We start from the raw sequence: 69,759 nt of genomic DNA, 5'->3' as shown, positions 1-69,759 counted from the left end.
GGGTTGTGCTATCTCCGGTGGCCAAACCGAGCAGAGACAAAGATGAAATCTTTTCCTTATTCTTCTTGGAATCCCGAGTGTGCATACAAGAAATACCACATAAAACCACTTTGTTTTCAAAGTGGGTGCACTCAGTGATAGAGAAGTTAGTACCAACCCAAACAAAGCAGAGCAGAGCAGAGACGGAGTCAGATACAAAATCAGTACATCATGCCAAAGGTTTTCAAATGCCATATCAAAACAAAATAGAGTATCAAAACATATTCAGATCATTTTCACATACTGAAAACAAAAGTCGGAGCATCTTTCTAAATCAATGCACAATCTTTTAGATTTTTCAGTATCACCCTTTTTTCAGATTTCAGAGACAACATGTCAAAAACATTTTCTCTTTTTCATACAGGTTTCATGAGTAATGCCAATAAATGACCGATGTTTTTTTCCCAAGTTCTCATTTCATAACAAAACATGCATAATTTTTCAGAAAGTCAGTCTCAGTCTAAATAATTTGTGTAAAGCCTAGCATAGGAACTCCATTTATCTGGACTTTTTACCTTTTCAAAAATTTTTCACAACAGTACTGAACGAAAAATCAATCGTCACCTATAAAAATAATCACGTAATTTCTATAAATATAAAAAATTAACACATTTTTCAATACTTAAATCTGAAACGTTAAGTAGCCTATTTTCCTAAAAATCTAAATTCCTCGAAACCCTAAAATATCATAAATCCTCAAATACGTCGATATTTACTTAATGTAATAATATAACAAAATAGATTAAAGTAATCAACAAAAATTCCGTTTAATAAAAATAAAACTTAATCAAATCTAATTACTCAAAAATAAAATTGCGTACTTACTATTCATTTTTAAAATTAAACTTTAAAAATAATTTAATACTAAATAATACAATTTAAATCTAATTTAATTTCTTTATGAAAACATGTAATTAAAATAAAGTCCATACAACAATTTAATATATAAAGGAAAGACGGGCTACGTAAAATTATTGATATTTCTGGAAATTTGTCAAAGCATGTGCTCTAAAAAAATATGTAGACAGATAAATAAAACAAACATACAAACAAACTTATGAAATTACCTACAGCCAACCCATGTGCAAAAGATAGGGTTGTTTCATACCAACGAGACTAAGGTGCGCAACGGAGGTAAGGTGGAAGCACGACGGCAAGAATACGACGGTCAGCAATGCGGAGGGCACTAAGATAGAGAAGAAGTGAGAGAGAGAGAGAGACCAGAGAGAGGAAACATGGTGAGAGGAATACCATGCAAGATACTTACCGAGGCAGCAAGAGACAGCGACAAGGTGGTTGGGGCGGCATTAGATCACGAAGTAGTTGGGGCAACATTAGCCTCGGATGGTGGTTGTCATAGGGGTTGGCATGGTGCTAAGAGAAGTAGGTGATTTCCACTTCATGTTGCACATCTGTGGAGGAGAGGAGCACGACAACCGAGTGGTGGGGGCTGCAGTCCGAAAGTCGACTAGTCTTGCTTTCCAGCATCTTTTGTTGCCAATGAAGGTGCATGAGGGTGGTGGACAATCGTTCAGGAAGTATTGGGGTTGAGAGCACTTGGCTTGCTCTGTTTTCTTGCTTAAAAATAGAGGCTTTGCTTTATTTGGATCACGGTGTTGCCATGTGGGCTGCTGGCACAGAGGTGGTGGCATTTCCAGGAGCCTTACGACTTTGTGCTGAGAAGATAGATAAATAGAGAGAGAGAATCTACAAGGTGAAGTATATTGAGAAACCGAAATGCCTGGCATTGAAGGAGCGCATGGGAAAGGGGGAAAAAAAAGAAAGGTGGTTACGTGCATGGGGGCAGCAGTTACCATGCAGTTGCCGTGCTTGATGCGGGGAACTTTTTGTACGTGGGGAGGAATGGATGAGTGGGAAGAGAAATGGTCAGGAGAAATATATATATATATATATATATATATATATTGAATACGAGTTTTGTGTTGGGCTCAGATGTTACAAGTTAGTTCAAATTAAATAATACTTAAAAAAATCATAACATAATCCAAAAACACAAAAGAAATATAATACTAACCTCACAATATTAAGCTCTTTTCTCTCTAACTCTCTCTCACTCTAACTCTCTCTCTCTCACTTTAACTCTCTCTTACTCACAATCATTCACTATAGGCACAGGTTGAAGGCAAATGGGATGAATTGCCTTCAATCCAATGAATTGCCTTCAATCCGTGCAACTTGTCTAGGGCATCTTTATTTTTTTTCAAATTTTTTGGACTTATTGCAACGACTTTGGGTTCTCCTTACTTGAATGACAGCGTTTTAAAAGAGTCCTTGAGTTATTGCAGCAACATTTTAAATGAAAAGTCGCCGCATCAAAATAGCGGTCAGTTCGAATGTCACAATATATGTTTGAACGTTACGTGAAATTTTTGTTCCCTCTAAAAGTACCGTCTAATTTTTAACACTCACAAACATTCGAATGTACAATATTTAACATGCGAACGTTAATAATCTCCACAACAAGCACAAATCATGTGGATTAAGTTCGAACGTATCATTCAAAATGTTTGTACATTTTGTTGATGATTTCATAGGTGAGGTGACCCATAATTCAGGCGGGAAAGATCCCACCAATTTTTTCATTCACGTTCGCACATCCAGACTCTACATTCACACATCCACGCATATACATTAGAACGTTACGTTCTAAACGTTTGAACGTAAATATCTCAGTTTTTCTAACAATTAACACGGGAAAAGATCCCGCCAAATTTTTAAAAATATTCACATGTGTATCTCCACGTAAGCACGTCAGCACAAAACGTGCGAACGTAGATTTGTATTATTCGAACGTGATTCGCGTATTTATATATTTTTTAAACAATAATAGTTTATATAACAATAGTGGTTTATATATTTATATATTATTAGCTTATAGTATGTTAGTACATAACGTTAATTGTTAATTATAATGTTATTAAAATAAATAACAACACTAGACTAATATATAGTATATATACTATACTAGTGCACTATGTACTAGTATAACTTATATACTAGTACATAGTATTATTAGTATAACATATATTATTAGATTATAATATGTTAGTAAATAAAATTAGTTGTTAATTACACTTTATTAAACTAAATAACAACACTAGATTAGTATATATACTATATATACTATGCTAGTGCACTATGTACTAGTATATCTTATATACTAGTACGTAGTATTATTAGTATAACATATATTATTAGCTTATAATATGTTAGTACATAACATTAGTTGTTAATTACACTTTATTAAACTAAATAACAACACTAGATTAATATATATAGTATATATATCAGCACATAATGCATAAGTATAGTGCATATATAATATATTACTTAGTATAAATTATTTAAAATTTATGCTAGAAACATTCGAATGTACCAATATAACGTTCGTATGTTTTAGACATTAAGTGACAAGTGTTTGCACATACTAACATAACGTTCGCATGTCACGATAATTAAGTAATTGAACGTGTGAATGTTAGAATTGAAACATTCGGATGTCTTTCTCACTCATCCCTTGACATTCGCATGTTACTACTTAAACGTTCGAACGTTACGTGCTTAAAACCTCAAGTTCAAACACGAAACGACATAAAATCATTTAATCTCCAAAAAATCGTCCGTAGCCTCTGTTGCATATTATCGCTTGCACCATCACTGCCGCCGTCAAATTTCACTACAAAAGTTAACAAAGAGGTAGGTATCCCTTTTAACCTTTGGGTAGTTTATTATTATTATTATTATTATTATTATTATTAATGGAAGTTTCGGTGGTTCCCGAAACCCATTGGTAGCCGGACCTTCATCTTGATTTTTCAGCTACCATAGGTTGTCAATGGCCAAACGGCCACTACAGAAAGCTTTCTTGAAGTTTATACTTCATTTCTACGGTGATTTTTGGCCACTTTTATTGTGTTTGAGGTGTTAGAGAATGACTGAGTTGACTCAGCCATTTCTGTCTCGTAACATTCAAACGTTAACTTCTAATGTTTGAACATTATACATTCCAAATGAGAAAGATGACATTCACATTCACACGTTAACCATATAATGTGCGAATGTTCTGCAGTACGTGTGAACGTACAGAGAGTGCTTGCGAATGTATATTTTATATTCGAACGAACATTTATAACGTTTGCACTAATGATCGTTCGTATTCTTGAGCGGCATATACGTGCGAACATTAGTGTTATGTGCGAACGTTATTTCGAATTCTTGAGAATGTAAAACCTTTCAGTTGTCATAAACCAAATATACGTTCGAATTAATACTTATGTACGTTCGCACGTATTATTAAATACAGTCATTGCCTTTATCATGTGCGAATGTGATATGTTATGTACGTTCGAACGAGTGTTTTAGTCATCACGTTTGAATGTAACTTATCTTACGTTGGAATGCTAATTCTAGAGAAATGTAACGTGTGAACGTAAAAAATAAAACGTTCGCACTTTTAAGCTTCATGTCCAAACGTTATATTCTACGTTCGAACTTATTCTCAAAATAATTTAGATTACAGTACATAATATGCATCATAATATTAATATTGCTCAATTTTTTTTTATTTCTTTCAGGATATGACTCATCTTCTAACGATTAGGAAAAATGGGAGGGAAGGATCAAGCGAGGACACATCTCGAATCGAGGCTCGAATAGTAATGTTTGAAAGAGAAATCATGATCAACCAGTTCCACGAACTCATATGGGAGCAAAAGAGCATTCGAGACGTGTTCGTTACGAGAGGCTGGATGAGTATTTGCACATATACCCCTCAATAGTTCGAGAGTTTTATATGGCGATGTGCTTCATGCCTAAGGATGCATAATCTCACACCGTGACAGTACGCGGTGTTCATTTTGAGATCTTGGCGGATGTTATCGACGAGCTTCTAGGGATCCGTCACGTAGCTGAGATATCGACTGTAGGATATGCTTCCCCTATGGATGGATCTCGAGTAGATGCAGATGTAGGCACTTCTGCATTATCTACTGGCTTAGTTGACTGGTCGAAGGCCGAGGATACTGATGAAAACGACGACAGTCGAGATGATGATTTCTACATCTTCATTGGGAGTGATCGAGACCTAATTGATAGGAAGAACTCCTTCAGCCAAGTACAACTCCTCCATTTTTTTCTGCATATTGCATCTTATTGTTGCAACAAATGTGGATCCTGTAGGACATAAGGCTACATTTAGCCAGACTCGCGCACAGTTCCTTATGATAGTGACACGTGGAGAGCCCATCAACTTACCACTTCGTATTTTTTAGAAAATCCGTTACGAGACGAGTGTCTTCTTCAGGAACAACCTCCCATATGAAGTCCTCATTATCAAGCTATTACTGGCTTGGAGTGTGCAACCTAAGGTGGAGGAGTGGATGATAGACCAGATAAGCTCCATCGACATAACCACACAACATCAGAGCATTGGACAGGGGAGGGGGCATGCTTGACGTCACCCTGGCCTTATACCAAATCTTGTTCTTTTGACCCAGTCGAGCACGGTGTTGCTCCCCATATTGGGAGTACTAGTCAATCACCAATGAGCACATCTACAGGGGATGCGTGGCCTCCTTGGGTTGATGTGGTGATCTCAGATCTTATTGCACATATCGATCGATAGATCGCGACTGTAGAGGAGATTGTCGTCGAGATTGCTCATCGTGTCGATAATCTAAACGAGAAGATCACGACATTGATTGAGGAGTTCCGCACAACATGATTTGTGAACAACACCTTTTTTTTTTAAAAAAAAAAAAAAAGGAGAAGAAGAAAAAGAACTCTTCATTGATCAAAGTACCTAAATGGGAGAAACAATACAAGAGGGACAACTCTCTAACTCAACAACATCTTCAGAGATGCATAATGCACTGTTTGCAAGTGCATCTGCTACGATGCTTGCCCCCCTTTTTATGTGAACCACTTCCCGATAGTCTAACTGAGCAAGACCCTTTTTAATGTCCCAAATAATAGCCCTCGAGTAATGGCAAGAATCCTCTACCTGTTTTATGTAGTTAACAACATTTAATGCATCACCCTCAAGGATTATCTTCCTAACACCAATCTCCAGTACAAACTGAACTACATGAAAAGCCCCCAATGATTTAGCTGTATGTGAGTTTGAAGCATTAGTCACCTTCATCCTCTTTGTACCCATGACAAAGCCTTCATGATCTCTCACAATGATCCCAATTCTAGCCTTGCTGCCTCTCTTACTCAAAGATGCATCCCAATTCACTTTGAAAATCTCCTGAGGAGGAGGAGTCCAATTAACACTGGTTGCATTCGCCTCTGCTTCAGTTCTACTGTCCTTCTTGTTTGCATCTCTAAAATCATTGGTTGCCTTAACTGCTGATACCATCACTTCTGTTGGGTGAGTAAAAAAGCCTCTAAACAGGAAATTATTTCTTCTATGCCAAATCTTTTGAGCTATAACTACAATTTCCTCCACTTGCTCTTGTTCAAACAACTCAATAATAGCTTCAAACCACTTCAGAAACCATCCTAATGGAAAGCCAGCCTTCTGCAATTTCTTGAAAACCATACACCAAACATCCCTCGCAATTAGACAATACCATATCACATGAATACTTGATTCTTCCTCTACCTTACACAATGGACACAGTGGTTAATCCACAACTCTCCTCTTAAAAAGATTTGAGTTTGTTGGTAAGGACTCTAAACAAGCTCTCCATATGAAGATCTTTACTGTAGTAGGCACATTTAACTTCCATAAGAAAGTTAAAACCTGTCCTCTCTCTCTCTATCATTCAACTCCTTTTGCAAATAATAAGCACTTCCAACTAAAAACATACCATTCTGACTACCTCTCCAAACAAGTTTATCTAGGCAGTTTGAGCATCTTAGTGGAATTTTTAGTATTAGTTCCCCTTCCTTACTTGAGAACCACTCTTGAATCAAATTGGCATTCCAATTTTTGGTATCAAGATCTATGATATCACTTACTCTTGTATTTAAGTCCAAACCTGCGGGCATAGTTTGAATCTTAAAAGAATTAGGTTGTTGGATCTAACGATCTTGCCATATCCTTACCTGATTTATTGTCCCAATCCTCCATAATAAGCCCTCTTCCACTAACACGTTGATTTGAGTGTTGTTTACAAAATTTTATCATATTTTATACTTTATTTTTATTATATGTAATGAAAAATATTATTTAATATATTTACTATTTTTGAAGTTCAATTCTCAATCTTTTTTAATGTTAACTTATCCAACTTTAATATTAAATCACTGCACTTCAATTCCCAATCTTTTTTTAATTTGAAATATCCAACTTTAATATTAAATCAATTAACGTTCGAACGTTGGCATCAAACTTTTTCATGTTCGCACGTAAATAGCTTCCACGTTCGCATGTCTAGGGAATGTTCAAACGTTAATATGTATACGTTCGAACGTAATGCAATTTCTCAGCTGCTTTTAGTGACGGTTTCTACAAACCATCACAGAAAATGTTTTTTTGTGACAATTTGGGCACGGTCACAATTGCCAAACCATCACAAAAACTCATTTTTGTTGTAGTGTTATCTAATTCAAGAGAGAAGCTAGAGTCAAGAAAATTGATTGAGATTCTCTACCATTTTCTAGCACAAAAAATTATTATATATAGTTTATAAACCCCACAACATTAAATATTGTCCATATTTAATTTGCATTTGAATATTAATTGCAATGGAATTTATATTATATATATGACTATATCTTTTTAAATTATAAAAATATCTGAATAAAATTTCAATTATATTACAAAAAAGAAAGTGCTTCTTTACAAACAAACGTTAGAGACAGTACTCTGTCTAAACAGAGACTCAACCTTTATATACAAACGTCCAAGAGACAAACTCTTTTTTTTTTTTTTTTTACTAAACAACAAGGAAAGTAATAAGATATATGCGAAAAAAGAAGGATTACAGTTTGGACCAACTTCAGTAGACTTTAGAATCTGTGATGGCACGTGAAGGCAACATGCTTGTTTCTTTTTAGCCACAAAAATCAAATATGAAAGATCTAATGGTGGCGATTTTGGTGATCTGGCGTGTTGATGTCGTGTTTTTCAACCTGAGCAACTCCGCGATGGGTCAATCCGTTCCTACGAATATGGAGAAATGAGGGCTCGGGGTGGTCAGAAACACCTCCGATACCTAAGTCAACTTGAGTTCTCAATTTATGATTTAAGGAAACTCAAACGAAAGTGCATAGAGTGGTTTTTTCCCCCACGAGGGGGGGGGGGTGTATATATTCCTGGTTGGGGGTGGTCCCTTGGCAAGCTAATCATGTTGATGTTGCTCCATACTCAGATCACGCCCTCTCTCGACGTTCTGCCATGCGACAGGTCATCCATGCCTGATCGTGGCAACCGCTGACAATCCAGGGTTCAAGCGTGTCCGTCCCTGACCTTCATTAAATGCAGCGTGGTCTCGGACCAGCGTGCCCACCTTCCAGGCCTGTCCACTCGTCGGTGTCCAAGGACCAAAGTTGTCCCTGACCCTATGTATGTGGATTGTCGGCCAGTAGTGGTGTCAGGCCTTCTGACTCAGGAATCCACATCTTGCGCTTGTGACCTTGCTGCTTCTTCCTGGGCTTCCTAGGCCGACCTCACTCTTCTCGACCCTACCCATCTTATCTTTTCATATCGATTTCCTACTACCAGGCTACCTTTAGACCCATTGGTGCCTTGGGAACGGCCTCCCTCACACGGTGCGTGTGGATAGAAAAGCTGTCAGAAGGGTTGGCACATGAGGACCACGCGCAGTTGTGAGTGATGCTTGGGAACCACGCACAGTTATTTTTTCAAAACCGCCACTATCCTCTGAATGATTTGCGGTTTAGGAGTCTTCTTGTGCTGCGCGTGACTCTCTAGAGTTTCTAGAAAATTGTAGATCTATTTTTTTTTTTTTTACCTTGAAAGAAACAAAAACAAACTAATAAAAGAGAACTAACTTGATAGACGAAGTGGGTAGATAGAGAAAGGCCAAGGGAAGGAGAGGGAGAAGGAGGAGGCATCCGAGTCCTCCTCCTCCTCTGACGAAAATCAGATCTTAAAGTTTTTTACGATAGAGAGAAAGTTTACCTTTTCATGAGAGAAAGAGAGAGGGTTTCCTCCGCCTATTAACACACCAGCTTTTGTCGTTCCATTTCAAAATATGATCATTGAGCTGTACCGTTAGACCATCGTACGTTTGTATGATCAAAGTTGAGCTGATGTTTTTTATCTCTTCTCTCCCTAGCTAATAAATAATGCGATTGTGGAATTGAGAAGAAAGGAGCTAGCTAGATCTTTGAAGAAAAATGTTATTTGCCTATTTTATTTGCTCCCCTTAATTTGACACTCCCAAGTATTTTAATTTTTTTTTAATTTTTTTTTTAATTTTTTTCTTTACTTGATAGTTAAAGAAGTGATATATTGATATTTTTTTAAAATATTTTAAAATGATAACAAAATATAAATTAAAAAATAAAAATAAAAATTTGAATTAGCGGCAACACAAAACAGTGCACTTTGAGCAGCGGAATAGCACCGCTCATCTTTGAATGGACCCATCGATCGGCTTAGTGGAAGTTTCATTAATTATTTATGCCGAGGTTGGTGCCTTTCAACTATCTAAAGTTCAGCAAATACCAACTCAATGTATAGCTACTTTTTCTTTTTTATTTTAAAGAAAGAGAAAGGATTCCAAGTCTTTGGTTAGTTTGTAATCATGTTCATTTTTTTATAATCTATTTAAAGCTCGTAGGAAATTATTTATTAATTTATTAAATTATTTAGAAAATTATTTATTATTTATTAATTTATGTCAACTATTACAGGACGGGTGGACTATTATTAATTACGAAATATCATCCACTTCATGAACTTAAATGGCGATTTATCATATGAGAGCAAACTTTCTCATGAATCAACAGTGATCTCTAGCCAAAAAAAAAAAAGGAAATAAATCTACCAGATTCAATTACGTCAAGCTGCACATTTTTTGTTTTTGTTTTTATTTATTTATTTGTTTTTTTGTAAGAGTTTTATTTAAACTCTATATCTCACACATCCATCTCCTAATGGATTTAAGATAGCTTAATAGTTATCACTTAAATGATGAGTCATGGTGGGATAAGAACAACTCTATTTCTAATCACAGTGGGACACAAAGTCCCTAAATTTCTTGATGGCCAGAAGTTTATAAATAGTTCTGAGGGATTAAGGGTTATCACCTATAACTTCATTGTGCCTCTAACCATCGGTAAACACTTTTGAGGCTAAGTTGCTAGAGTGATCTTTCTCTCATATTTAGGTGAAATTCTTCATCGATCTGTAATGGACTAGGGTACGTCATTTAACTGTTGTTATTTTATTATCGTAGATTATAGAATGTCGAAGATCCGATTACTAATGTTCATGTTAGAATATTTAACATTTTTGGCATCAGATTTCAGTACCATGATGCTGGGCGTGAAATGGGAAATGGTGATGAATAGGTTGTTGGCTACTTTGGCTTTCCATTTTCAATAAGTTCCTAAGTCGTCACCACTTGTTGCATGGAGGGGCGGCTGTTGGGATCTGCTGCTAAGAATCTTAGAGAGAGTTCTGCTGCCTTTGTTGAATATTGGCTCTCCATCCTCCTATCCCTAAGGGTTTTCAACTTTCTTTTATTAGAAAGAGATGGCTTTAGCCATGCATTCAACCAAATATTTCTGCCGACAATGACTAGGCCTTAAAAGCAGAATCTCTCCAAAGCCATACACATGATCACTCTTCGTGTACAGATGACCATCGTTGAATAATGGTCAATGCAGGAGTATTAGCCGATCATACTAAATATTAACAAAGCAGAATGTTAAGACGGGGTGTATATATGTTTATCTAGTGTCACTTCATCAATCAAACACAGCAGAATGCTGCATTTGGTAGGCAAGATAAGGAAACAAAACGGAATTCTTAGAAACGGAATACTACCAATCATTTCAAAGTAGCAGCAACAAATTAAAGAAACAACTTAGAACTTCATCAAGCAATTTGAGGCTTTAAAATCTCTGTATATACTTTCTTTATCCTATCCTTCCTATCAGGTTATCAGATCCTACATTATCAGCAATAAATTAGAATATTATACTGAAACTATAGGCAGAAAAGAAAACATGGATTAAAGAAAGATAAACCCCATCAAGCAGGATATCTGAGACCATAAAATCTCTGTATATGGCTTTCGTTTCAGAAGTGTGCAAGTAATCCATGCCCCAACCTGCTCCAATAGCTATTTTGAGCCAAATGTCCCATGAAAGCGGTTCAACGCTAGGATTCCCTGCTCAACCAAAAAAATCTCATTTACAATTAATCCTTGCACAAGTATTTTTATTTTCTCAGTTTACTCCTCCAAGTCACACTTCTACAAAGATGATGATCCAAGTTCCCCTCTGCATAAACTCATACACAAGGAGCAGTTCCTTATCCTCCCAGCAATATCCCAATAGCCTGACCAGATTGGGATGAGAGAGTCTTCCTAGAAAATTTACTTCCAACTGAACAATCAAATTAAAGGGGGAAATTGTTACATTCTAGAAGTATAAAAATAAAGAAAACAGGCCCAAACTGTACCACTATAAAAGGAAAATAAATTGATATGCAATTTGCCATTACACAGTGTCTGGCTTGCTGGATTAGATACAAAATAGTCCCCATCAGATCATGAACTGTGTACCATGCTAATGCATTGGTTTTCATGTTGACTGGTATTTAGTGCCATTATTAGTTGACACAAAGGTTCAAATCAATCAATTGAACTCTAAAACAGGTAAGGGGAATTACAAATTACCATACCAAGGTTGAATCTCAATGTGGATTCCTGTCGGTTAGTTCCCAATGATTTGTTACGAGTGCATAGGGCAAAACTTTTTGGTGATTAGCAGCTACTTAAGACAACCTAAACTCAGAGGGCCTTTTATATTACCTGTCCTGTGCATTTCAAAATGAACTTTAAAAATGGGAACCAAATTAGCAACACGTTTTATGGATATTAAGATTCATGTTTTTGAATATAATAAACACTGAAAAATCCATTCTTGGTATGGCCTTAAAAGCTAAATGGCATTTACTACCACATACAGCATTTAATGGTTGAGTAATGTTCTAGTCGTGACTCGTGTGAAGGGGACCTTAAAAACCAAATATCTTTCCCTTCATTGGTGTATTTGGATTCAATTGCAACAGAGCATGTAAGGCAAAGTGGAACCTCAATTTCCTATTTATGCTGGATTCAATAATAAAATATGAGGCCGCAAATAAGACTAAACATAGGAATAACAGTCAAATTAAATGATTTGGAACAACTACATTAATGATATTTAGGGTTTAATTTATTACCTGCCACTCTTGGAAACCTTGCAAACTTTCTGGATTCGATTTCTGGATAGAAACTCCCACTCCACACCTTTCCCAAAGCCTTCCTCGCCCAACAAAGTATCTGACTCGAAATTCTTTGTGGCAGTCATTAAATCCACAAATCTAAATTCTTTCAAGTTGGGTGTTCCCAAAACTTGCCCCACTTCGATATGACTCGTCGATGCTCCCACTTTCTCCATCTGAAAATTGACCCTTCCCAGTACTGCTGCTTGCTGCTGATGACCCTATGTTCTCGCTGCTTGATGTCACTAAGGAAAGGTAAATGTAACACCCCCTTCCCGTAGGCTAGGAGTGCCACGTATTTTTCATCAAAATAATCCGGTAATAGATCTCATAATTTCATAATTGAAAAAAAAACTGAACTTTTATTATGCAGAAAAATGTCTAATCAAACTGTCTTCCAAAACATTAAATGAAATAAACTGAAATAAATTCATGTCACAAAAATATGTTTATTTTAGAAAGTCTGAACAAAAAAATAAATAAATAAATAAATAATGCTCCTACTACTCCTGGCCTGCCTGCTCGTAATCATCATCTTCACCTGGGTGGTTAAAAAAACATGAAAACAAACTAAAATGAGTCGATGACTCAGTAAGAAATCTATCACAACGTAAACGTAATAAACATAAGATTTTCATAACAACTTTCATGCTGAGCTTAAAAATCTATGACTGTTCATACTGATGCTTATGCTATGTATGACTGTTTTAACTGAATTAACTGACTGATCTGACTGATTTAACTGATTTATCTGACTGGCCAACACACTTAACCCTATGTGCAAGGTTGTGCACCAGCCCCACATCCCGCTGCAGCAAGGGGAACTGCTGATAGTATTCTAGCATACTATGGTGGACCACGACTGAGTTCATGGCTTGCACACCACCCTGAACTGAACTGAATTGAACTGAACTGCATTGGTACCATGCATCTGAATGGCCATCTTATTAACTGATCTGATATTATCTTACGCTTGAATTTAAGATGGCTTACGTATCTTATACACATGAGATGCATGACATACTACATACATAATCATAAATTCTGAATTTAAACATGATGCGGAATGACATGGTCGTATGCTATGCTAGATGACATGCTTGCATATGACATGAGCGGTTCATAAATAGTGGCTATCAATAAACTGGCTTGGATAATACATACATATAAGCTAACTGTGATGATCCTAATTTATGATCAAATTTACTTACCTCGTTGCGTGTCTTCTTGAATAATACTTCGTAACTTGAGACCTATATTCAATAAATAACTATCACTAAATTGTTTGGAAAAAAAATAAATGCTAATATCTTACTTAACTAATTTCGGAAATTCTAAAATATAGTCAAACCAATATTTGTTTAACACTAAAATCAATAATTCATAGTATTTAAATTACTTAAAATACTAATTTATAATTTAGTAGAAATACTCTAGCTATTTTAAAATAATTCACAAAAAAAACTTAAATTCTTAAACTAAGTTTCATTTCTCAACATAATTATTAAATCTTATAAGAAACTTAACAAATTCCACTAAATTCTTAACATAGAAATTTTATTAAAATCTTACTAAATTGACAATGGAAATTTAACTCAAATATTAGACTTAACATTATACTTTAAAACATATTTCTAATTCTTTAAACATTTTTATTAAAAATGAACCTTTAATTAACTATATTTATTTAATAACTCAACTAGTAATATTAAACTCAATAAAAATCACTAAAATAATTATTGAAATAAAATAAGATCAAGTTCAATTAAACATCATTATAGTCTGAAAAAGGTTAAAAACTCTGGCCCATAATAATAATAATACAACAAGAGCCCAATCAAAAGAACAGGCTCATCACACGTACGCACAAGGGCTTAGGGCCCAACGGCCCAATAAGACCCACGGATTCTTTCAAGAATCCGAAAACATGGCTAAAATACAAAGGAAAACAGAGAGTTGAGAGAGAGGGAGAGGGTCTGCGATGGCGGCTCACCGAGGGAGGGCTGAGGCGATGGCGGCGCTGGTGGCTGGGAGTGACCGGCGGAGCGACTGAGGGTTCCTATGGTGGTGCGGCACCGAGTGAGAGAAAGAGAGAGAGAGACTGAGCCGAGAACTACCGAAATCAAAAACAAAGGCTGCGGCGGTCGAGATCTTACCGGAATGGAGTGGGTGTGCTGGGGCTGAGCTGGTCGGCAGTTTCTGGTTCCACGGGTGGTGCTCTGACGTCCTATGGTGGTTGGCGGCGGTTGGAAAGAATCTAAGGCTTAAACGGCAGTGTTTTGGTACTCTGGGTGTTTCAGAAGCAGATGCTTAGGAGTGGCTCACGAGATACTCCTCTCGTACGAGGTAAGCGATATTTATAAGCGTAGAAGATAGAGAAAATAAAAAGGAAATCTTAGAGGAGTAAAGACGTGCAGAGACTGAGAGTGGAGACGTACATGAGTAGAGGAATACACGGCAATAGAGTTGGTGTTCCACTAGGACGTTAGCAAAACAAACAAAATCACCGAGAGAAACATACGGGTTGGGTGGTTTGAAGTTCTCAAACAGAGGCTAACAAAGTGATGAGGTTCGGTGACTAGAAGAAAAATTAAACTTTAAATTTCAAAACAAAACCGTAGTAAACATAATCTGATACACTTTAGAAATCCTTATTAAAACAAAACTCTAACAAATCATACATCGCAACTATAATAGAAAATATAAAGATAAAGTACATATAAATTATGGTAAAACTATAATCATAAAAATATAAATTCTAAAAATATAAATTTACTAGGAAAAATTACTTATATACCCTAAAACCAAAACTGGTATGTCACAGTAAACAATACGATCAAATATATAATTGAAGATATTTTAATTAAAAGAAGAAATGGAATACAGAAATTAAGAAACCAGATGATCACAACATTTACTTAAAACGTGTATTTAAGATTAGTTTGGAATATTACCTGGAGCAGGTGGTGATGTGGTGCTGGTAGGATCAAGCTCATGAGCAAGAGATTCTTAGGCAAGACCCAAATCAAGCTATGATTCTTTACTAGGCTAATCTAACTTCAGGGCACAAGTTCATTGTTCAGAATTACTAGGTCATTCTGGGTTTTAATTACCACACTATAGTTCCTTTATGAACCACAACAAAAATAACAGGAAAAACAAATGGAATTAACCTTAGAATTTCATTGTATTGGGTATTACAATAGAGAATTACAATAAAGACACCCCATCACACAGAAATGGGGAGCTACAACAACAAAATTGTTTCAATCCAAAGAGATCACTAACTAAAAAAAAAAAAAGATTACTTCACATTGCTTTATGTAAATATTTATGTTTGTATCAAGTTTCAGCACCGTGGTGCCGAGCATGAAAGGGAGAATGTTGATGAATATGGTGTTGGCCTTGATGCAGCAGTAGAGTTGGTTTTGTTCTCCTTTGGCTTTCCCTTGATTGCTTCAATACGTTCCAAAGCCGCCACCACTTCTTTCATGGAAGGGCGGCCTTTTGGATCTGATTCCAGGCATTTTAGAGTGAGTTCTGCTGCCTGTAACACTGCCTTTGATGAATATTGGCCCTCCATCCTGGTGTCCATAATGGTTTTCAACTTTCTTCTATTAGAAAGAGATGGCTTAAGCCATTCAACCAGATGTTGCTGCCCGCCAGGCCTTTTCGTATCAAGTGCCCGTAAACCTGTTAGAATTTCAAGCAGCACCACACCGAAGCCATACACATCACTCTTCACGTACAAATGACCTGTTGAATAATAGGCAATGGCAGGCGTATTAGCTGGTTTCCTTGACCAAAAAATAAAAGATTGCACTTGATGTTAAAATTATGGCTTAATTGTCGAGTTAAATGGACATTAGAAATTCATTTGCGTATTGAATTTACAAGACTTTGTTATATAATTCTCCGTTTCCATAAATTTCTGAGATTTGTCAGAGATATCATTACCTGTTGCTATATATTCTGGAGCAGCATAACCATATGTGCCCATAATCCTAGTTGTCACATGGGAGTCACCACCAGAAGGCCCCAGTTTTGCCAAGCCAAAATCTGAGATTTTTGCATTATAGTTCTGTAGGAGTAAAAACGTATATAAAAACACCTATAGATAAATATGTATTATTTAATATAGGCGATGAGTATATTTCTTTATCAAACCAATGACTTGGTGGAAGCAACATATACCACTAATTAACATAGGAACACACCAATATTTTGCAACAGGCATGATTGGATCATTTTGTGCGCGTGGGTGATAATCAAGTGATAACCTTCAACCAGTTTTCAGGTTTAGTAATCCTAGTTATTTTATTCTTCAAAAGTCTCATGGATTAAAATGCATTGACAATTATACTCCAACAACAAACTATTGCAAAAAGGTATCAGGTTTAGTAAACCTATTGCTCCTTTTGATCTTCAAAAGTTTCATGGAGTAAACAGCATTTTCAATTATACTCCAACCACAAACTACCACTAAAATGACAGGCTCATGTATCTTCTTCAGCAACTCTTCATAATCATCAATCAAAAAGGAAGATGCTGCATTTTGTAGCCAAATCAATCAAAAGGAAACAAAAATGAATTTCGGAATAACAAGATGCTAGCATTCATTTCAAAATAGCAGCTACCTTCCTATCTGGTTTTGAATTCTGATATTATTTGCGACAATTAGAGTATTAGATACTGACACTATAGTTAGAAAAAGAAGACAAGAATCACAGAGAGACAAACCCAATCAAGCAGTATATTTGAGGCCTTAAAATCTCTGTATATGACTTTCTTTTCTGAAGTGTGTAGGAATGCCAGGCCGCGAGCTGCTCCAATAGCTATTTTGAGTCGTATGTCCCAAGAAAGCGGTTCAATGTTAGGATTCCCTGCTGAACCAAAAAACTCATTCAGTTAACACAACTAATCCAGCAAAAGCAGTTTTTGTTTTTTAAATTTTCTCCTCGAACTCATACTTCTAAAAAGATGATTCTCCAAGCTCCCCCTCTGCATGTACTCATACACAAGTAGTAGCTCTTTTTCCTCCCAACAGTATCCCAGTAGCTTGACCAGGTTGGGATGAGATAGCCTTCCTAAAAAATTTACTTCTGACTGCACAATCAGATTGAAACAGAAAAATAAAAAAAGATATTAGTGGCAGCGGAAATATTTATATTAGAAAGTCCTAAAAACATAGGGAACTGGTCAAACTAACCAGAGGCCCAAACTCTACCGCTAATTTTGGGTAGTAAACCAAATTCAATAGGTCATTTCATATTACATATGAAGTATAAAATATGTAAGATGTTAATGCATTAGTTTTTCATTTTGACTGAGGCTTTAGTAACAGATTGGCAATTGCAAAGTAGAGATCTAGAAACTAAGTCCCGAAAGGATTTCAGTGAAATGATTAGTCTACACCCAGGATTTTAGTTGACTAGAAACGGGTATAGTGAATTACAAACTACCGAACTTTAGTAAGAGTAGATTTTCAGTCTAGTCAGGCATTACAATGGACCAAGTTCTAATCTTACTGCTATTCCTTTAGGGTCACGTCTAATCTTATTGCTATTCCTTTAGGGTCACTCCTAATCTCATTGCTATTCTTTTGTTCTTTCTTTTTTGTGATTAATCGGATGTCGAAACAAACCTAAGCTCAAATTGAACCGAATTAGTGATGGGTTGGTTTAATAGTAAGATTCCATTCTTGAAATTAACCAACATAAGTATACATCGAAAAACTCATTATTGCGCTGGCCTATATGCTAAATGGCGTTGACTAACAACATGGACGTTTCAAGGTTAAGCAATGTGCCGGTAGCGCGAACATCGGTGGTGACCTTAAAAGCCGCATCTCTTTCCCTCCATCGGTAGCAACAGAGCATGTGATACAAACGGGACCCCAATTTGATATTTGCTGGATTCCACAATGAGATGAGATATGGGGCTGTACTTAAACACAAAAATGATTGCAACCAGTAGCAGCTCTTTCTTCCCCCATCTTTTTGTTTCATCATAAATAGTGCATAAAAATATAATCAAATATAGGCTGCAGAATATAGAAAAAGATAATAAATTACATGCTTATTAAAGACTTTGTTAATGATATTGGAAGTTAGAATTAAATACCCAACTGCTATATGCAGGATTCCACAATGGAATATCAGCTGTAATTAATATCACTATCGCTTTTTCTTTTTTGCTGTTCCAAAAAAATAAAATATAATTTTTTCTGCAGAACATAGGAATGACAGTAAAATGAACGCTTAATTTCTTAGAGTTGGAATTAATACCTGCCACTCTTGGAAACCTTGCATACTTTCTGAGCTCAATTTCTTGATAGCAACCACCATGCCGGTGCCAACCTTAGAGGGTGTGAGTGTCTTCTCATCCATCCAACCTTTGAAAACTTTCCCAAAGCCTCCCTCTCCCAACAAAGAATCCGTCTTGAAATTCCTGGTCGAGGTCTTTAAATCCGAAAGGCTGAATTCTTTCAAGTTGGGCATTTCCAAGATTTCCCCATTAGGATATGACTCGTCAACGCTTCCAATTGTTCCGTCTGAAAATTGACTCTTCCCGGTACTGCTGTTTGTCGCCGATGATCCCATGTTCTTGCTGCTTGATGTTGCTAAGAAAAAGGAAAACAACAGAATCAAATATAATAATTAGTAGGCATTAAAATAAGAAATGGTAAAACAGAAATTAAAGAAAGGGGTAATGAAGATTAATTTAGAATGCAACCAGGAGTCATAGGTGGTGAGCTGGTGGCGGTAGGATCAGACTCATGAGCGAGAGATCCAAAGCAAAGACCCATATCAACCTATGATTCTTATGCCCGTTACCACGCCAACAAGATGAGATTAACTTGCTTATAAGCTATAGCTGAGTCCAAGGAGAAAAGGCCAAAGTTGCAGGAGAGAATGGAAAAAGCGGAGTTCCATTATTGTATGTGTGTGTATAATAGATATATTATGTGTGGATACGTATCTTTACTCGTTGGACTTTTTTCGACGCAGTTACCATGAATTCGCTATGTTCTTTCATAGAAAGGTTACAAGGTTCAATTTCAAAGGTAATCACTGATAATTTCGCTTTTAACCTTCCTTCCTCTATTCGGTCGCTATTGTTGTCGCAATATCGTAGTCAACGAACGACTGAGCGTGTCTTGGCGATTTGTCCACCCTTTTTACGACGTCCGTGTGAAAAGCGAGTTGTTGGGCGTCACAAAATAACTTTTGATCTGACTTTATTTTATTTTTTCTTCTTCTAAGCAAGCATGGTAACATTAAGAAATAAAAAACGCTAGTGTTCAGGAAGTAAATTCAAAGAAAACATTCTGCTGTCCAAGAGTGCGCACATCGATTTTGAAACTTCTGTAGATTTTTCAAAAGTTCAAATGACTGCCTGCAACGTAGTATATCTTTTACTGTACTGCGAAAAAGACCAGTAGAAGCTTTAGCTTTACCAATACAAGTTAGGCAGTCCATGCTCCCATGCATTATGATTCCTTCAGTGTCCCAGACTTTCTGTGGAAATTACAAATTCATGATAGGATCTACATAGTTGCCTCCTTTGTCTTCCATAGTACAGGCTTTCTGTGATTATCAATGGCTCTATTTCGTAATTACCAATGAAACAGAATTATAAAAATAGTTGTATATTTGCATTACTTTCACCAAGACTGTAAGAGTTAAAAGTGGTGGGTTTCTCTGTTTTTCAGGCCAAGGGTAGATTCTGGGTAAATCAAGACGAATTATAAGCTGAGAAAAGGGAAGAAAGATCCAAAATCAACTGCTTTCTTGCACGAGCTGTGAAAGGGCATGTGATTAAGGAAGAGTGAGGTGGGCCAATATTTGTAATTCTACGTTTGGGTAGTGACCAGTGATATTCCATAAACAGGAGAAAAAAATTAATGAAAAAATAATAATAAAATATTAAATAATAGTAAAAAATAATTAAAAAATAATAATAAATAGTAATGAGATATTCTGAGATTAGGTTCTGAGATCGGTAGGTTTGGGTAACCAACACTTCTCAACACTTTCCAAATATTTTCGTATGGATGAGGAGACTTCACATGTCAAACATGTTTTGAAGTAGTTTGAACAAAATCTCTTGCCACTGTGTTGCACTATAAGCCGAGAGTTCACTACTCATATGCGAATGCTAGTGTACGACGGAAAGGGAAATGGAGGTTCATGGTAACTGGGTCTGCGAGAGGTGGTGGAGGTACGGTAGCCTGGGTGGCCGCGTACAGCGGCGCAAGTGAAATCCATTTTGATTGGGTTACCATAGAGGAGAGAGAGTTGCGCATGAGGGAAATCAGTAGTTGCTGGCGGCGTGAGGGGGAGTCGCCGGTGGTGGCGGTGAGGCTGGGTGGCCGCGTACGGTGGCGCAAGTGGAGAGAAATGGATGAAACTCATTTCGGTTGAGTTACTGCAGGGGAGAGAGAGAGTTGCGTGTGGGGGAGATCGGTGGTGGCTGGCTTAGTCACCAGCGTGAGGGGGAGTGCCGGTGGTGGTAGTGAGGCTGGGTGGCGCATGGCGGCGTCGAGCTGGGCTGAAAGAGAATCGGGCGTGAGTGAGAATTGGGCTAGAGGATAGAGAGAGAAAGTGAGGAAAGAAAAAAAAATTACTATAATATTTATCACTATTATATATAAATAAAATAATCATTTCATCATCATTAAAACAAAAATCAATTATTAATGGGACTCACATATTTTTCAACTATCTATCCAAAAGTCAACAATTCAACATACTTCATACATCAAAACAACTTAAAATACTCTCAATGGGACCCACAAACTTACTTTAATCTCTACTTATAATTATTCATAAATATTCTAAACACTTATCAGACATTTTCACTGTGATAAACCTAGCAGGATAAAGATCTTCCATACTCTATAGAAGCAACTTCTTGGGTCCTCCTGATAGCTTCCAAAAGCCGTTTCTATTCTAAACCTGGCAAGTTAATTTGGCGTCGTATCCAGCGATGGGATATTGGTAATGACCATATATATGTGGCATATGTCCACAAATCTTCACTAAAACTTTTCCGTGTTGGGAATCCACACCAGTGATGAGTAATGAGATCGAGTATGGTCTTAGAATTTTGCATTCCTGCTGTGAAGGGGAGACTTTCTAGATCTCCTCGACACGACTATCCCCGATCAATGACCAAAGAGAGTTGGAATCTTTTAATATTCCAACCTCTGTGGATAATGTTGCTTTATTAGGTCTGAAACCATGTATATGTATACGTTGCGAGGGAAAAAAAAAAGTCTCAGCTCTTCCAGCATAATGCAGCAAATCAGATTTTCTCGCAATACTTTTTTACTTTTTTCTTTCTTTGGTAATCAAAGTTTTCAAAAATGCTATTTAAAAAAAAAAAAACTTACAAAAAATTTAGAGAAATGATAGTTACAGTCGTGAGTGTGTAAGTACTGCACAACTATTTTGAAAAAGTGAATAAATACATAATCCACGTGAAAAAAATTAATTTTTTAATAGTAGACTTCACTCTTTTTTAAAGAAACTGCACTGTATTTGTGCAGTCTACGATTACATGTAGCATTACTAAAAATTTATTTTTTTGCATATCAATTATTAATATATTGAAAATTATAAAATTTAAAATTTAAAAAAAATTAATAAAATAAATCTTATAATTAAAAATGTAAGGAAAATTACTAGGGATGGAAATTGGATAGGAAAACCACTCACTCAGTCTGGAAGTTCAGTTTTAGCTGTTTGGAAGTGGAAAACGTGATAATTGATTGAAAATGACTGGAGAGGCCCATCCAGTTTATAGTCTCCGTTGAACATGGAGGTAGATGGACAAAACTAACCGTCTTACTCGGTTTCAGTGACTTTGGGGTCAGTCAGGTCGAGCTACTCGTTGGTCTCTACGTGTGCATTTCTAAGTTGATTGATTTTTTTTATTATATGTCACCATCTGATAATTAGGAGCTGGGCCCTCGAAACATACTACTTTTTCATGGATTATATAGCTTTTTAATTTGGAGGATTTTCCTTTTCTGTTTAATCTATGCACGTCTTTATGCTAAAGTTGATGGTGGGTAGGGCTGTTGCGTCTCTGGCCTGGCATGCACCCAACTCCCCATTTCTGATTGCTTTTGGAGATTCTGTAAATGAAAAAACATGCGCAAATGAACATAACTGAAACCAGAATACAATAATAGATATAGATCAAAAGCACAACAGTTGAGAGACATTAGAGGCAAGCGATAAGCAACTTGGAGCATAATATTTAATGTTTGTTTATAGTCTCTTCCACGCAAAAACATCCGATGCGTCTCTCATACTTGCTGAAATGATACGGTACTCTTTAATAGAGATGTCAATAAATAGATAATAGCTATGGTTGGACTCGACAGGGACTTCAATGGTGAATATTTCCCTATTTTGATACCTTTGACCCGGCAGTCATTTACCAACGACTTTTTCATAACTATTTTACAGATCATTTTGTAATTAATCAATATAACCACATTGTCCATGCCAGAATCTGATTTCATCAAATGTAAGGAAATTAGAGAAGAAGAAACAGAGAGAGAATTGAGAGAAAGGTTGCTACTCTATTCTCATTGATTGGTTTCAATTTTATATGTCTTATAATACAGACTACGTCTGCACATATATATTGACAGAGTTTTGCTACTCATTATTCTCACACACTCCACACTATATTTATTTTTATTTTTTTTAAATTTTATTCTTCTTAAACTAATTGAATTCTTCTGCTGATAATCCTTACACCAAGCATTTGGTAAGAGAACAATAAAAATAGGTATAGTGTGTGATGTGTAGAGATGATGAGTATAATTTTTCATACTAGAAATATAAAACTAACTGACTAAAGGAATCAAAGAATATACAATGCAGCTCAATGGAGGACTCCCTAGTAAATTAACTACAGCAGCATCCAGCGAGCTCATCATCTGGTGGCTGCAGTTGAGAATCAGTGCCATTCAGTTCATCACAATCAGTTGACTTTACATGATTCTGCAACCCGAGATCATCAGTGTGATGTCCATCATGTACATCCTGCTCCAATAAAGGAGGGTTCTGATTCATTGAGACAGATTCTTGGTGTTTTATCCACTAGAAATCTGAGTTTCAAGCTTTCCTACATTTGCCTCAAGCTTCTGTCAACAAAATGTAGCCATCTCCTCGTACAGATAGAGCAAACTCGTGAATTATATATATTAGTATATCAACCGACTACTTGCTGGATATTTCTTCAACCCAATCTCGGTCATTTTCTGTCTCAACTTCATAGCTTCTTCCCATTTTCCCTCCCCAGAGTAAATGTTAGAGAGTATAACATATGAAGAATGATCGTCGGCATCAAGTTCTATAATTTCTCTTGCAGATTTTTCCGCAATTTTTGTGTTTGCATAAATCCTACAAGAACTAAGCAAAGTTCTCCATGCCAAAACACTTCCATCATTTTTAATGAATTGGTACGCCTCCTCGAGCTTTCCAGCCCGACCATATGCATCAACCAAGCAGGAATAATGTTCAGATTCTGGCCTAATACGATACTTCTTGTGCATCAGATTAAAGAAATATAAACTCTTTTCTGTGTAACCTGCATGGCTACAAGCTGATAGAAGAGCCAAGAATGTGATGTGATTGGGCATTAAATTCATCTTCTCCATCTCGCTGAATATTTCTATTGCCTCCAGGGCTTTCCCATGCTGTGCGAGTCCAGAAATCATGGCATTGTAAGTTACTTCATTTGACCTTTGCTCATCATTAAAAACTTTTCTAGATTCCTCATGGTCTCCACATTTAGCATACATATCTATGATCGAGCTCCCAACATAGACATCTCTATGAAAACCACACTTAATAATGAAAGCATGAAACTGTTTGCCCACATCTATAGCTACAACTTTCGAGCAAGCTGAAAGGCATGATGGAAGGCTATAACTGGTGAAATGGACCCCATTTGCTAGCATCTGTTTGCAAAGTTGCAGAGCCTCTAAATCATACCCATTCTGTTGATAACAACTAACTATAGAACTCCAAGAAGTTTCATCCTTCTCAACCAAATCATTGAAAGATTTATAAGCATCATCTATAGTTCCACACTCGGAGTACATGTGGACTAGTGCATTCCCAACTGGAGTTTCAAGACTTTGACTTGATTTCACTATCACGGAATGGATCTGTACACCTGTGACCATATCTGATTTACTCTGACAAGACTTCAGAACAGCAATCAGAGTGCCTGCATCAGGTTTCAGTAAGTCAGTCCAGCAAAGTTCTTGAAACATTTGAATGCAAGAAAGAGAGCCCTCCTTCATTTGAGCATAACCCAAGATCATTGAGTTCCATGCAACAATATCTTTCATATCAATTTTTCTGAACAAATTCTCTGCTTCACATATATTGCCTGAATCTGCATAAAGAGCTAAAAGAACACTTGCAACAAAACAGTTTCTTCCACATCCGTTCTTTATCATTTGGGCGTGGACTTGAACTGCTGTGTTCAAGTCTCCATTCTCAGCACAACCTTTTAATGTACTTGACAATGCATGCTGATCAGGTCTCATGCCTTGTCTACACATTTCCCTGAACAAAATGATAGCTTCCTCTCCTCGACCATTTCTCGTATGACCTGAAATGATGGAGCTCCAAACAAACTTATCTTTCTCCTCTATGGAATCGAAGACTTTCCAGCTTGAAGCCATATCACCGCACTTACCATAAAAATCCACTAAAGCACTGCCCACCACAACATCATCTTCAGCGTGAAACTTCACAGCAAGTGCATGTATTTGCTCCACCTCTCTTAATAAACAACAACACCTGAGCAAGCTCGTAAAGGTAAAATCATTGGGTTCCAACTGATCAAACACCCGCATATCCGAAAACAATCTTGAAACCCTACAAGAATCACCAACTTGTGCAACCGCAGAAATCATAACATTCCATGTAACTCTATCTTTGGTAAACAACCCATCAAAAACACGACACGCATCATCAAGATCATTCCCAATCTTGAAGTACATGTCCACAAGAACGCTACCCGCAAACTCATTACTCTCAAGCCCCAGTTGAACCATCAAGCAATGAATTTGCTGACCCAAGTCGCGAGAACTAAGACCGGTACAAGCCCGAACGGCAATAGAAAAAGTAAATTTGTTTGGTTTATCACCCGTTTCAAGCATTCCTTTGAACATTTTCATAGCTCTCCCAAAAGACCCGTCATGAACATAAGCCGAAATCATCGAAGTCCACGTCACCACGTTCTTGCGAGGCATTTTGTCGAACAATAAATCTGCATGATCTAAAGCGTTACATTTCGTGTAAAGGCTCAAAAGGGTGTTTGCGACGTGGGTTTCTGAGATTGCTCGCGACACTACAAGCTTTGCATGGATTTGCTTGCACTCGCTGATCGATATAGGCTTTGACTTCTTCTGAAGTAGCAGTGCAATGGACGGTTCTGGCACTCTAGAGGGGATGGCGTCTATGGCGCCGGGGAGAGAGCATGAAAAGAATTTGATCATGGTTGACCGAAGAAGCATCCCTATCGGACGGCTCTGATTCTCAGACTAGATGTCTTTGATTGATGCGGCACTGGCAGAGCGGTGAATCTTTATCCGGTTTGTAATTTACAAAATTTATTTTTCTGCTTTTAAGAACTAAATCACTTGATTTTTTCTCTTAATCATCAAATTAACGTAGTGAAAAGGAGAAAATTAACAAATGCATCGCAATATTCTCATATATAGGGGAGAGGTCATGCAATACATACACAAATCAATTATCCATCTCTCAGAGTCAACACTTGTGATCCGAAGCTACATTCAATATCAAGCATGCTCTGGCTCTGAAAAAAACTACCTTATTTATGTAATCCTATGTTCATTTCATTTGCCTATGAAAAAAACCTCTGGCTCTGGTGCCACTTATCAAGCATGCTCGTACCCCTATATAGTGGGTTTGTCCAGAGGTGTTTCTGCCTTGAACCTAAAAGGGCAAACCTCAGAATGGTCCAACAACAAAAGGAGTGCAGTTTGCGTGCATTGAGGTGCTACACGACAAAGGGCTAACCTCGGATCCCTTATTTCAAAGAAGCCAATATCCAAACAAATCACTTCGGATCACTCCACTACTGTGGATTTTACAAATTGCTCCTCTTTGTTTTTCTTTCTTTCTTTAGTTTTTCCGAGTGTTTCACCCGAAAATTTCAGACGTAAACAACAATCAAACGGATATATTATTATGTTAAAAGGCTTTTACACGACAAATTGCCCTTTCTTTATATATATTTGCTTTGGCAGGACCTCCCTCGAATTGCAAACAATAAAGAACATCATCCAAACTTTGTCATAAAACGCGGTTTCGTCGCCTCATGAGCCGACCCTGTTCCTTCTATCTGCCGACTTGTTCTTGAATCACTTGTTTTTCAATGATCATCATCTTGTATTCTTCATGGATTCTTCTGACACCCATTTCTTAAAAGCTCTCTTAGTCTTTCAAAACACTGTAAACGAAGGTATCCAAATCCCACCCCAGGGGATTTGTTTTTCAAAGCACAAGCCTTTTTTTTTCTTGTATTTCTTTTTCCAAAATGAAGAAAATTCTGTCTTAAAAAGTGGTATTTCTCAACATTTGATCTTTTGTTTTTCTTGTTTTGGTTGCAGAATTGATCAGGAGCATGCATGTATACCAGTTGGAGAATGGGAAGGAAAATGAAGTTGAGAGGGGGTTTTTGTTCTCGGTCAGTGGGTCATACATGGAAATTGAAGCCAACCCAGCTCTCTTCTTGCTTAAGTTCCGGCCTTCCGAAGTGTTTGAAGGGCTTATGAACGGCTTTTGGCTTTGCATATTTGCATATCATGCCGATCGTTCGCCTCATCTCACATGCATTCCTTCTCTGCTTTCAATCGCCAGGTACACTATTATCCGAATTCTCCATCTTTCGAAGCTTTCTTCTTTTGTTTGCCTGTCTCGATTTGAGGTACCCATTTGCTAGATTGACTCATTTTAACTCAAAAGGATTACCGTTTGATTTCATGATATATATCGAAGCATGATATTTCTTGGACACGCAGAAACTGGTTTTTGTTAGAAAATAACTGCAAAGATTTTTGTGTGGGTATATTGCGTATAAACAGAAGACAGCAAATAGAATCACGCAGGACCTTCAAAAAGCCATTTTGGTGGTATAAGACTTTTGTAGATGGGAAACTGGTTGTAGTGGCTGAAGTAAGGCAGCAGTAGCTTGTATCAGGATAATGTGCCATGATAGGTTTCCTTCTAGGGAGTTGGGAACTGACAACACTTTCCAAGTAGCCTCTCCCTCTCTTGGCCTTATTCTTGAAGGCTGTTTGGGCATGAAAATAAGCAAAGGGGTTGCCATGTGGAACCATATCTGTTTCAAGAAATCACTTTTCTGTTTTGAAGCCAGGGCTTCAGATACTAGCAGTACTGACTGTATTTGTGGAAATCACACTCCCAGAAAAGCATCGGAGCAATCTTCAATAAAAGTAGTGGAGATGCTTCATGATAATGGTCACCCCGTTCTTGGTGGTGCTTGGTGTTTTTGATCTAGCCTCTCCTTTTTCTCCCTTAACAACCACCACAGACAGAATAATTTTATTTGAAGGCTTTTACACCATAGATCATTCACATGGTATAATTTGATTTGGAAGATAAATCTTAAAATTTAAATCTTATAAATAAAATTGTGCCATGTAGATAGTATGGGGTGTAAAGGCCTTCAAATAGCACTTCTCCCTGAGATATTATTAACATTTTAGCAGCAGATTGTGGACTTAGACCTTCATAACAAGCTTATCGCCAATGTGGTTGACTTGGTCTTCAACAATCTATTGTTAGTTTTATTATATATTACGCCTTTGTGGGCGTCAGTATGCCCTCTGGAAGTCCTATGAATTGGGTTCTTGGTAGCATTTCCCTTATTTTCTCTGCTTTTCGAAACCACAAAAAAGGATAATTTTGTGAATTTCAATTAATAAAGTCATCCCTCTCCTAATTCATATTAATTTAATTGAGGTTCTATCTATCATATGGTCTAAACTGCTTATCAATCCTAACTCCGGTCATGCCACTTCTTTTTTTTTTTTGGTTTATCAGAATGCCACATCTTGCTGGACTATGAGTTGAACTTTCACGTTGTGATTCCAAGTTGGCTGATAAACTAGCCTTCCCATTCCTAATTTCCTTTTTAAATCATTCAGAAATCCCAAGCTGAAGTCAGTGCCAACATTGTCCCGCGATCTTCAAATTATTTTGGAGTTGGGCTGCAGAAGGGAAGACAGAGAGCCATCACAATTTCCAGAGGAGGAAACATGCCAAGAGAACTATGTTAATTATCATCAATCCAGGAAAAGTTCGCCCATACTTCGTCAGGATCTTAACTGCCTTCCTTATCCAGCAAGCATGTCTGAATTATCTGAAGATCAACATAAGGAGCAATGTTCAACAGGTTTAATGCTTGTGCTATCTGTTTTTGATAAGTTAATGCTTGTGCTATCTGTTTTGTATAACTTTCTACATTGAGTCAAATCCTTGGTTTTGTTTTCCTCTCTCTTTTTCCCCTCTGTCTAAAGCATTGCAATGCCGTGGAGCTGAAGTCAAGCTTTGATCTTGGCAAATCTTATATACAAAAGAGAAAAGGTTTCATCTCAGCTAAACCTCAAATCAGAATGCTAGAACTTGATTAATGTTCAATAGATAATATCTTTGAAAAAAAAAAACAGAGAGAGAGAGAGAGCAGGTTGATAATGTCAATGTCTCTCATAATATTGACAATGTAGTTTGTTGTTGCAATAGTGTTTTTGACTCTATTCAGCTCCTTTTATGAAAGCAAATCACAAATGGTTATTGTATAGGATACAATTTCAATCTACCTTAGGCAGGAAAAGAGTATTTCCTCTGGAAAAAGAATTTGAAAGTTCCATTTCATTCTTCCTTTTGACTTCAGAATTTTACTGAATTCTTCAGATTTGATATCTTAAAGATAGGATGGAAGAGTGCAGGTATTGTAGACAATAAGAAAAAGAGGGCAGCCAGTGAACACATTGCAAGCATTGCTCTATCAGATCTAGCCAAGTATTTTGATCTTCCAATCACGGAAGCTTCAAGAAATTTGAAAGTTGGACTTACAGTTCTCAAGAAGAAATGTAGAGAATTAGGTATTCCTCGTTGGCCACATAGGAAGATCAAATCCCTTGATGGTCTCATTCAAGATCTTCAGGTCCTTTCTCTTTTCCCTTCCTAATATGTTTACTTTTGCTGCACAATGTTCCATATTATAATCATCTTCAAAACAGGTTTCAACTCTATATTTATTTCGTAGTTTTGTTGCACCCTTCAATGGAGAGAGTTTTTGCCTGGTGCACACTTGCAAAAAAAAAAAACGAAAAAGTTTTACCTGACGTTTTCTCCTTCTGTTACCTTTGGCTTCTGTCATTAATGACTGATTTGGTTACACAAAACCAAACTATCTTATCCCATCTCATTTCATCTCATATAATCATTATAACTTTTCCAAACTTCCACACAAAATATAATAAACAATTCAACTTTTTCAAACTCCAAAATAAAAATAATATTAAAAAATTATTTTATAACAATATCTTATTCAACTTTCAACAAAGCAACTCATCTTATCTCATCTAAACTGCGTAACCAAATGAGGCCTAAAGCATTTGTACTAGATTTGTAATATAGAAGGAAAGAAAAAGTATAGAAGAAAAAAAAAAAAAGACAGTAGGAATTCAATTGATGCTATGGCAGTAATTGTAATAATCAGCCCCCTGGACCAAAATTTCTCACTTTGATAAATGCTGATGCAAGAATAGCTGTGACGCATTGCCATTTATTACATGGCACAGTAATTATTCTGTTCTACACGAATGCACCTTCATGGGCAAGCATGTATCTTAGCTTGTGAGCACACCCACAATCATATCTATCGCAATATGGTACATGAAGAGTTCATATAGACCTATTTATTTGCAGGAAGAGGCAAAACGCCAACAGCAGGAGAATGAGGCAGCTGCCATGGTAGTGGCAAAAAGGCGAAGGATGTTGGAGAGCGAAAAAGAAAATATAGAGAGAAAACCCTTCATGGAGTTGCAGACCGAGACCAAAAGATTCAGGCAAGATGTTTTCAAAAGAAGGCATAGAGCTAGAGCTCTTAGAAATCATGGTCTATCAATCTCAAACAATCAGTTGATATAAAAGAGCATAAGGGCAAGAACTACTGAGCAATGTGCAAGTTGTATAAAGGGTATCATCCAGAAGAGAGCGAGAGAGAGAGAGAGAGAGAGAGCAGTGTAAAGAGCATAGGAGCAAGAACTAATTATATGCAAGTTGGCCTTTCAAATTGTACAGTTTTGTTTCTGATTGTGGCCCTTGAACGCTATTGTCTGGTTTGCCACCAGATTTATATCATGTTATAAAGCCTATTTCTTTTCCTTGACATTATTGCTTTCTTCATACGCGTTGGCCTTTAGGTTGGGTTGAACCCTGGTCAACCGGTCAAGCATACCGGTAGAAAAACCTGATCCCTCTCCATATGGACCTCGAAGTATCCCCAAATAAACATAATTTTCGAATTCTTGCACCTATGCATTTAAGTAAAATCCAAAAGTCAAACCATAACGGGTAAGTTGATCAAATGTTCTAGCACCAAGATACATCTTAAGGATTGAAAAAAAAAACATGCGAATCATATTGGAACACCAAAGATAATCCACAAGATTCAGCGCTGGCCAAAGTGCCTAATCACTGTCGGGATCTTGACTCAGCCCGTCTTGCTTCGTCTGGAGTAGAAGGAAACAGCTCCACATATCTAGACCCAATTGTCATCTTGTCTTTGCACATAGCTCTCTTAGCCTCCTCTGCAGAAGCAAACTCTACATACGCCTCTCCAGTAGCTTTCCCATCAGGGCGACATGCAATGTGTATCCTTTCTTCTATCAGCTTGAAATCCTGGAAAAATTCAACAATTTCAGGTTTTTTCACTGAAAAAGGGAGGCCACGCATCTTCAATATTTCAGTGTATTCCAGCTGGTCCTTGTCACTGAACCTCTTCGATCGAGCTGGAGGAGGGCTTCCATGATAGTCATTATCATAAATTCCTTCATAGTTTACCTCCCCAGCAACAGCATTGTAGTAATCCTGCCTCTTGCATCTGAAAACTTCCACATACCTCCGACCCATGCTCTGCCGATCTCTTTGTAAAGCAAACTCAACCTGCATTGATCCCGCGAAGACAACAAAGGCTTCTCCCGAGAACCGTCCACTCTTGTTGACAAGCAGAACATCCACAATGTCCAGTCCAGCAAAGAACTTGAAAATGTCAATGTCGGTGCAGTTGAAGGGAAGCCCCCTGAGCCGAATCACTGGAAAGGGCGGGGGTTGAAAGCCGCCACCATATCCATAAGGTTGAAAGCCACTTGTGCCACTGCTCACTGCGAAGTAGGGATTGGATTCCATCATTCTTTGTCTCTTTGAGCCGACCTCGTACCCGTCCGAAACCCCCCCGCTTCCCAACATTGCCCTTTAAATACCCAAAAAAGAAAAAAAAAAATCCCCCACTCAACCTGTTAATAAAACCAAACCCAACCCACTATTCCCTGACACCCAACTCTTTATCATTACATTTTTTTGTCCTCAAAACAAAAAGTATATGTAGAGACCTTTTTAAATCAACCAACAACATATAAACCCCAGAGAAGCCAAACATGACTATGCGTAAGCAAGGAAACACACAGTCTTACAAATCAAGTTTTAGTAGTGATAATCATCAAAGCATGAAACATGGAAATACAGCATGTTGACTAAAATTATACCTTATAAAGAACTAAAATGATATAAAAAAACTAATTAGGTGAGTAAAAGAATAAAAGAATTTCATCTTCAGAGTTAATCAACTCACACAATTTGCACATACCGCATCCCAAGTTCAGCTTAAACTTTGTTGCACAAAGAAACAGGGCATAGAGCAATCGATATACAAAATTAAAAAAGGAACAGGTACCATAGGCCAGTCATTATACGAACTTCTGTATAAAAACTAGGCAATAAATCAGTCACCAACTCCTCACCAAATAAGATATTGGTGGAACAACGATTCAGCTCGCACTTATAAAAACCGAAGCATTAAGAAATAAATATTTTTCACTTCCTACCGCAAATTCTAGAGAGTGAACATTAGATGAGATTGTATAGATGTTTATCAACTTATAACAAAATCATCTGAAATTCCTTGACGCATAAGACTTGTAAAATACCATTATACACAACACATCAATTTATTATTGATGATATTTGACAATAAAAAAGATAAATAATCTACACTGATTATTTTAATTTACACGAGTTTCCAGAAAATCAGTAACATTTATCGACCCAATACAAGCGATTAAAAGTCGAATAGGATTTTCTTCGCTTCATTCCTTAAGAAAATGGAAGATCTATATTCCCCCAAATATGGTTTCTTTCATAAAAAATTTTAGAAAAAAAGGAGCCAAAAGCCCTAAATCCTATGTTCATCATGTCAGAATCATAAGCCCAAAATCAAAACGAAAAAAAAAACACGGTGATGTCATAGCAAGCGGCAGGTCGAAGAAGAGTGGCAACGAGCAAATAGGGATCACCAAAAAAAAGGAAGCAACAAAGAGAACGGGATTTATTCAACTTACCCTCTTGGTCCGTACATAGCTACGAGGCTTTTTCGTTTGTTTTGTTGGTTAGTTTGCTTGTCTTGGTGTCTTGGGTAGCTGCTTCGATTCTCTGAAGAAGTGAAAAGGAAAGGTCGAATGATATAGAGAAGAGAAAGCAAACCTTAAACAGAACGTCGTTGTAGTTGCGAGAGAATAGAAACCCTACCCTAACCGTAGCTCTTCATCAGCCACCATCCACCCCCCAACGTAATGCGTTTGTTTTTTGAGTCTTGGGTCCTTTCCAAAATTAAAATCAGAAGAGCTTCTGTCCAATTACCTAAATAGCCTTATGGTCAAGTAAGTTATTTTTCACCAACTCTTTTCTAACAATTACGTTGGGTATAAAACTGAGTTAAATTCCGGAATAAAGTAAGACAAATTGGGTGGGCAGTGGGCCCGTGCCGGCTGCCCCATCCCCCGTCCGTGCCGCCCCTGTGACTTGTGAGGCTGGCAAATTACCCATTCTGCCGATGCTAGATGCGGGGAGACCCCGTTAGCTTCTGGAGCTTCAAGCGGAGGCAGGGGCGGGATAGGGTGGCTTGTTAATAATATATATTAATTATATATATTATATATAATACATATTATATCAAAAAAAAATACCGAGGCCTGGGTAATTTTTTTAACGGCCCTGCCCATAATCAATTTTGATTACGGGTTAATACCCTGTCGAATCCCCCTGACCCCTGCTTCTCTTCTTTCACGTGATCGCTCTCTCTCTCTCCGATTTTCAATTCTCTTCGATTCATCGTTTGCCTCACCATCGTCATCTCAAGTTGCTGTCGCGATCACAAATTGCCATCTTCATCTCTTGTAAGCCTCAATGCCTCTCGAATGCAAGTAGGGCTCACTCCTAAGTCTCTTCACAAATCGCTCCTAATTTTTTTTTTTATTATTATTTGTGGATGGAGATTGGAGGACGAGATTAAAGGAAGACGGAATTGTGAATTGTGTAATGTGGAGGATTTGATTGTGCATATAATTTTGTGAATTGCTTGATTGTGCTGTAAATTGCTGTGGAGATTGGAAGGGTGGGAGCGGATAATTGGAGGTCCACCCCTGCATCCCGGTCAATGAACGGGGTACTCTGCCCCCATATGGACAGGGTCGGAGCCCGAAGGAAAAATCCCAACCCGTCCTGTAGGAGGCGGATAGTACCCCTAAAATCTATTTATTATCTCCTACACCATGTATCAACATGTGATTTATCATTTTTATCATTTTATTTCAATACATACATATTTATGTGTAAATATGTATATTTAAATAGAATAACAAATAACATATTAATATGTGATGTAAGAATAATAAATAGTATTTCTCCAAAATATATTATACGAAAACATATCAGTTTATTACATTTACAAACATATTTAAATTTGCTATTTTATGTTTGCTTTTGAAGAAAAAATATCGATTGAAATAGAATTATTCAATCACATGAAATTGAGCATATTTCCCCGTCTCTTCTTTTTCGTTTGCGTTATTGAATTTAGACTGCGTTTGAATGTTAAACTGAATTGAGTTGAATTTAGATGATAAAATATTATTTTTTAATATTATTATTATTTTAAGATTTGAAAAAATTAAATTGTTTATTATATTTTGTATTGAGATTTGAAAAAGTTGTAATGATGAATTGAGATAATTTTAAGTTCCAAACGAAGCCTTAAGAAAATGGAGCTTGGATACTTTTGAACTATGTGTCTTCCTCATCTAGCATTTCGTGGCCAATGCAGTTTATCATGATGGTACGCTATACATACATCTCGTATCTGCGTTTGTTTTCTTTTTTTTTTCAAAAAAAAAAAAAGAAAAGGAATCAAATACTATATGGCATTTCCCCTCAATCTCATAACAATCAATTACGCATTCGGATTGAATTCTTCATTTTTCAAGAGGCTAACTTCATTACTCACTATTCCATTCCATAATATGAATTTACATTCAGGCCAAATAAATAACAATAGAATAACATTTACTACGACGGTGTTTAGAGAACAGAGATTCTACAATTTCCGATGCAATAATCACCGGAATCAATTTTCTACTTTTAAGAGTCGACAAGCAAGTTTGCTAACCCTCGTGGATAATAGTAACCAAGGTATTATCCCAACCTGCAGCCACATTAGGAGGTCAATCGCCAGAATATTCAGAAATCCCATAAGCATTAAAACGAATACATGCTTTAAAAATGACCATTTTTTTTTTTTTTTTTGTTCAACTGATTAAACAATTGAGCCTGAAGGCCCAACACTTTTACGTAGGATATGGCCTAATGAGTTATGTCCTTGTCAAACATTTGATTTAAATACATCATGCACGCAAACAATCATAATGTGGGATAGTCGGATATCTTAAAAGGGGTCCTAATCTCCTATTTTTCAATAAAAGACTCAAGATCTTAAACTTATTACCGCCAGGTTCAAAGAAGACGGTTCTGAAGTGTTATGAGATTATTTAGATACATAAAGTACAGAGTTTCAAACACTAAGAGATGTTATCCTTGTACATCTGTTAAACGGTTAATATTGATAACAAAATTCATAGCTTTTTTGTTATTAAGTTGCACCAAGTGTTCTCTTGGTAAAGAAATTGCATTGATATCTTTTCTGAACCATGGCCAACAATTTAATATATACTACAGTGGTCAGCAGGTATAGGATGTGAGGCTCAGCACAGCCATTTCTCAACAGAGAAATAGCTAAACAAATTTCCCATGTTCCACATAGGTTTCTGTCACACGGGATGCATAGATACAACAAGAAGAGTAAATGAGTCAAGGGCTATTTACCATAACATTGTTGTTTGAGATGCCACCAGTCCTCCAAGATAACACCCTCCCTGTGAAGGTGAAAAAGGCAGATACATATAAGTTGAGGCAGGAAGTCTCAAATAATTTTCATACTATTCTTTATGAATATCCTGCCTTCTTGAGACAAAGCCAGGAATCTTTTAATGGGATGCCAAAAGATATTTAGAAAGTATGAAATGATTTATCATCCCAGCACGTAAGTAATACCATAAGTAACTCTGTGCAAAGCCAATTTCAAAGGGCTCCCTCATGGGGAGCAAGAGCAGCTAGTTCTGCACCTATCAACGTCTTTGTTTTGCCCAAGTAGCATATTCTTTAGTTAGTTTATAAAAGGAAGATAGTATGAGCTGATCAATCAAACTACAAGTCTGTAAAGAGTATAATTTCCGCAGCATAAGGGAACAAAGTAAAATGATTAATGGCAACAAGCATTACCAAACGGTTGCACAAGTTGCTGAGATATGATGGCAACAGGAACCCCCCAGAACCAGCAAACGAGCACAAAATATGTCAGAACCTACATGACAGAACCAAATCAATAAACTCTTTGGAACTCAACCAAGGCAGCAAGTTCAGGTTAACTCAGCAAAATCAAATGCTCAAGAAGCACCTTAAAAAGAAACAGAACTTTCAGGTGCAAACCATATGATATTTTCATTTCCTTGCCACGTGATTCTTGATCTGGAAATCAGTGAAGTGTCAGAAGCTTTCTTTTAAATAGGGGAAAATGAAATAAAATTAAAAATAAATAACAAAATATAACAAAAACTGCATAATTTTTTAAACTGGAAGACACAGAGCTCAGAAAAGAAACAAGCGGGAATTAATAATTTTGATAAAGCAGAGAAACCTCCACAAATGCAGTGCAAAGATCTCATGAGGTTTCTTTCTTTTTTTTTTTCTTTCCATTTTAAGAATTGCATAGGAGGCACATGCCGCACAGCCAGCTACATTACACATAAGTGCATTAAAAGGATAACAGTTGACGCAATAAATCTTTTCCTAAAGTACAGTTAACACAATAAATCCAAAGAAGGTTTGCTGAAAACTCAAGATAAACAAACTGCAAAATTACAAAAAACTGAACGACATCCAAAACTGCCCAATCGATCAATCAAGAAATTAAAATTGATAAGACTATACATGCTAACATGTCCATAAAATGAGTAAATGTAAGTTGATGAGCTGAGCTGCAGATAGTCTCACAATTTGCAAGTTCCTTCTCCTTGGCAGCTGCTAACCTCCTAAGCTTGGCAGCTTGTGCAAATGTGGATGGCCTGTAATCAACAAAGAAGCAAATCATATAGATATATGGATATTTCATCAGAAAAGAAAAGATATGTAGTTTTATCCATAATTAACATCTACTCTCTGAAAGGTAAATTGTTATTTAAGGCTTTAGTATTCCTTTAAAAATAAATCTAATCTCTTCCAACAACAATAAATAGAAACTGAACAAGCATGAATTTTAAAAATAAAGCATATTAAGTTGTATTAAAAAAATAAAGCAGATTAACTTGTAAACAGAAATCTACTACTGGTTGAGGATCCTCATTGGGCAGCAAAGTGTAAGAAAATCAAGCTTTTGGAAAAACAAGATTGCAGTGATGCATAGTTACGTACCATTAATGGTTAAAAAAAGAATCATGAAATGTTAAACTAATGAAATGTTGTTTTGATCTAATATCAAAAGAGATAAGGCACTCAGAACAGCTTCCACCCAATCAAGTAGAAATTTAACGTCAGTTACCGAACCACTCACTCTGACAAGGAGCTGGCCTCTTTCAAGAGTTGCTTTATCTCTCCCCGCAACTGGAGTACTTCAGCACTCTTGGGTCCTCTCTAAAAAGAAACAGTATGATAAAAAATAAAAAAGAATGACTAGAAATCACTCAAATAATTTAAAACCTTAAGAGTACAATCTTTCCCCTATAATACCAGCATGCAATTATCGCAGTCAGCTACCTTATTGATATCGATATACATATAAGCTACAAAATTGCAGACAATCTTAATATTAAATACGCTACGTTTAAGACAGCCTAAGATCCAAATTTAAATATATACGATACGTTTCGGTTAAGCTCTGGTTCAAGGAAAGTTTCAAGTGTGATATAAAACCCCCCATCTAAGAACTAAATTCAAATATATACCTCCAATTTACAAATATAAAACGTCAGCATCTATCAGATAGCATCCCGACTCCTGTGCGATAATACAATACCTCTCTATTCGCAACCATCTTTTTAATCAAACACAATGAGAAATATAAATTTTAGCGAGAAGAAAAATCTATAACCAAACGAAATAAAGCTAAGATAATATGAACGAACCTTTTTTAAGTGTCCGAGCCAGATGGAGACTAACTGGAAGCTCATTACAATCATGAAGACGAGAAGAGATGCAAGCGAGCCCTGATGTCCTAGGGTTTCTTCTTCTCCCATCTCTCTCGCTCGCCGGATCGATCACTTCTTAGGAATCAGTTCCACGCATTACTACGAAGCGATTTGGTAGCAACTGTGACAGTCTGTGAGTGAGGACGAGATCGGTTAAATGGCCGGGCCGGGAACTGGACTCACTCTAATGTATTATGTGGTGGTGGATTGGCAAAGTGAACAAACGAGCCCATTTTACTATGTGTTGATGAGGAAACACTTGTTAAACAAATAAGAGTTTTTAATGTATTAAACATTGTTTTTTCCATTTAAATAAATCGGATTTTATCACCTAGTAAAATGATAGACATGCAACTATTTTTAAAATTTTTTATATAATTATGTTTTAAATAAGGGATATTTTTGTAGAGTAATTTATAAAAATAACATCATTTTACATAAATATCTTTATTTTAAAACAGAATTATATAAAGGGTTGTGAAAATGATTGTTGACGTAGAAGAAATTAGTCCAGGTACATTTTGACTTTATTTGTATTGTTCACAACTCTGATCAAGTGATTGATTAAACACTGCCCTATTTAAGAGGATTAGACTGTCTGCACATCTTCAATTGTCGCATGACATGTATGGTTACAATATATAATAAGTTTTTCAGTTTATTTATTTAATAATTGTTTTCCAACATCTTTTTGGATGCATATTGTGGTGTTCACCATCACATCTCGTTTCAATATGGAAACAACCGATTCCAATGACTTTGAGTTGAGTTTAACTCAATAAAATTAAAATTCACGAGATTTGTAATTAATTAGATGTTGAGTTGAGTTAAGCTCTTTATGAATAGTAGTGAGTTGAGATGGTAGACTGAGTTTTGTGAGGTCTACTTTAGATGAGTTTAAATGTGTTTGGATGTTAATATGAGTTTATATATATTTATAGGAAGTTGAAAAAGGTTATGGGTTTCACGTGTAAAAAAATTTTGAATTGAGATGAGTGTAATAATTTGAGTGTTAGATATTTAGATATTAAATTTAACTTAAAATTAGACTGAACTGAATTAACAATCAAACGGGACTGAGACTTGCACAAAGTTGTCATTTAAACATGAAAAAATATAATTATAAGCGATTCTGCACATTAATATGCACGTCCATTAATATGCATTAAACATCTTGTATGATGTTTGGTTGCCGGTTGAGCAAGAGGTGCTACAGAAAGTAGAAACATGCAGGACACGTTCAAGCGGATTTCTACACTAAACACGCCCCTTGGCAAACTATCACATATGATCTTAGATAAAACTATTTCACTCCCCACGCGTGAGATGCGGTCGGGCATACTTTAATGTCCCAATGTCAAACCGAATGGGTTGTTGAATTTTGATGGCTTTTGGAGGTCTGAAGTATAATTTTTTAAAAGAGGAACTTGAAGTGAAATATAGAGCTAGCTAGCTTTCAAACAAAACAATCTCCTTTCTGTACATGTTGATTTGTTTAATTCTGAATTAAGTTGATATTATTTCGTTGTTTAATTTGTTAGAACATCCATATCATCGTAAATATATATACACCTCTAGGTGTATTCCAAGCTAGCTTGTTTGGGTCTTTTGTCCTCTTATCATATATATGACGAGAATATATAGCTAGTGATAAAAAAACACATCCATACGACATACAACATACAACATACGACTTTTTGGTTTATTTGCTGTGACATGAATTTGAAAGTAATAGTTGATCAACAGATCATGAGTACATGATGCACTCATCATGAGCTAGCGTACTAGATCTTATTGTTTCTAGCTAGCTAACAACATATTGAAACTTCGACACTCCCAATGAATGTCAATATCTTTATCGAGTCCAAATTAAAGCTACCATTTTCATTGCAAGTGAGCAATGAGATCAGCAGCAAATTGCCTCGTACAGACTAGAACAGAATTGGCCGCGTTCGTCAAAGGATTTGGATCATGTAAAAGTACATACGTGAGATCGAAGATAATTATGAAACGAACCTCTCAATCCGCCGTAGTTCTTCTGTAACATCAATCATGGTCGGCCTAATCTCTGGATCCTCATCTACGCATGTGAGGGCAAGCTGCAGTACAGATTGCAATTGTTCCTCCATACCTATTAGTACTCCACTTTCTGATCCATCCACCCTTAATGCCGGATCCACAATTTGACTTATTGCATGATTTCTTACGTAATTTACCAAGCTCGCATCTTCTTCTTCATCAGCAGACGTTGCTCGACCGCGATTATAAGGACGTTGCGCTGTTAAAATCACCAACAGCAGCATTCCAAAACTATAGACATCTGTTTTCTCTGTTACCTTGCCGGTAGCAACATAGCTTGGGCATAAGAACCCGATACTCCCACGCACATCATCTTGTACAAAAGTTTCACCCTCGGGAAGCGAAATGCAGAGCGAGAATTCAGCCAGTTTGGGAACATCGTGTTGGTTTAACCAGATATTTCCCAATCTTATATCCCTATGAATGATGGGTCTGGAGAAGGCGTTGTGGAGATATGCAACAGCATGAGCAATCTCCCTTGTAATCTTCAACCTGCTCTGCCATGCCATGGGCTGACATTCGTTCCGAGTTCCATCGTCTTTGATAACATAGATACGATCGGCAAGGGTCCCAACGGCAGATTCATATACTAAAGTGGGCAGTTGAGTCTCGAGACAGCACCCTACTAGCTTTAAAACATTCTGGTGAGCGCTTACTTTTGCAGAAATGGCGATATCGGTGACGACATATTCTTGCTCGATCGAATCTTTTTCGTACTTCTTAATGGAAATTATTCGGTCATCGAGAGAACCCTTGTACCATTTATAACTCCTGATTTTATGAAGAACACGACGACCATCAAAGTTATCGGTTGCTAACCTGAGTTCTTCATGGGAGAAGCTACGGATTGGAGTATGCTTGCCATTACAAGTGGCAACCAGCTCCTCCAAGACCTTGCTTCCGTTGTCTAGAAACAGTCTTTTCCTTTCTGCCTGTCTCTCATGTCGACTCTCATTCTTTTTCCGCCAATTCAAATAATCTGTACAAGAGATTACCAGCTTCTCTAATAAAAACATGGTTTCCGTTCTTTAAAAGATTTTTCTTTTTTCCTGCATATTCATGAAAAATGATCGGTCTTTCTATACCCTCTGAACTGCACTCTGCAGGGGTTGAATGTGGTCAATTAAACATCTGTTCCTTTTCCCCCTACCATCTACGAAGGGAGATGGAAATTTAGTGGAAAATAAAAGAGACGCGTTTTGTTGAATTTATTGGACTTTTTCTTTTTGAGAGTCAACGGTCATTCATTGCAACATATTCTACGTAGGATATGATCTCTCTGCCACTCTTTTCCACTTTCACGCGCAAGACTTGAAATTGTCTGGTTTGAACAGTCAGTCTCGTCTTTCCATTGTAATTTTTTTAAATTTTTATAAAATATAATAAATAATTTAATTTTTTTAAATTTTAAAATAATAATAATATTATAAAATAATATTTTATTATACTTTCAACTTTCATCTAAAATAATTTCATCTCATCTTACTATCCAAATCACACCTTAATAAACATTATATGATTTTTCATTTTTATTTTTTTTATCTTAATGCTTAGCAGCTTAAATATACGTGCATTTAAATAAAATAACAAAAATGATAAACTGCATATTAATTAGGTGTAAGAATATAATTTAAAGTTTCTTTATAATATTTCTCTTTGATAGATCACTATGGTTATGACAACTTGGGAAAATTAAAAAGGACATTATTATTGGAACCGACGGAGGTTGTTTGTGTTAAAACGAAATACATCTCGTAATTTCACATCTAAACAATAAAAGGTAAAACCAATCATGAAACCTATAGAACAAATTTGTTTAGAAGTCATTTTTAAGCTTCAATAACATTGAAAAGAAAAAGGAAGAATATTCTATTCATAATTCACGATTGTAAATATATTTTCTCTTTATTAATATCTGACCATCAATATGATCTCATCAAATCTATTTCAGCATTAGAATTTTAAGAATGGTGATAACTTGGATATTGAATTGTAAAATTCCTCCTACCACAAAGTCTACATAGTAAAGTTTCTACCATGACATCTTTTATGGTTCTGAAAAATAAAAAAAGAAATTCTACATATTTAAACGCAATTATTAAAGCATACGTACGAAACATCAATGACTCGATTCGTATTATTCGTAATTATTATTATTATTATTATTATTAAACAGAAACAGTATGATAAAAAATAAAAAAAGATGCCATTTAAGAATGACTATAATACCAGCATGCAATTATTGCAGTCAGCTGTCTTATTTATATATATACATATAAGCTACATTATTGCATGACATGTATTATGTGGTGGTGGATTGGCAAAGTGAACAAACGAGTCCGAGCCTTGGTTTGAAGGCTGAAATTGAATTAAGCTTGGCCCATTTTACTATGGGTTGACGAGGAAACACTTGTTAAATAAATATAATATATTAAACATTGTTTTTTCCATTTAAATAAATCGGGTTTTATCACCTAGAAAAAGGATAGACATGTAATAATTTTTTTTATATAATTATGTTTTAAATGAGTGACATTTTTGTAGAATAATTTCTAAAAATAACATTATTTTACATAAATATCTCATTTTAAAACATAATTATATAAAGAGTTGTAAAAATGATGGTTCATGTATGAGGAAATTAATCTCAGGTACATTTTGACTTTATTTGTATTGTCGACAACTCTGATCAAGTGATTGATTAAACAGTGCCCTATTTAAGAGGATTGAACTGTCTGCGCATCTTCAATTATCGTATGACATGCATGGTTTCATATAATAATAAGTTTTTCAGTTTATTTATTTAATAATTGTTTTCCAACATCTTTTTGGATGCATTTTGTGGTGTTCACCATCACATCTCGTTCCAATCTGGAAACAACCTATTCTAATGATTTTGAGTTGAGTTTAATTCAATAACAATGATTTAAATATAATTTGAGACAAGCCAACCGGCCGGTTTTTGGAGGTCTAAAGTATAATTTTTCAAAAGAGAAACTTCAAGCTTTCAAACAAAACAATCTCCTTTCTGTACATGTTGATTTGTTTAATTCTTAATTAAGTTGATATTATTTCGTTGTTTAATTTGTTAGAACATCCATATCATCGTATTATATATATACACCTCTATGTGTATTCCTAGCTAGCTTGTTCGGGTCTTTTGGCCCATATAATGATGGCATTTGTTCTCTTATCATGTATATGACGAGAATAACTAGCTAGCGATATTGTTTTAAAACACATCCATACAACATACAGCTTTTTGGTTTATTTGCTGTGACATGAAATTGAAAATAATAATTGATCAACATTTCATGAGTACATGCACTCATGATCACGAGCTAGCGTACTAAATCTTATTGTTTCTAGCTAGTTAACAACATATTAAAGTTACCATTTTCATTGCACGTGAGCAAACAGATCGGCAGCAAATTGCCTCGTACAGAACAGAATTGGCCGCGTTCATAAAAGGATTTGGATCATGTAAAAGTATAAACGTGAGATCAAAGATAATTATGAAACGAACATCTCAATCCGCCGTAGTTCTTCTGTAACATCAATCATGGTCGGCCTAATCTCTGGATCCTCATCTAGGCATGTGAGGGCAAGCTGCAGTACAGATTGCAATTGTTCCTCCCTACCTATTACTCCACTTTCTGATCCATCCACCATTAATGCCGGATCCACAATTTCACTTATTGCACGAGTTCTTAAGTAATTTACGAAGCTCGGATCTCCTTCATCATCAGCAGACGTTGCTCGACAATCAAGAGGATATTGCGATGTTAAAATCTCCAATAGCAGCATTCCAAAACTATAGACATCTGTTTTCTCTGTTACCCTGCCGGTAGCATAATAGCTTGGGCATATGTACCCGGCAGTCCCACACAGACTATCTTCTACATAAGTTTCACCCTCGGGGATCGAAATGGAGACCCAGAATCCAGTCAGTTTGGGAACATCGTGTTGGTTTAACAAGATATTTCCCAGGTTTATATCCCTATGAATGATGGGTCTGGAGAAGGCATTGTGGAGATATGCAACAGCATGAGCAATCTCCCTTGCAATCTTCAACCTGCTCTGCCATGCTATGGGCTGACATTCTTTCCGAATTCCATCGTCTTTGATAACATAGATACGATCGGCAAGGATCCCATTGGCAGATTCATATACTAAAGTGGGCGGTTGAGTCTCGAGACAACACCCTACTAGCTTTAAAACATTCTTGTGAGCGCTTACTTTTGCAGAAATGGCGATATCGGTGACGACAGTCTTGATCCCACAATTTTCGTACTTAATGGAAAATGTTCGGTCGTCGAGAGAACCCTTGTACCATGTAGGATATTCCATAGGATGATCATGAAGAACACGATGATCGTCAAAGTTATCGGTTGCTAACCTGAGTTCTTCATAGGAGAAGCTACGGATTGGAGTATGCTTGCCATTACAAGTGGCAACCAGCTCCTCCAAGACCTTGCTTCCGTTGTCTAGAAACAGTCTTTCCCTTTCTGTCTGTCTCTCATGTCGACTCTCCCTCTTTTTCCGCCAAGAGATTACCAGCTTCTCTAATAACATGGTTTCCGTTCTTTAAACCACTTTTCTTTTTTCCTGCATATTCATGAAAACTTATCGATCTATCTAAATCCTCTGATCTGCACTCTGCAGGTGAATGTGGCCAATTAAACATCTGCTCCTTTTTCGCCTACAATCTACGAAGGAAGATGGAAATTTAGTGTAAAATAAAAGAGACGCGTTTTGTTGAATTTATTAGACGCGTTTTATTTATTTATTTTGAGAGTCAACGGTCATTCATTGCAACATTATATTCTACGTAGAATATGATCTCTTGCCTCTCGTTTCCACTTTCACGCGCAAGACTTGAAATTCAGAGATAATATATGCTCGTTTGGACATATTCATTTCGTTATTATAATTTTATCAGTTTTTTACATAAAATATAATAAATAATTTAATTTTTTAAAATATCATAATAATAATAATATTAAAAAATAAATTATAATAATATTTTTTTAAAATTTTAAAATTTATTTAAAATCATCTCATATCATCATCCAAACCATATCTTAATCAATATATAATTTTTTATTTTTACTCTTCTATCTTAATGCTTAACAACTTAAATATATATGAGTTTAAATAAAATAACAAAATTGATAAACCACGTATTAATTAAGAAATATATAGTATAAAGTTTCTTTATAAAATTTCTCTCTGATAGGTTACCATCGTTATGACAACTAGCGAAGACTGGGGAAAATTAAAAAGGACATTATTATTGGAACCGAGGGAGGTTGTTTGTGTTCGAACGAAATACATCTCATAATTTCACATCTAAACAATAAAAGGTAAAACCAATCAAACCTATAGAACAATTTGTTTAGAAGTCATTTTTAAGCTTCAATAACATTGAAAAGAAAAAAAAGGAAGAATATTGCATTCAAAAGTTATCACAAATTTTAAGCTATGAAAAAAGAAACAACTTTTTATTTTAAAAGGATTACGACGTGCATCTTTTATTAATAAGAAATTATTTTCATTAGTCACTATTCACTACTCCATACTCATGTCTTATAAAAAAATACTCTAATTTTCTATAAAAAAAAGTTATAAGTATAAAATATGAGAGTGAATAATAACTAATGTATAGTATTCATATTTATTAATATTGACCATCAATATCATCCCATAATCCCATTTATTAGAGCGGTTTGACTTTAGAGATAAGTTGAGATGGTTTGTGAATAGTAGAATAAAAGTTAAATTATTTATTATATTTTATGTAAAAATTTAAAAAAATTAAGATAAATTGAGATGAATTGAGGTAGGTTTTGAATGCAAATAAAACCTTAAGGAAAAAAAAAAAATCTATTTCACCATTATAATTTTAAGAATGGTGATAACTTGGATATTGCATTTTAAAATTCCTCTTACCACAAAGTCTACATAGTAAAGTTTCTACCGTAACATCTTCTATGGTTCTGAAAAGTAAAATAAAAAAAAAATTCTACAGAATTAAACGCAATTATAACAGCATACGCAACATCAATCACTCTATTATTATTATTATTATTATTATTAGTAGTAGTAGTTGTCTTAGCCTGTCAGCCAGCTTTGACGGCTGAACGTGTCGTTGTATAAATTTATTTTTTTACTTTTATTTTTATTTATTTTTTTAATATATTTAAATTTTTTTTAAAAATTAAAAAATACATTAATACACTAAAAATTAATTTTTAATTAAAAAAATTAAATAAATAAGTAAATTACATAAACTTCCATCCCCCAACGTCATGCATTTGTTTTTTGAGTCTTGGGTCCTTTCCAAAATTAAAATCAAAAGAGCTTCTGTCCAATTACCTAAATAGCCTTATGGTCAAGAAAGTTATTTTTCACCAACCATTTTCTAACCATTACGTTGGGTATAAAATTGAGTTAATTCTGAAATAAAGTACAAACAAATTCAAGGTGGGCAGCGGAAACCCGCCCCATCCCTCGTTCGCCGCCCCTGTGAGGTAGGGCATATTACCCCATCTGTCGATGTTGGGTGCGGGGGGACCTCGCTTGCATCTGAGGCTTCAAGCAAAGGTGGGGGCAAGATGGGATGGAACCCTACCCCATTCCGCTTGTTCATAATATATATATTAATTATATATATAATACATATAATACATATTATATAAAAAAAATACCAAAGCATTGGCTGGGTACTTTTTTTAATACCCTCTTGAAGACCCCCCGGCCCCTGCCTCTCTCTCTCTCTCTGTCTCTCTCTCTCTCTCTGCAATTCTCGATTCTCTCCAGTTCGTCGTTTGCCTCACCAGTCACCATCATCATCTCGAGTTGCCGTCGCAAATCATCATCACTGTCTCTTGTAAGCCTCAGCGCCTCGCGAATGTAAGTAGAGCTCACTCTCTAATGTCTTCGCGAATCGCCCCCAATTTTTTAATTTTTTTATTATTTGGATGGAGATTGGAAGATGAGATTAAAGGAGGACGAGATTGTGAATTATGTGCTATGGAGGATTTGATTGTGCATGTGGTTTTGTGAATTGATTGATTGTGTTGTGAATTGCTGTGGAGATTGGAGGCGCTTGGGGCCGACGGTTGGAGATCCAAAATATTCAGAAATTCCATAAGCATTAGAATGAATACATGCTTTAAAAATGACAATTTTTTTTTTTCTTCAACTGATTAAACAATTGAGCCTCAAGCCCCAACACTTTTACGTAGGATATGGCCTAATGAGTTATGTCCTTGTCAAACATTTGATTTAAATACATCATGCACGCAAACAATCATAATGTGGGATAGTCAAATATCTTAAAAGGGGTCCTAATCTCCTATTTTTCAATAAAAGACTCAAGATCTTAAACTTATTACCGCTAGGTTCAAAGAAGACGGTTTTGAAGTTTTATGGGATTATTTAGATACATAAAGTACACAGTTTCAAGCACTAAGAGATGCTATCCTTGTACATCTGTTAAACGGTTAATATGATAATAAAATTCATAGTTTTTTTGTTATTAAGTTGCACCAAGTGTTCTCTTGGTAAAGAAATTGCATCGATATGTTTTATGAACCATGGCCAACAATTAAATATATACTACAGTGGTTAGCAGGTATAGGATGTGAGGCTCAGCACAGCCATTTCTCAACAGAGAAATAGCTAAACAAATTTCCCATGCTCCACATAGGTTTCTGTCACACGGGATGCACAGATACAACAAGAAGAGTAAATGAGTCAAGGGCTATTTACCATAACATTGTTGTTTGAGATGCCACCAGTCCTCCAAGATAGCACCCTCCCTGTGAAGGCAAAAAAGGCAGATACATATAAGTTGAGGCAGGAAGTCTCAAATAATTTTCATACTATTCTTGATGAATATCCTGCCTTCTTGAGACAAAGCCAGGAATCTTTTAATGGAATGCCAAAAGATAGATAGAAAGTATGAAATGATTTATCATCCCAGCACGTAAGTAATACCATAAGTAACTCTATGTGCAAAGCCAATTTCAAATGGCTCTCTCATGGGGAGCAAGAGCAGCTAGTTCTGCACCTATTATGTGGTAGACCACAACATGTTATGGCAATGGATGAATTTAATTGTTGCGTGGACGTATGTGGCTTGTTGGAGATGCAGTTTAGTGAAAATTTATTTTCATGGTGTAATGGGCATAATAATTTTACCCGTAGTTGGGCTCGGTTAGATCGGGTGTTTCTGAATGTTACGGCAAATAATGTATTTCCAGATGCCCAGTTGAGATATTTACCGAGAATGACCTCAGACCATGCTCCTATGCATGTGCGTTTGGCAAGGAATGATGTTCCTTATGGGTTTCCTTCATTCAAGTTCCAACAAATGTGGATTTCCCATGATTTATTTTTTGAATGTATGGTGCTGGTCTGGAGGGGCGATGTCAGTGGCTCGGCTTTTATTGACCTTGCTGCGAAATTGAAGAGGTTAAAGTCAGCTTTACGTGTGTGGAATAAAACGGTATTTGGAAGAACAGAAGTGAATATTTAAAGACTTGAATCTCGTATAGAGATCATAGAACAGAATTTTCAAGATAGTTATTCTCAAGAGGATGAGATGGATTTATTAGCAACACAGCTGGAATTGAAAGTTTGGGTTAACAGGGAAGAGATTCGGCTGTCTCAGCAAGCCAAACAGTCTTGGTTGTCCATGGGGGAAGCGAATGCTCAGTTTTTCCGTTCGGTGAGTTGAAGAAATCAAACACGGGTTCTAGAAATGAAGCTCCCTGATGGTACTTATTTATCTTCTCTTGAGTAGATACATAATGGTGCTATTAATTATTTCCAATAGGTTTTGGAAGCTAGGCCGAATACACATTGCCCATATTTATTTGAATTGGTGCAAGATGTGGTGACTGAAAATGATAATGTTGAACTCTGTCGAGAGCTATTGGGGTTTTATAGATCCTGTTGGCATATTGTAAAGCAAGACGTTGTTGATGCAGCCAAAGAATTTTTCAGTGGTGTGATGCTTCCGAGGTTCTATACGGCATCTTCACTGGTGCTTATTCCGAAAATCTCAAATCTGGATAGTTTTGATAAGTTTAGGCCCATAAGCTTGTGCTCGGTATTTTACAAGGTATGCTCTAAAATTTTGGTTGCTTGTTTGTCTATAATGTTAGCCAAAATTATTTCGCCAGAACAAGGTGCATTTATAAAGGGTAGAAGCATTTTTGAGAATATTAGTCTTACACAATAAATGAAACAGGGTTGAATAAGAAGTCAAGATGGGGAAATGTGATGATGAAGATTGATATGGCTAAAGCTTATGATAGTATTGATTGGGGATTTCTCATGCATGTCTTAAGTTCTTTCGGCTTTTCGAATAGATTTTGTGGGCTTATTAGACAATGTATTACGACTCCATGGTTCTCTGTGAATTTAAATGGTATTTCTAAAGGTTTTTTTAAAAGTGGGCGTGGTTTGCGGCATGGTGATCCACTATCTCCTTATTTATTCATTCTAGTGGAGGAAATATTATCTAGAATGTTAAAAAAAAAATGGCGTTGGGGAAGATTGCACCTTTCTATCACCATAGAGGAGCTCCTATCATTTCTCATCTAATATATGCATATGATATTGTAATCTTTGTGAATGGTGGCACAGCTTCTTTAAAAGTGGTGCCAAATGTATTAAAAGATTATGAAAGTCGGTCTGGTCAAGAGGTAAACAAGAAAAAATCTTCTATTTATTTTGCCAAGTAGATGACTTTAACTAGACGCCGAAGGATTCTTCGTCTAACTGGTTTATTTGAGGACGAGTTCCCTTTTATTTACTTGGGAGTTACTATTGTTTCTAGAAGGCTACTACAGGAGGTGCAATCTTCGCTTCATATGAAATTGGCATGGAACCTACTTCAATGTCACTCGATTTGGTCTCAATTTTTCTTATCCAAATATGTTGGTTAGAAATACATTACTTTGGTGGATGCTAAAAAGGGATCAAAATTTTGGAAAGTGTTGATGATGAATATCCCGTTTGTGCTTTGGAATTCAAAGTGGAATATTAAGGAGAGAAAGGTGTTTTTTTGGCATGATAAGTGTCTTAGTGATGGACCAATTATTTCTCAACAACAAGTTAGTGAGTTACCAAATTTACTATTGTCTAATTGTAAGAATAATAGTAGTTGGAATGTACAGATGTTTGACAGATTGGTTGGGGTGGAAAAATCAGATCAAATAATGAAAGAATTAGGATGAATTAAAGCAGGGGCGGATGTATTGATATGGTTGCCGAATGCTAATGGTTTGTTTTCTACACCTAGTGCATTTGAGTGTTTTCGTGTTTGTGCTCCTAGATTATCTTGGATGCAATGGGTGTGGCATCCAGCGGTGCCCAGGAAAATGTCAATTCTATTGTGGAAGGCAATGCATGGATGTCTTTCAGTTGATGATAGAATTCGTAGAGCTGGGATTAATCTAGCATCCAAGTGTGATTGCTGTAGTTCAGGGGGTTATTAAGATCAGAATCATGTTTTTGGAGGTCTAAAGTATAATTTTTCAAAAGAGAAATTTCAAATAGGTTGCGTTTGGATGTTAAATTGAGTTGAGTTGAGATGATAAAATATTGTTAGAACATTATTTTTTAATATTATTATTATTTTGAAATTTGAAAAAGTTGATTTTTTTAATTATATTTTGTATTGAAATTTTATATTATATCATAGTATATACACGTCTAGCTAGGTGTATTCCTAGCTAGCTTGTTCGGATCTTTTGGTCTATATAATGGCATTTGTTCTCTTATCATATATATGACGAGAATAAATAGCTAGCGATATTGTTTTGAAACACATCCATACAACATACGACTTTTTGGTTTATTTGCTGTGACATGAAATTGAAAGTAATAATTGATCAACGTTTCATGAGTACATGCGCTCATCAAATCTTATTGTTTCTAGCTAGCTAACAACATATTAAAAGTAAACATTTTCATTGCACGTGAGCGAAGAGATCAGCAGCAAATTGCCTCGTACAGAACAGAATTGGCCGTGTTCATAAAAGGATTTGGATCATGTCAAAGTGAAAGAAACAGAAAAAGATGGAAGCTTTTACACAATAACAGTAGAGAAGACAGAACAGCCTATATATATAGGCTAATACAGAACTGATAATAACATGAAAATAGGCACTACCCATCGTTCAAAACACTCCTATTGCCTAGGTAAACAGAAACAAACTCACTGACACTCCTAAAGACTAGGACAATTCAAACGTGCAAATTACTTACTAATTTCCTCAACAAAAGTACATACGTGAGATCGAAGTTAATTATGAAACGAACCTCTCAATCCGCCGTAGTTCTTCTGTAACATCAATCATGGTCGGCCTAATCTGTGGATCCTCATCTACGCATGTGAGGGCAAGCTGCAGTACAGATTGCAGTTGTTCCTCCATGCCTATTACTCCACTTTCTGAGCCATCCACCCTTAATGCCGGATCCACAATTTCACTTATTGCATCATTTCTTACGTAATTTACTAAGCAACTAACTGAGCTCGCATCTCCTTCATCATCAGCAAACGTTGCTCGACGATTAACTAATGGACGTTGTGCTGTTAACTCCAACAGCAGCATTCCAAAACTATAGACATCTGTTTTCTCTGTTACCCTGCCGGTAGCAAAATAGCTTGGGCATATCATGTACCCGATAGTCCCACGCACACCGTCTTCTACAAAAGTTTCACCCTCGGGGATCGAAATGGAGAGCCAGAATCCAGTCAGTTTGGGAACATCGTGTTGGTTTAACAAGATATTTTCCAATTTTATATCCCTATGAATGATGGGTCTGGAGAAGGCGTTGTGGAGATATGAAACAGCATGAGCAATCTCTCTTGCAATCTTCAACCTGCTCTGCCATGCTATGGGCTGACATTCTTTCCGAGTTCCATCGTCTTTGATAACATAGATACGATCGGCAAGGATCCCATCGGCAGATTCATATGCTAAAGTGGGCGGTTGAGTCTCGTGGCAGCACCCTACTAGCTTTAAAACATTCTTGTGAGCGCTTACTTTTGCAGAAATGGCGATTTCGATGACGACTGCATGCTCGATCATATCTTTTTCGTACTTAATGGAAATTGTTCGGTCGTCGAGAGAACCCTTGTACCATATAGGATCCATACGATGATCATGAAGAACACGACGACCGTCAAAATTATCGGTTGCTAACTTGAGTTCTTCATGGGAGAAGTTACGGATTGGAGTATGCTTGCCATTACAAGTGGCAACCAGCTCCTCCAAGACCTTGCTTCCGTAGTCTAGAAACAGTCGTCTCTTATGTCGACTCTCCTCCTTTTTCCGCCAAGAGATTACCGGCTTCTCTAATAACATGGTTTCCGTTCTTTAAACGACTCTTCCTTTTTCCTGCATATTCATGAAAAATGATCGATCTATCTATACCCTCTTATCTGCACTCTGCAGGGGTTGAATGTGGCCAATTAAACATCTGTTCCTTTTCCCCCTACCATCTACGAAGGAAAATGGAAATTTAAGGTGTATTTGGATGTTTAAGTGAGTTGAGTTGAAATGATAAAATATTATTAGAATATTATTTTTTAATATTATTATTATTTTAAAATTTGAAAAAGTTTAATTATTTATTATATTTTATATTAAAATTTAAAAAAATTATAATAATAAGTTAAAATTAATTAAGATAAATTAAGGAATCAAACGAAACCTTAGTAAAAAATAAAAGAGACGCGTTTTGTTGAATTTATTAGACGCCTTTTAATTTTTTGAGAGTCAACGGTCATACGTTGCAACATATTCTATGTAGAATATGATTTCTGTGCCTCTCGTTTCCCCTTTCACGCGCAAGACTTGAAATTCAGAGATCATTAGTTTCGTTTAAAACACAATTTATTTTAATTCATTTCAATTTATTATTATAATATTTTTAAATCTTAACATAAAATATAATAAATAATTTAACTTTTTCAAATCTCAAAACAATAATAATAATAATAAATAATATTTTATCATCTCAACTAAACTCAATTCAACTCATTTCAACATCCAAACGTACTCATATATTCCTGTTCGGAGATATTTAGGCCCGGTTTGTATTCACAATCCATTTCAATTCATCTCAACTCATCTCAACTCATCTCACTATTATTCACTACTATTCAACAACTTTAACTCATAAATCTCACTACTATTTACAACTCATCTCAACTCATCTTCGAATCCAAACGATACCTTAGTCTCGTTATTATAATTTTCTCAATTTTTTATATAAAATATAATAAATAATTTCATTTTTTCAAATATCAACATAATAATATTATTAAAAAATAAATTATAATAATATTTTATTAAAATTTTAATATTTATCTAAAATTATCTATTCTCATTATCCAAACCATACCTTAATCAATATACGATTTTTAATTTTTACTCTTCTATCTTGATGCTTAGCAGTTTAAATATATATGTGTTTAAATAAAATAACAAAATTGATAAACCACGTATTAATTAAGAAATATATAGTGTAAAGTTTCTTTATAATATTTCTCTTTGGTAGATTACTATCGTTATGACAACTAGCGAAGACTAGGGAAAATTAAAAAGGACATTATTATTGGAACCGACGGAGGTTGTTTGTATTCGAACGAAATACATCTCATAATTTCACATCTAAACAATAAAAGGTAAAACCAACCAAACCTACAGAACAAATTTGTTTAGAGGTCATTTTTAAGCTTCAATAACATTGAAAAGAAAAATGAAGAATAATCCATTCAAAAGTTTTCACAAATTTTAAGCTATGAAAAAAAAAAAAACAACAATTTTTATTTTAAAAGGATTACGACGTACTTATTTTATTAATGAAAAATTATTCTCATCAGTTATTATTTACTACTCCATACTCATGTTTTATGAAAAATACTTTGATATTTTATAAAAAAATTTATAGATATAAGATGTAAAAGTGAATAATGATTGATGTATAACATTTCTCTTTATTAATATCTCGCCATCAATACGATCCCATAATTCCTTTCATTTAAAGAAAAAATCTATTTCACCGTTATAATTTTAAGAATGGTGATAACTTGGATATTGCATTGTAAAATTCCTCCTACCACAAAGTCTACACAGTAAAGTTTCCATAACATCTTTTATGGTTCTGAAAAATAAAAAAAGAAATTCTACATATTTAAACGCAATTATTACAGCATACGAAACATCAATGACTCGATTCGTATTATTATTATTATTGTTACTGCCCTTTGATGAGTCCCAACTACCTCCATTAAATTCACATAAAAAAAAAAAAAAAGGGACTATCTTCGTCATTCCGGCCAACGCCAGTACACGTGTCGAAAAGAGAATAAACCTCAGGAATCAAAATACTCAACAGCAATACCGACAGAGAAATTTTACTTGTAATCTTTATTTTAAAAACTGTATATACAAGTTCTTTATTAGAAAAAAAAGTATCTGATAAAAATATTATTATAATTTTTTAAAAATTTAAAAATAAACTAAATTTACAATGCAATTTCTAAAATTTCATTTGTATTCAAAATTTATTTCAATTCATCTCATTTTATCATTATAATTTTTTTAAATTTTTATATAAAATATAATAAACAATTCAATTTTTTTAAATTCTAAAATAATTTTTTTAAATTTTTATATAAAATATAATAAACAATTCAATTTTTATTCTACTATTTACAAATCATTTCAATTCATCTTAACTAATTTTTAAATTCATATTAGATTTCGTTTGGATTATCAATTTATCTCAACTCATCATTACAAATTTTTTAAATTCCAATATAAAATATAATAAATAATTTAATTTTTTTAAATTTTAAAATAATAATAATATTAAAAAATAATATTTTAATAATAATATTTTCTCATCTCAATTCAACTAATTTCGAACTTCAAACGCGATTGTTCTTAGAATTGCTCGTAACGATATAAGAAGTCCACGTGCTCACTCCGTCGATGCTGAGCCAGCGAATTTGAGGAAGAAACACAGAAGGAAACACAGAGTGAATAGAAGCTAGATTCAAGAGACTTGTTGACAGCCAATAGTCGAACAGCACACGGATAGTTGACGTGGCTAAAGATTTTTTGAAATCCCGCCCAAACCCGGACTTCAATTTCTTCGCGATTCAGTTTTAATTTTAGTTGTCATTTTATTTTTTGGGGGGGCACGTCCTCTTTCCAATCACCCTCCCCTTTCCCTTCTTATCTCTCTCACGCACGCACCTCACCAACAAAGCAAAAGCGTCTCTCTTTTATTCTTTCTGCGCCTCCTTGCTTATCTTCTCCTTCGAAAACCCTTCCCTAAGGTAAGCCACCGACTCGGCCTGTCTCACATCGTTTTCCAACGGTTCCCCACCGGTTTCTGACATTTTTCGTCGTTTTCGTACAGAAATCGTCATGAAAGGTGGCAAGTCTAAGGCTGACACCAGAAAAACCGACAGCAGGTGAGTTTTCTTCTTAGTTAATAATTTTGGACCGTGTATTGTCAAGATTTGTTTTGAATATTGCGATTCAGGTCTCATTTTTCTCGTACATTAGCTAAATTTATTTTTATTTTGTAAATAATATTAACTATTTGCATATTTTTCCTTTGGGATTTTTTCTTAGGCTGAAGAGTAAAGATGCTGGAGTTGGCAAGAGACAATCGAAGAAAGCTGCAAAGGATCCAAACAAGCCGAAGAGGCCTGCGAGTGCCTTCTTCGTTTTCATGTATGAATTCTAAATCTTATGCCATATATTCACAGATCCGCAGTTTTCTCGTTCTTCGATTTTTCTTTTCTGTATTTTCCGGATTCCTTATTTCTGGGAGAAAAATAATTTTCTTATGTTTGGAATGAATACATAAATAAAGGGAGGAGTTTCGGAAGATATACGCAAAAGAGCATCCCAACAACAAGGCCGTTTCCGCGGTAAAACTAACCTCAGGAACTCAGATCTATTCGTTTGTGGTTCTATTGTCCGCGGAATTCGATTATCATTATTGGATATATATTTATTTATTTTTATATGAACGATTACTAGGTCGGTAAGGCGGGAGGAGAAAAATGGAAATCGATGTCTGAATCCGTAAGTATTTTCATGACTGACTTGAAATAATTAATAAAAATTGAGATTAAGCACTAAATGCATCGCTTGACGGCATATGTCGAAATTTTTAGGAGAAAGCTCCCTTTGTAGCCAAGGCAGAGAAGAGGAAAACGGAGTACAACAAGAACATGCAGGCTTACAATAAGAAACTGGTACGTAGTTTTGTTATCTTGTGTTAGATAAATTAATCGTTGTTTTGGTAATCTTATGAGAGGTTTTGAAAAATTGATTTGGTTTTTTGTTGCGATAGGCGGGAGGAGGAAACGGAGCGGATGATGAAGAGTCCGACAAGTCCAAGTCCGAAGTGAACGATGAGGAAGAAGAGGACGAAAGCGGCGGCGAGGTATGTTCATTTTGAATTTGGATCGATAAAATTCTTAAATTATTCGATCTTTTTAAATGGAGTTTGTTTGTTTGTTTGTATATGTAGGAGGAAGATGAGGATGAAGAGTAGAGAAAAGCGCGGGCAGTTTGTCCATGATAAAATAGCTGCTTTTTATTTTTTGAAATTTCACGTAGAAGTAGAGTAGATAGAGAGAAGAAGGGATTAGTTTCAGGATCTTGCTGAATCCCATATGGTTCTGTACCTAATCTTTTCGTTCAAATGATGTAGTTTGAAATTTGCCCAAGTATATCCTGTTTATTTCCTTGCCTTGAATCTGTTCTCCTGCCCTTCTGGAGGGGAGAGGTGACTTGGGAGTTGGGACCAATAGAAATATCTAATTTCTGGCGATAAGTAGAATTTTTCATTAATAAATCTTCGGAAAAAATTGCAAACTCGTTGAAATTATGAATGTTAATAAAAGTAGAGGTCAGAAGTGAGGCTGTGTGTGTACACCTGAAATCTCAATTTGATCTCTCTTAAATATTATAAACATTTTTCTAAATAAAATAACTAAGTTAAATTAGAGTAAATCCAGAAAAACTTTTGCGGAAGCTCCAAATTAAAATGTATTTTTAGCTTATCTCAATTGAATCTAAGCCTTAAAAATCAATTAAACGAGGACGTGTGTTTGCACGTCTTTGAAGAACAGTAAATACATATCTCCATCCATTCTATAAACCAGAAGAATTCTTTACATGTCCGTATGAATTAACACCATACCATACAAACTTTGATGCACAGCCACAATTCACTATATGGAAATGAATATATGTTCTAAAGAATTGAATAAGCAGGAACACCGGGGCTTACGAGCTTCGTCTTTGCTGTTCGCGCAGCACTTGTTCTGCCATAGAAGAGAATGACTTTGCTGTCTCTTGCATCTCTGTAGCTCTCATGTTGGTTCCCTGCTCGATGGAGCAAAACATTCCATTTAGTTCAATACTCTTTTAACACTATTGCCACCCTTCTCTTCCTTATAGTTGTACCATGTTAATATCAATTTGGTGATAAATACCACATTTTCAATTCCTGTAAAACTCTCTTTTCGGAAAAGAACTTTAACATTTTTGCATAAAAAAGATGACAAACCCTTGGTTCCCCCGCAACTAAATTATGGAGTTACCTGCAACCTCTTGTAATTCTCGTGCAGCTTGCTTTCTGCCATTTTAGCAGCACTAGATTCCTGCAGCCAAAGACAAAAAGAAATTACTTGTGCACTTTGGCCGTACATTGATACTGCAAATGACAATATAATTTGATGAAGCAAAACATTCCCCAAACTGAATAGTTGTAATATAATATTAGAAAAGTCAAAAGAAATTAATTGGGCTTACACCAGACAAAGAGAACCCATATTTCTTCTTAATTTGATCAACAACACCAGCCTTCTCTTCTGGTTGCTCTTCCTTGCTGGAACTCTTCTGGTTCTTGACTTTCATCTTGTTAAACTTTCCTGTAAAATTGAAACATTTTTTTCCCAAGTCAACTTGTGTATCTAGCCAATCTTCTAATCGCTGTCTTCAAACCATGAAGCTGACGCCCTCAAGACTGTGACCCCTTTTGGCAATCTAAACATTTGCTCATACAAAAAATCATATATGGGTTGAAAAAAACAATGCTTTGAACACGTAAGATGTCTACTGTCATTCAAAATGGTCTCAATTTACATTTCCCTTGTAACTTGAATCCATTTATAACGGTGTTTTTAGTATTGGGTAAATGATGTAGGCAAACTCCAATTCATTCCCCCTACAGTAAATGGATATTTGGAACACATATTGCCTAATGACAAAACATGTCACAAATGCAAATGATGACAAATATGGAAAGTATACCAATGGAATTTCATTGCTGTCTCATGCAGTGATATATCTTATAATTACCTTTTAAAGCCTGTAGCTTGCTTGCAAGTTTCTGCTTATTAATAGCTGTCAACATGTTCTGTTCTTTAGGTTTTTCTCCAAGATCCCCAAGGTCGATGTCATCTTCACAAACAAAAGACAACGTAGTTGGCAATCTCAAAGTTCCATTTTGGGTTACAAAAAATGATAAAATAATATCAGTGCTGGCATTACTGTCTCAAGCATGTAGAGAAGGGGACTAGTAGACAGTAATGCAAATCTTACCTATATCTATGTCAATCTCATCCTCATCGACGGCCAGGTTATCTCCATCCCCAGTATCACTTAGAAAGTTAGCAGTAGAAAAGATGATTTCAAGATCTTCGATGCTTGCTCTAGTAACTTCTGTTTCCACGTCAGGTACATGCTTTGCTTTACTGCCTGTAATATCTTTAATGACAGAGCTAAATATACCCTGGCATGCCAATGTATAAAATCTTTATATCCAGAATTTATAAGGTCATGTAGACGTATTTGAGAAATGATCAAATTACCAATGACCAATTGCCGTCTACCTTTTTCCTTTCCTTGGAGGTGGTGGGTCGGCTAAGAAGCTCTTCTTGTGAAAGCTTCAAATCTTTCCTGTAAATGTGGCTGACGGTGTCCAAAAGCCTGGAATAATAGAAAGAATTCAAGAAATATGTATAAATAGTGGCCTCAAATGCACTTTTTCATTGCTCTCTCTCTCACATAGATTCTTAAACAGAAGCTATGGATAAAGGAAGTCCTTCCCACTTGGGAATGTCCTTCTGGAAAACCATGACAGAAATCTCGTATAAATAGATAAATAGCTTGTGGCATTTAAGAGGGGAGGGGAGAAGAGATAGAAATAAATAACCGAAGTTATTTTGAAGTGCATCTATATACCTAAAGATTGTCCTCTGGAATAAAACTGAGACAACAAATATTTCCTGATCACCATTCACCTGAGCATAAAGAAAGCGAAGTAATTGGTCTGAGCATTTCCAAGATTAATCCTTAGCAACTAATTTGAAACGAAATAGTAAAGTCCATTCTATCTGTACCATAATAAGTTCTCCTTGACATGAAGCACAAATCGAAATGTCAGGCAACGAATTTGGTCTTGACGAAGAATAACTGAAACCTCTAATTGAAGTCTCCTTTATCAGAGAGAGTTCTGGCAAGGATCTAAACTTCACAAAAAAATATATGTATATTAAAATGTATTAAATCACAATTTCCATGAAAGACACACAAATGGACACTAGAGTAATTAAATGTTTTCAAATCACATATGCATTCATTTATAAACATCAAGACTAGCCCAAAAAAGCAACCCAAAATACTAGCTTTTGCTAACTAGCCTACAACCATGTATAATGCTGCTTCACAGAAAAATTTACTCAGAATATCTAATAAGATTAAATCTTCTTCCTCTTTTCTTGATATGAAATCACTACAAGCAAAGAGCAAAACATGGCTAACAGTCATATCTTCCATTGTAAATAGACTGTGCATCCCTTTCTTTTCTATCATATGGAGCAGGAGTCTATATATCTTTCACTTTTACAATACACGTGGCATGGCAATTATGACTCCTTACTCATCTGATGTTTATTGACAAAAATTTGGGGCATAAAGATTAAGAAAATTATCCTCGCCTTATTTGAATTTTTCCACTAGTAAAAAGGAGTATAAGCCCAGCATCAGAGACTGTGTAAAATGTTGAAGCCCAGCAACAAGAAGAGGTTTGAAACTTTTTCTTGTAGTGCACCTTCTTAACTCCCTGATACAAAGGAGAAGGGTATTGTCGGGTATCAGCTAATGTAGATCCCCAGTTGATGACTGCCTATATATATATAAAGCACAGGTTACCTGAATGACATGTGTTAAAGAATAGACATAAACAGCTTTCTCAGAACATATCAATATTAACTGCTTTGGTATGGAATCCTCCAAGGCATTTCCTTTACTAAGATCTTGACCACTTGATATATTAGAGCTTTGAGCTAAGATATCCTGCCTATCTGTGAAACAATAAAAGACAATTCTTTCAATCGGATTGTTCAATGTCCTGAGTATAATAACTGACAATCAAAGAGGTAGTACTTAAGGTCACCACTGTGTGACAGTATCATTTATTGACCATCCTGTCAAGTAGAAACCCGAAGCCAGTTGCACTTACCCAAGATCTGCATGAACAGAGCTTTAGAAGGTTTCTTAGGATGAACACTGGCAGTGCTCAGTGTATTTCCAGTATCACTATCAAGTGCCAAGACAGATGAATCCTTTGTTGCAACAACTAAAACTTTCTTCTCAAAACTGTGTAAACTGCAGGTTTGGAATTGGAGAGAGATGACACCAGCACTAATTTCACTTGCAATATGGTTTTGATATAATAGAGTGGATGCTTCTATATCAATTACTGAAACCTGTATAAAAAATGAGTAGACAGAAGTAAATTTATGTGACAGTAACATAAAACCCGATGATAGACAGCCTACTAGGAAAACTGGAATACTAGCTGAACTCTATAAATATAAAAACTATTTAAGAAGTGTTAAACTAAATACAATTAAGCCTCCAGCAGAAAAGTACTATTATACAGTGAAAACTAAATATAGATATCAGTGTCAGCTGTTTAATTATACAATGTCCCACACCCTAGTTAGTTGCTCCCGACTCAAGATAGAAAAGAGCAGGGCTTTTACCTCCCACTAATTGGTTTTTAGCCATTAGTTGAAGCTAATTAAGATTATCAAAGCCCTGTATGCTAATAACATGGTACTTATAAAGTCCACGCTTAACCTAGCTATTTCCTATCAAAACTTGTTCTTGAAACATACTGTCATCATTCAAGATCAACCATATTAAGGTTGAACTCAAGATCTTTCCCATCCCCCAGCCACACCCTATACCACCCAAGTGAAGGTCTAGGGGCCTTTCAAGAATTCTATTAATTATACCTAGATACAAATGTAAATAACAATTCATTAACCATAAAATAGAAGGGAAGAGCCAGGAAGATAAAAGTGAATTTACAAGTCCTTGATCAGACCCAACAGCAAGATGTCTTGAACTGTGGCTCATGTTCATAGAAAGCACCGAGCCATTAATCTTTATAAGTTTAACCCTCTGGATGATGTGATTGTTTCCTTTCTTTGTACTTCCTGCCAAGGAAAGTTAAAAAAGCAATCATTGCCTTTGGACTAATATGTGAAGCAACAAAACTTAAGAATTAAAGGCAACAAATTTAACTTCATAGTTGAACCATGCAATTAATAATACCTGAGAACGACATGAAACTGTTTTCTGTGGCATATGGCTCGGGTTTAAATTGAAAGATGCGGACCTGAGGATCGTATATATAGTATAAATACCAAAAATCTCCAAAACACCGAAAAACTGATTAAACTTCAGAAATTGACATGGCAGAGACAATTCACCATTCCACTCTGATCTCCAGAAACAAGGAGCCGAGACTTGCCATCAAAATACAATGCTGTCAGTGCTATACCACTTAATGAAAAATCATCCTCACTCTGCATTAAAAAGAAATAAGTACAATAAGCACAGCTGAAAAACTTATATCCATTACCTTGGAACAATCTCGCAAAGCAATTAAGAAATTTACTGCCTTAAATATCCTTCTAGGTTGCATTATAAAATCCCAAATGAGAAACAAGGACATGTTCATTAAGACGTCTCTTTTTTGGTACAAGTAACATGCCCATTATGTCAGAAGTAAAAGAGGTTCAAATTTAACTTCAAGTAGAAACTACTGGGTCATTATTCATTGTGCAAAGCCTATTCATCTCTTCATCCTCCAAATCTCCTCTTTCACGACTCTAGCTTATAAATAATAATAATAATAATAAAAATCATTGTAGAAAGTATGTTCTAGAGTGAGAAGTCTAAGCAGTAGTAATCCAGTCAGTGGTAGGAACAATGCTAGTCAGACTAATAAAACAAAGTTAGCAGAGGAATAATTGTTCCTACTGATGTAAATCACATAAGCAACTAGTTTATAACTTACCTGTTGCTTCAACGATAAAATTGGGAGAAGAAAGGGGCATGATACATCCCAGAAATTCATAGCACCATCACTATGTCCAGTAATGTACAAGTTTTTAACTTTGGAAAATCCACTGAAATGGGCTGAATTAAAGGGACTTCCATCTTTCTGTTTTGTCTCGGAGGGGAGAAGTGGTGGAATATTTCTTGCCATTTGAACATAATCCTAAAATGATCAGAGATATCAGAAGACTAGATCACCAAACTATTAAGAATAACCATATAAAATAAGGAAAATAATGCATTGAGTCTATCGCTACCTCATCTGCAGGACTAAGCAAACAGGTGTCATCTGTAATAAGTTTTGCTATTGTGATGCTTGAATCGGCAAATGGCATCTTCAATTTGACCTCCTTTGGAAGTGAGGGTGGGGACCTAGATTGACATTGTAGAAGATATTTTTCTATTAAACAATCATCATAGGCATAAACATGTCCTGATTTTCCAAGCAAGAGGAAAGAATCTTGTTTATGCTTGCTTTGCTCACTGCTTGAAACGATCTCCATGTCAATACAAGGCTCTGACAAATGAAGTCCCAGCTTAATCGTGCGAGATTCAGTATTCTCATTCAACAAGACAGCCTGCCTTGTCATAATGAATTTGTTTACAATTTCATCCGAAATCATGACTATATGCAAAAACCCAATGCACATTGCATAGTTATGATCAGCATGTAATCTTGATCCAAACAAACCCAAAAAAGGGGAAGGTAAGCTGATGTTTGCCAATAAAAAAGGGGATGGGCTTGTTTGAAATTTCTATACTATGTGATTTTGATTGTGTTATAGGTTTCAAGCTACCTCATCCGACTCATACTATTACAACAAGACCAATGGACTCAAGTCTCAAAGACTGACAGCTTTCAAAATGACTATCTAGTAGTCCATCTGAATGCTGAATAATTCTGCACTATATCTCATGAATAGGGCATTCTCATGTAAATGAAAAAAAAGCTATTATTGAGAGACTGAACTAATACATATGATAAATCACTAAGGAACATGTCAAAAAATGAACATATTAGCTTCACTGGTGTACAATAGTATTGCTAGGATACCTGCAACAAGTTTGTTGATGCAGAGTTAATGGCACCCATAACATAAAGTCGACTTGCTTTCCCATCTGCATAAGCCCATTTTAATGATGCTATAGGAATTTTGTCCATCTTATAACCTAGATTCAGTTTACATATAGGGCCATTTTGAGAACCCTGGTTTGATGCTAATTCAGTATTTGCGGTATAAGGAATACTCCAGATGAAAATCTCTCCGTTGCTGTACCCAACAACAACTTTACTTCCAAAAGGGCATACCCAGCATGCAGAGGTCACTTTTTTTCCTTCTTGATATAGTGACTGCAACATATTTCCACCTGTGGTGAAAATGGATTTGCTTTCTTGAATTTCCCATAATGTAATTACGCCATCTCTAAATATTATAAGAACCCTGCATTTAAACATAACAAATGAGGAAATCGAGGATTTTCAGAGATAATGAAATAAGGTTAAAAAAAAAACTCCATCATTCAGAGTTTGAAAAAAAAAAAACAAAAGGGCAGCGTGTTTGGTGAAACTACCTCTTACTTTCAGCCGTTGGTTGAGGTAAAATATGCAGCACAGCAGTATCGCCAGATCCTTCAGTTAGATCCCCTACACAAGATCATTGAGCACGTTAGATGTTACAACAAAAAAGCATTGTGTGTAGGTTATTATTCTTATTAATTCGATCCCTCACTGGCTCTCCATGGCTCTTCATTGGTGAGTCTTTGATAACAAGATCTCCCCATCAAGGAAAACCATGGTATGCAAGAAAATCCATGGACAAATCATTCGAAATATAGAGTCAAAGCAACATAGTTTTAAAAAAACAGAAGAACTTTAACAACAAAAAATTGGACAGTAATGTATCTCACCATGTGAAGCTGAGAGAGGTATAGTGTATTTCATCTTTTCTATAAGAAATGGTTCTTCATGAAGCTTCAAAACCGAAATATTACCACCAGAATCTCCAGCGTACCTGCCAACAAATATACCACACTCATAATTTAGTTGAAGGTGGTGCACGAATCCCAGTTTGAAAGGCTATAACACTTACATGTAGAGACCATGCCGCATTACTGTGAAGGAGGTAATATCTTCCTTAAAAACGTGCACATGAGATAACAGCTTCTTGTCTATGTCCCAAACCTAAGTTATAATTTGGTTTGCAAGTCAATTCCCAGAAAGCATAGACCGGGAGTAGATTTTGTTCTTATGAAAGCGTAACAATACTGACAGACCCTCCCATCAAACAGAGAAAACCGGCCGAACTCAAAGAATCAGCAACTAGTCTAGTGGAATATACTTGCCTCGAGGAGATTCTTGAAAGTCACGTTTAAAAGGATGCCTTTGTTCTCCACGAACTGAAGATAAATACCATTACTGATATTAGATAAATAATCAAGATAGATTTTTTAAGACATGAAGAAGAAGCAGTACACATCATGACAGAAGAAGAACACAAGACCTGTAAAAATTTGCTTGGTACCATCTCCTCTGATTCGAGTAAAGCTTGAGTGTTATCTCTTCCAAATAATTTAGTTCGGCCATCCCTGAGAAGGGTGAAAAACAATAACACTTCCACGTTTTGGTGAAACATAAACATCTATAGATTCAAAGGAAAAGTAGCAACTTACATGGTAGAAATTGCAAGTATCTTCTGAATGGAGTCATAAGCGAACATAGTAGACCCCGATGGGATCCCATAATGGAACACAACTCGTGGGTCTATCTCACTCGATTTCAAGCCATCTGAAATCCCTCCAGGCTGCAACACGAAGTGGCAATTTACATATACCAAATCCAAATAAAACTGCCCCACAATGCTATATAGTTACTCTAGCATTGAGTTCTACCGGTACATGCTTCTAACTATTATTTTACTCAATCGAAACATCACAAGAACTGTATAAATCAATTAAATTGTTATTTTTCCTCCGTTCTTCACATCTTCAAAATCTATGGTAAATTCAAATACACTAATGCATGGTTTCTTCCAATTAATACTTTTATGGTAGTCCTCAGAAAATAAAATAAATTCAAGTGCTCTTATTAATCTTTTCAAAGAACAATGTATATTTTTTGGTGACTAACATGAGTCTTTAAGGGTAATTTAGAAGATCTCCCTGAAAAATGGGACTATTATCGAACTTTAGCTTTTGTAGCATAGTAAAAATATAATTGAAGAGTCTGCCATTTGATGAGATTCGTTTGACCGTCCTTTACTACTATTATAAAGAAGACGTAAATGGGGTAAGTAACATATTAATACCATTTGCCACCGCCCTTCACGTGGGCGTGTTGACTGCTTAATTAATTAATTTATTAATTATAGCATTAAATCCATCAAATCTTCTTCGGACAATATTTTACCGATGCCCAATCATCAATTGGCACCTCATCAAGTTTACATTGTTCGATCTCTCCATCGAAACATTCGTTAATGACAATAACTACTTACTAAATACACCACAACCTATTATAATAATAATAAAGATAATAATAATAATATTATTATTATTAATATTAAATTGAGTTTGCTTGTATTTTGTGTGACGACTTGTCTCTTGAGGATAAGAAGCAGATTTTTCCTTTATTTTGTCTTCCTCTCAATGATAAATATTGTCATGTAGGCAAATTTGACAACTACAACGTGGATGGGGGCGATGTGTCATGTTTTAAAAACCCATTTTAAAGGATTTTGGAGGGGATGATACTTGAAATGACGCGAGGTTTTAGGTTAAAATAATGTTACAACATAAAATATTTAATTTTCTCTGTCCTGCATGTTAGAAAAAAAAAATCTTTAAAAAAATAGAGAAACATGGATTAGGTAAAAAAGAAGAAGTTACAAATGTAAAATAAAAGTCTTGTATTTTTGACAATTGAAAGAAACAAATTACTCTTTACGTACATGTTCTTGGATGGATGGATGCCATACGTTACTTCATTTATAACATAATAAATGCATGATGAAACGGATTGCATTACTCCATTAATTATTGCCATAAAAACATCAATGGCATATCGGAAAAGCGAGTCAAGATTAATGTCATGATCCAACAGCAGGCAGAGATCATGACTCGTTTATCATTTTGATCAGAATTTCTCTGTACCTTTACCCACAAAGCTAAAGACATTCGGCAAAAATAAATTAGAAGCACCTTGTCACCGTTAATGCAAAATTCACCACACATCACACTGTAAGATCTGATCAACTCAAATTATAAGAGAAAACGTAAATTAAAAACTGGGAAGCAAGATCGGTGACATACATTAATGTATTAAACTAAGCGTGATTTGCAGAATCATGCATGTGGGAGAATATTATTCAATGACATGATATTTAAGGATGGTTTTCTTTTTGACAAAAACTTCACAAGTAGAAGTACTACAGGTACTACTAGAGCAAAAGCGAAAAACAAACAAGAACAGTACTGAACACCAAAGCTTGGAAAATAAAAGAAAGGAAACAAGAAAAAGCAGTGATCCAGATAGAAAATTAAAGGACAATCTTGATGATGCTCAAGAAAAAAGGTTGAAATCAAAGAAAGTGAGAAATCAGAGGAAGTGAGATCAAGCAAATAATCGCAGAGAAGATGATCGATCACTAACCTTCTTTGCAGCCTTCTCGACAAGCTTCTTGACAAACATTGGATGATGATCTTCTGAGAATAAACAGCCCAGATGAAATTCAAAGTGCCCAAGAACGACGAATACAAAGAATAGAAAGAAACACGCGACTGTGAAGAAACCGAAGAGGGTTGCAGCGGTTGATTGCAGTTTGCTTTCTTTATAGTATTCTTTATTTATAACAAGTTGAAAAGAGGGGCACCAAATAGAGCGGTTTTTTTTTAATAGACAAACAAAAAGGGACGATCAGGATGAGAGAGGTTTGTACACGTGGAGGTTGATTAGATGGTCGAAAACATTGCTGTTTAGGATCAATTTCGACCGTTTTACGTGGTATCCAATTCTTAATTAAGCTAAAAGGAGAAACAAAAGCCAAAGGCATTAAAAGCTTGTGAGTGACAATCACAAGCAAAGATATATGAAAAATGAAAAACATTCGTCACTTTTTACAATATATTACATAATTATATCTTAAAATAAATAATTGTTTCATAAAATATTTATAAAAGTAATATTATTTTATAAAAATACATTCATTTTAAAATATGTATTGCGAAATATTATTACCAAGAGATATATATATATATATATACACGTGGACGAATCAAACAATGTGACCTTTCTCGGACGAGTACGACAACAACACGTGGATAAACTAATGTCGGTGGTTGGACGTTGGTGAGGTACGTGGCATAAGTGAAAGGGGCTTGCATGTCAAATCTTTCTTTCGGTTACCCCTTTTTGTAGATTTTGTTTTAATAATAATAAAGATTTATCCTCTTATTTGATTTGGAATGAATCTTTCTGCTCTTTATTTCACCTAAAAATTGAAGGATTTTGCGTGTCTTCCTTTGGTAAAATGGGTTTATTATCATTTCAGCTCACAATTCCTCTTTAAAGTACCAATTGCATCATCCTACAAGCGATTAAATTCAGAGGTTTTTATTTTTATTTATTTTGTGGATCCGCTGAGCTGTTTTTATAAATAACTTCAAAATAGAAGAGTAAAGTGATCACCAAAATCATCCCTTTCTTTTTTAAGCTCAAAATTCATTGATAAGGTGGATTGCTTTGGCCCATTAAGAAGACTAGGCTGACTCTCTAAGCCCGAAATGAAAGCCATCATTAGAGAGAGGCCAGTCTGGGCCTAGGCAATAGGTAGAAAGACAACAGCGGCGCCGCCCCCCATAACATAACATAACAAAACATAAGAAGCTGCTAATAAAGTTGTTGAAATAAAGGAGATGGACAGTGGGGTGGCCAACAATAATAATAGAGGAAACATTAGTAACAAAGAGCTGTCCAGTTGTGATAGCGCCTCCTTGTCGTGGGAACATACATTGGTCCCCCGTACGTCTTGGCCTTGGGGCCTAAAGGAATAGGTAGGAAGCAGCACATGAGAAACGCTCTCAGCGTCGTTTGAAAAAAGGGTCACTTTACAACCCAATTACCCTACCACGCACAGAACATCATCATCTTCCTGAGTTGTATCATGAGATGAGATAGGCTTCTTCTTTCTTTTATTTTTATTTTTATTTTTATTTTTTCTCCCTTTTTATTGAGAACCACGCTTTATAAAATCGCATATCTTCGGCCATCCATCTTTATTATTCTTTTACGCCAAAAGTATAAAACTTTCATCCATGTGTACTTTGGGTCTTCGATCTATTAAAAGGAACGTGAGCAATAGAAAGGCATCATCACAATTCACAAATACATATATAGAATGGTGCCTGGTTTTATATATGTTTTGGGTCCTCCTTGAAAAGGTAATAAAGACTACCTATATATATATATTTTCAGTATCTTGAAGACGCTTGATCTTTTGCTTTTTCTTATGATTATAATAAAGGAGTTTAAGGTAGTTCAAATACATTTATAGCGTCCGTCGTAGCTTATAGGACAGGAGGAGGCATGTTGACGTTGCACATGATGACAATTGTTGCAATGGTGAAAATGGGCACAGCAACATCAAAATTGGCTGTAATACGAGAGAGAGGTTGGGTTCCATCACTGCTAGTATGCATGGCAGGCAATGTGCCAATGATCTCTACATGGAATATCCATCTAATTACATGTTAATATAATTGTATTATTTTTGGCAAGACAA

At 35.8% G+C, this 69,759-nt stretch overlaps 10 protein-coding genes across 16 annotated transcripts; 2 read left to right on the top strand and 8 right to left on the bottom strand.

The window, feature by feature from the left end:
• Nucleotides 1–15,638: 15,638 nt before the first annotated feature.
• LOC121260081 (probable serine/threonine-protein kinase PIX13) lies at nt 15,639–19,497 on the bottom strand. Of its 2 annotated transcripts, none has more exons than XM_041161936.1 (6): nt 19,211–19,497; nt 18,763–19,097; nt 17,446–17,581; nt 17,216–17,361; nt 16,433–16,556; nt 15,639–16,231 (listed from the first exon to the last, which is right to left on the bottom strand). In XM_041161936.1, exons 1-6 carry the CDS (start codon nt 19,281–19,283, stop codon nt 15,825–15,827), a joined length of 1,221 nt encoding a protein of 406 aa, XP_041017870.1. In that variant the 5' UTR covers nt 19,284–19,497; the 3' UTR covers nt 15,639–15,824. The 2 variants fall into 2 exon arrangements, with proteins under 2 accessions (XP_041017870.1, XP_041017871.1); XM_041161937.1 differs by having other exon boundaries at nt 17,216–17,358; nt 19,211–19,494.
• Nucleotides 19,498–23,125: 3,628 nt separating this feature from the next.
• LOC121259629 (pentatricopeptide repeat-containing protein At4g39530-like) lies at nt 23,126–26,033 on the bottom strand. The gene has a single exon (XM_041161265.1). The coding sequence runs from the start codon at nt 26,031–26,033 to the stop codon at nt 23,703–23,705; it is 2,331 nt and encodes a 776-aa protein (XP_041017199.1). The 3' UTR covers nt 23,126–23,702.
• LOC121259630 (protein RKD5) lies at nt 25,973–30,964 on the top strand. Of its 3 annotated transcripts, none has more exons than XM_041161268.1 (5): nt 25,973–26,111; nt 27,156–27,405; nt 28,716–28,963; nt 29,502–29,734; nt 30,502–30,964. In XM_041161268.1, the coding sequence occupies exons 1-5, from the start codon at nt 26,078–26,080 to the stop codon at nt 30,721–30,723; spliced, it is 987 nt and encodes a 328-aa protein (XP_041017202.1). In that variant the 5' UTR covers nt 25,973–26,077; the 3' UTR covers nt 30,724–30,964. The 3 variants fall into 3 exon arrangements, with proteins under 3 accessions (XP_041017202.1, XP_041017201.1, XP_041017200.1); XM_041161267.1 differs by lacking the exon at nt 25,973–26,111 and adding an exon at nt 26,728–27,007 and having other exon boundaries at nt 29,517–29,734; XM_041161266.1 differs by lacking the exon at nt 25,973–26,111 and adding an exon at nt 26,728–27,007.
• A 128-nt stretch (nt 30,965–31,092) lies between these two features.
• On the bottom strand, nt 31,093–33,530 carry LOC121259632 (heterogeneous nuclear ribonucleoprotein H2-like). 2 transcript variants are annotated; one of them, XM_041161269.1, is made up of 3 exons: nt 33,379–33,530; nt 33,192–33,282; nt 31,093–32,047 (listed from the first exon to the last, which is right to left on the bottom strand). In XM_041161269.1, the coding sequence occupies exons 2-3, from the start codon at nt 33,206–33,208 to the stop codon at nt 31,270–31,272; spliced, it is 795 nt and encodes a 264-aa protein (XP_041017203.1). In that variant the 5' UTR covers nt 33,209–33,282; nt 33,379–33,530; the 3' UTR covers nt 31,093–31,269. The 2 variants fall into 2 exon arrangements, with proteins under 2 accessions (XP_041017203.1, XP_041017204.1); XM_041161270.1 differs by lacking the exon at nt 33,379–33,530 and having other exon boundaries at nt 33,192–33,372.
• Nucleotides 33,531–35,102: 1,572 nt separating this feature from the next.
• Nucleotides 35,103–38,557, bottom strand: LOC121261577 (protein GET1-like). Its single transcript, XM_041164009.1, has 7 exons — nt 38,361–38,557; nt 37,790–37,869; nt 37,234–37,304; nt 36,638–36,708; nt 36,463–36,544; nt 36,007–36,056; nt 35,103–35,329 (listed from the first exon to the last, which is right to left on the bottom strand). The coding sequence occupies exons 1-7, from the start codon at nt 38,469–38,471 to the stop codon at nt 35,252–35,254; spliced, it is 543 nt and encodes a 180-aa protein (XP_041019943.1). The 5' UTR covers nt 38,472–38,557; the 3' UTR covers nt 35,103–35,251.
• Nucleotides 38,558–40,373: 1,816 nt separating this feature from the next.
• Nucleotides 40,374–41,650, bottom strand: LOC121259149 (non-functional pseudokinase ZED1-like). Its single transcript, XM_041160644.1, has one exon. It carries the CDS (start codon nt 41,516–41,518, stop codon nt 40,427–40,429), a length of 1,092 nt encoding a protein of 363 aa, XP_041016578.1. The 5' UTR covers nt 41,519–41,650; the 3' UTR covers nt 40,374–40,426.
• A 2,090-nt stretch (nt 41,651–43,740) lies between these two features.
• LOC121260851 (serine/threonine-protein kinase ZRK1-like) lies at nt 43,741–45,136 on the bottom strand. Its single transcript, XM_041162901.1, has one exon. The coding sequence runs from the start codon at nt 45,075–45,077 to the stop codon at nt 44,016–44,018; it is 1,062 nt and encodes a 353-aa protein (XP_041018835.1). The 5' UTR covers nt 45,078–45,136; the 3' UTR covers nt 43,741–44,015.
• Nucleotides 45,137–51,960: 6,824 nt separating this feature from the next.
• LOC121259543 (non-functional pseudokinase ZED1-like) lies at nt 51,961–52,891 on the bottom strand. The gene is made up of 2 exons (XM_041161169.1): nt 52,052–52,891; nt 51,961–51,972 (listed from the first exon to the last, which is right to left on the bottom strand). Exons 1-2 carry the CDS (start codon nt 52,889–52,891, stop codon nt 51,961–51,963), a joined length of 852 nt encoding a protein of 283 aa, XP_041017103.1.
• A 2,824-nt stretch (nt 52,892–55,715) lies between these two features.
• On the top strand, nt 55,716–59,145 carry LOC121260675 (HMG1/2-like protein). Of its 2 annotated transcripts, none has more exons than XM_041162625.1 (8): nt 55,716–55,878; nt 55,962–56,016; nt 56,180–56,281; nt 56,424–56,481; nt 56,594–56,638; nt 56,731–56,811; nt 56,910–56,997; nt 58,995–59,145. In XM_041162625.1, exons 2-8 carry the CDS (start codon nt 55,970–55,972, stop codon nt 59,051–59,053), a joined length of 480 nt encoding a protein of 159 aa, XP_041018559.1. In that variant the 5' UTR covers nt 55,716–55,878; nt 55,962–55,969; the 3' UTR covers nt 59,054–59,145. The 2 variants fall into 2 exon arrangements, with proteins under 2 accessions (XP_041018559.1, XP_041018560.1); XM_041162626.1 differs by lacking the exon at nt 58,995–59,145 and adding an exon at nt 57,088–57,291 and having other exon boundaries at nt 55,718–55,878.
• LOC121260674 lies at nt 57,674–67,813 on the bottom strand. 2 transcript variants are annotated; one of them, XM_041162623.1, is made up of 24 exons: nt 67,632–67,813; nt 65,654–65,784; nt 65,485–65,569; nt 65,327–65,380; nt 65,074–65,165; nt 64,892–64,995; nt 64,556–64,628; nt 64,038–64,425; nt 63,241–63,561; nt 62,943–63,146; nt 62,353–62,448; nt 62,195–62,258; nt 61,949–62,076; nt 61,092–61,338; nt 60,782–60,933; nt 60,568–60,692; nt 59,971–60,094; nt 59,813–59,871; nt 59,461–59,557; nt 59,171–59,360; nt 58,928–59,029; nt 58,379–58,497; nt 58,168–58,227; nt 57,674–57,949 (listed from the first exon to the last, which is right to left on the bottom strand). In XM_041162623.1, the coding sequence occupies exons 1-24, from the start codon at nt 67,668–67,670 to the stop codon at nt 57,851–57,853; spliced, it is 3,153 nt and encodes a 1,050-aa protein (XP_041018557.1). In that variant the 5' UTR covers nt 67,671–67,813; the 3' UTR covers nt 57,674–57,850. The 2 variants fall into 2 exon arrangements, with proteins under 2 accessions (XP_041018557.1, XP_041018558.1); XM_041162624.1 differs by lacking the exon at nt 67,632–67,813 and adding an exon at nt 66,044–66,163 and having other exon boundaries at nt 65,654–65,792.
• Nucleotides 67,814–69,759: the final 1,946 nt, after the last annotated feature.

This window comes from Juglans microcarpa x Juglans regia, chromosome 4D (assembly GCF_004785595.1).
Source record: "Juglans microcarpa x Juglans regia isolate MS1-56 chromosome 4D, Jm3101_v1.0, whole genome shotgun sequence".
Taxonomy (NCBI): domain Eukaryota; kingdom Viridiplantae; phylum Streptophyta; class Magnoliopsida; order Fagales; family Juglandaceae; genus Juglans; species Juglans microcarpa x Juglans regia.
Note: the sequence above shows the minus strand (reverse complement) of the source record. Positions and strands in the feature narration are given on the sequence as shown.

Coding starts and splice junctions, on each gene's coding strand:
- LOC121261577 (XM_041164009.1), bottom strand. CDS start 38,471: ATGGGAGAAGAAGAAACCCTAGGACATCAGGGCTCGCTTGCATCTCTT. Junction 37,870..38,360: donor GGCTCGGACACTTAAAAAAG/GTTCGTTCATAT, acceptor GTTTCTTTTTAG/AGAGGACCCAAGAGTGCTGA. Junction 36,545..36,637: donor AAGTTCTGTTTCTTTTTAAG/GTGCTTCTTGAG, acceptor TCTGTCATGTAG/GTTCTGACATATTTTGTGCT.
- LOC121260675 (XM_041162625.1), top strand. CDS start 55,970: ATGAAAGGTGGCAAGTCTAAGGCTGACACCAGAAAAACCGACAGCAG. Junction 56,282..56,423: donor AGTGCCTTCTTCGTTTTCAT/GTATGAATTCTA, acceptor ACATAAATAAAG/GGAGGAGTTTCGGAAGATAT. Junction 56,482..56,593: donor ACAACAAGGCCGTTTCCGCG/GTAAAACTAACC, acceptor AACGATTACTAG/GTCGGTAAGGCGGGAGGAGA.
- LOC121259630 (XM_041161266.1), top strand. CDS start 26,944: ATGGATTCTTCTGACACCCATTTCTTAAAAGCTCTCTTAGTCTTTCAA. Junction 27,008..27,155: donor TCAAAACACTGTAAACGAAG/GTATCCAAATCC, acceptor TTTTGGTTGCAG/AATTGATCAGGAGCATGCAT. Junction 29,735..30,501: donor GTCTCATTCAAGATCTTCAG/GTCCTTTCTCTT, acceptor ATTTATTTGCAG/GAAGAGGCAAAACGCCAACA.
- LOC121260851 (XM_041162901.1), bottom strand. CDS start 45,077: ATGTTATTAGAGAAGCTGGTAATCTCTTGGCGGAAAAAGAGGGAGAGT.
- LOC121259629 (XM_041161265.1), bottom strand. CDS start 26,033: ATGCTTCTTCGGTCAACCATGATCAAATTCTTTTCATGCTCTCTCCCC.
- LOC121259149 (XM_041160644.1), bottom strand. CDS start 41,518: ATGTTTTTATTAGAGAAGCTGGTAATCTCTTGTACAGATTATTTGAAT.
- LOC121260674 (XM_041162623.1), bottom strand. CDS start 67,670: ATGTTTGTCAAGAAGCTTGTCGAGAAGGCTGCAAAGAAG. Junction 63,147..63,240: donor TGCTTAGTCCTGCAGATGAG/GTAGCGATAGAC, acceptor TGATCATTTTAG/GATTATGTTCAAATGGCAAG. Junction 57,950..58,167: donor AGAATTACAAGAGGTTGCAG/GTAACTCCATAA, acceptor TCCATCGAGCAG/GGAACCAACATGAGAGCTAC.
- LOC121259543 (XM_041161169.1), bottom strand. CDS start 52,891: ATGTTATTAGAGAAGCCGGTAATCTCTTGGCGGAAAAAGGAGGAGAGT.
- LOC121260081 (XM_041161936.1), bottom strand. CDS start 19,283: ATGGGTCTTTGCTTTGGATCTCTCGCTCATGAGTCTGATCCTACCGCC. Junction 17,582..18,762: donor AAGGTTTCCAAGAGTGGCAG/GTATTAATTCCA, acceptor CTGATTGTGCAG/TCAGAAGTAAATTTTTTAGG. Junction 17,362..17,445: donor GGAGAATCATCTTTTTAGAA/GTATGAGTTCGA, acceptor TTTTTGGTTCAG/CAGGGAATCCTAACATTGAA.